General features: G+C 32.1%; 1 protein-coding gene across 1 annotated transcript; it reads right to left on the bottom strand.

Annotated features, from left to right (window-relative positions):
- Positions 1-2770: 2770 nt before the first annotated feature.
- LOC106717477 lies at positions 2771-27880 on the bottom strand. Its single transcript, XM_045679845.1, has 7 exons — positions 27839-27880; positions 26527-26736; positions 6433-6588; positions 4958-5110; positions 4098-4237; positions 3569-3785; positions 2771-3204 (listed from the first exon to the last, which is right to left on the bottom strand). The coding sequence occupies exons 1-7, from the start codon at positions 27878-27880 to the stop codon at positions 3022-3024; spliced, it is 1101 nt and encodes a 366-aa protein (XP_045535801.1). The 3' UTR covers positions 2771-3021.
- Between the last annotated feature and the right edge of the window lie 33068 nt (positions 27881-60948).

The raw sequence follows: 60948 nt of genomic DNA, 5'->3' as shown, positions 1-60948 counted from the left end.
CTTACCAATAAAGGTCTTTCTGACATAAACTAGAATAGATTTCATTTTGTGAGGCATCAAAACGTAGCTACAAATTAGGCCGTAAAATAGCTTATAACATTTTAAATTAGCTATATTTATTACCAACGATTACTAGGACCCACTGCAGAGTTCGTAAACTAACAAGCATAGTTTGGAAGCACACATATATAAGAAATTGTACGTACAGACCAACAAAAATCTATATTACCACATTGCAAAGCACATAAAGTAAAATAAAATGCTTCTTTATATTTATATTAATTAGTTTATCATATATCTTAAAGTTAATGTTAAAATAAATTATAATATAAAATGTAATATTATTAAATTATAATGAAGCTGCCATATTTTTTTGTTACTTAACAAATACAATAAATGTTTCTCATGAAAATGAATGTGGATTTTTATGCTGCATACTTTTTACTATAATGTATAAATATGTTGTGCCATAAAGTTCTTTTTATCTGTAATTAAATAAATATTTAGGAAGCATTAGTTGAGTGATAGAAATACATATGTACTATTTTGTTATAAAATTTATAGATTGCCTTTCATGAAGATTTTTTTCTGTTAAAATCTCAATGTGAGCGAAAACTTTTAGATAAATATCTTTCTTCTATCAATGATTTATTTAAAAAGCGAGAGTAGATTTTCTTTTGTAAAAAATACTTTATTGGGGAAATTGTAATTTCATTAGGAAGTTTGTAAAACGGTAAATGAATAAAATCTGATCTTTTGACAAATATAAAATATGAACCCTGTCACCAATTATGTGCGTTTGAAAGTGGGTCGATATGGCAGATGAAATTCTATTTAACATTTCATATAAAATATTACATTTTGTTAAGCTTATAAAATCTAAAAATAAACCGATGGGATTACACAGATTAAAAAATATCGTAAAATCAAATTGAAAATAAGAAGTGATGATGTTTGGAATTTAGTTCGTTATACACAACACTTTATTCAAGCAACCAGTTAATCTAAATGAAGCTCATTTTTTTCCTTAACATCTATTTATGTGGGTTCATATCGTGCGAAATTAAAAAAATACATGTCGTACTCCTGAAGTTTCCTTTGACGGAAAACTTATACAAAAAAACATGTCATCCTTAGCATTCATACAAGTGTTTTTGGCTGAGAAAACTCGCAGTTACTGTAAACAATAAAGATTTAGTGTTCAATTATGTATTTTTTATTATACCCAAAATGTTATAGGTTGTAAGTTATAATTGAAATATAGTAGCTTTAGATATTTTTTTTTTGTGTTATTAAATGGTTGAAGTAAATATAATATAAAAATTAAAAATGTTTAGAACTTGTGCATCGGTTAAAGGTAGGTTAGGTTAGGAAACAGAGGCTCAATCAAGTGTTAAGCGTTCTGTAAGACAGCATGCGACGCCTAGCTTACATCGTTCAAACAAAGCGGAAAATATAAATCTTATAATAAAAATAATTAATTAATTGACCATTCTTACATTTAAATAATCCAAAACAACTACTCTTTTACAATCTGATTACAAAGATAGAGATATAATTGACAAAAAACTAATCAAAAACTTTTAACATTTACAAATTTTTTCGGTCACGTTACATAGAATTTTATTAAAACTTATATCAATTCACTTTGCTTTTAAGTGAGTCATAAATACATCGTAGCTTAAATTCTGCAAATATTACATAATATGAATATTTCACTACGAAAGGTGCAAATATTTCTAAAATATATATATTTCATAAACTGTACTCTATTGTGCAATATACAATGCACGCATAACACACATGTATTTAGTTTTATTTACCATAGTTTCTTACACATAAAAACATTACTGTTAGACAGTATCATTCATTATACATACTCGTACATCAATGTTTATTTTATCAGCTAACATCATATTTATAGTACTATTTTGGTGTACATTTTTTGTTTCGTAGTTCAGACGTCATGTTTGACAGATTAAAAAAAATATTAATTTACATTTCATAATGTAATAAACCTTGGTTATGGTAAAATGAAACGAAAATTTTTAATTAAATAAAAATCAAGAAACACATAAAAATTATGTGATAAGATTACCGATGCTAACACGGTTGTATGAAACCATATTGATATTTGTTTTACTACTGGAAATTTATCCAAATTGCTCTACAATCAATACTGTACATTTAATGATCGTATAATTAAATAAGTTCAGTCTACAAACACGACGACTGAACTACTCAATACATATAATATCTGGACATCAATTTAAAATCAAATAACCGTACGTACTCATAACACTCCATACATCAGTTAACAATCATTATTGTCAGTTATATAACTATTTTTATGATTTTTTTATATTTATTTTAAAATATAAATTCGCAACTAGTCAAAGGCAGTTTTAAAATAATTTCGTTAATAAATATCCATTATTTTTATTTGTTAAAATTACATTGAAATGTGATAAATATATTCTCATTCACATTTAATACATAAAAAAATCAGGTAGATAACGAAATTGATGTTTTCTTTACAAAATGTGGTATGTATATAACTACGCCAATTATCACTGAACTCTGAAGTTCGCTACAAATCCCAGCACCGAAGCTTTACGTAGCTAGCTTCAGAGGGCAAACAATCTTGTCGATTGTAATAATCGTTTAAAATTAATATAGCTAATTGTAGTTTATTTTAACTCTCCATTATATAAAAAGAAGATGCAATCAAAGCATTCAAGATTCTTCACATAAAAGAATGGCACTCATAGGCGCCCTGATATTCATTTAAATCTAGCAAAGTACACTTAAAATTAGTTACGAATATCGATAGGAGCTTGCAATTTATTATTCAAACGTGCAAATAATCGACCGTCCTCATAGCTTCCCGAATCACTTATAACAACGGTCAGAATTATCCTATCACATAACATTCATAGACAATCCATAGATTATAGAGTCAAGTCATTAAGCCGTTATAAGGTTGATATAAAATTGTATTGCAACGAGATTTATTGCTTGTTAGGAGCGCAGTTGTGCGGGACTGAGCACAAGCTCGCCGTCGGGGTTGGCGGCAAAGGAGACGTTGCGCGGTGGAGGCCGGCGGCCGGCCGCTACGCCCTGAGACGTGCTCGGCCCCGCCCCCGGCGATCCCGCCCCCGAGCACGCTGGAGGCGGTTTTAACGTACAAGAATGCATACTCGCCTGTTATAATAACAAATAATAATTAGTATACCAAATTACGGATTGATCTCGTTTATTAAGATTCATATGACAAAGTATTTCTTTGATTATAGAACAAGGAGATAAACGTGTCCATCCATATAAATTATATTGCCGATGCGTCAACGTTCGTTTTTGGGTAGTGTAAGAAAATTCAACAACGCATCTGCAAATGCGAATGTCTATGGGTAGAGATTGCGTCCCTATTTTGTTGAATTTAGATGTCCGCTTGCTATTTATCCACCTTATACTGAGAAATATAGAGGAGGATCTGCTTTGTCTCTATTCTGGCTGTATGCACTCTTGTTCAGTGTGGTACATTAAAGATACTAGCATTATATCATACCTGTTGCACGATAACAGCGTGGGGCTGCGTAGTAGCTGTACGATACCTCCGGAGACGCTCGTCCTCCTCGCCGCTTGACAGGCTGGACACATCGCAGGAGGAGCCGTCCAGGCGGCGCGCGGGAGAGCACTGCGCTGGCCCCGCACGCCCCGCCCCCGCCAGTGGCAGCTCCTCCCCCTCGCCCGCGCCCGCCCCGCCGGCCCCGCCTCCTGACAGTCTGAAGAGCAAAAATACATAATGGCGATGTTACAATTAGTCATAGTATACTGCCATACACATGTATGTTTCTATGACCTCATAGAAAACTATTATCAAATAGGTAACTTACCTTGGGTTTCTGATATCAAAATATCTGTATAAAATGTATCGTCATCCCAGTCATTATCTTGAAAAAATCAGAGAAAGCAATATATTTTATACGGAGATTTTGGTCTCAGATTAATGCGTTACGTTTGATAGCGAGTTGAATGAGTAAATTATATTATTATCTGTCCTTTTCTTCATAAACTCTACATATCATATATCCCACCTTCTGTTCTCCTTGTAGTTTGTTCGTCGTCGACAACAGGGTTTCGCAAATATACAAAACATAATACGCAGCAGACAACACGCGAGCCCCGCCACGATCAGTGAGGGACCCACTAGTCGAAGCGCCGGAGTTTTGAAACCCTACAAATTAAAAATAAGAATAATTAAAACATGCACTACAACATTATACCTACTTAACACTTAGAGTAAAAATTACGAAATTATTGAGAGAAACATTTCTTTTCTGTGGAATTTATCTACATTCAAACTTTAAAACTTTTAACAAATGATGAGGAGCGATTAATTTTATTTAAAGCTCACAAAAAAGCTTAAAGGCTGAACAGAGCTTATTTTGTCATATCCATGTGGTTTTGTATTAATTAAATTAGTATCCACACTGTAACATTCATTAAAATTAATGAAGTTTATTAAATTCAACGCTGATTAAAATTTCATCGGAATTCATAAAGGCCGTGTGGTACACCGCAAATCATTCTCTCGCGTGTTTAAAGTTTCCTATTTCCGGTTTATTTAATTATGATATTGTTTAATTTTGACTAAGTACCATTGATTTTAAATTTATAACGGACAAAAGAGCAGCACACAAAATGTTTTCAATACGGCTCAGTATTTATTTTATTTATCACCGATTGATTTAACTTAGCGGCTTCAGAAAGTCGCGGATGTGTTTCATGGTGTCGTCGTTTAGTACGTGATCATCGGCTGACTTCAGAAGAAAATGAAACAATTCAGGCGGTTGCGGATGGAAGGGAATGAGGATGAGGCTTTTAGAACTACACAAATGGTAACTGATTGTTCAGCTTACTAGAACATCTCCTAAGATAACAGTGAAATACGTACCTTGTCGCCGGTTCCAACGAAATACACGACGAGTCCGACAGCCAGTGTGGCGAGACCTGCGTACAGCAGGCGTGCGACACCCCACGGCTCCCCGCTCGCACCCTCCGCCTCGCCATCCGACTCCGAAGACGACCCGTACGACGCATCCCGAACCTGAAGACCCGTGATCATAAATAGTGATACCCGTAGTCATGATATGTAGTCACTTGAATTAGAAACTCACACGCGCATACATTCATACATCTTACTGATGAAGGGACATGTAGCTACGGCTACGGCCTAGCTTAGCTATGACAATAGCTTAGCTACGGCTACGTATACTCCATGTAGCCATTGTTAAGTTAAAGATAATTTAAGCAAAGCCTGTTGAATGTCACAAAGCAGGTCTGCCTGAGTCCGTCAAGATTTTTTTAACATTCTATTCATACAGTCAACATTTCCAAATCATACCTTTCTCAAATTTGCTTCTAAAGAACTCTTTTAAATCATATCATCTATTTATTTTTACATAAAGCCTAATATACTTCACACTGGACATCATTAATCATTAGTAAAAATTAGCAATAGCAAAGCGAAATCTGAATAAAATTCAATTTAATTGCTTCGTATAAAAATTAAATTTCAGGTACAGCTTTAAACGTTAATAAATTTTAAAAACTATATTAGGTATTGAAATTATGCAGGAAGTTTAAAATTTAATTAAATGTCTAATTACGTAAGTAAATAATTTAAAAAAGGAATCTAGCGAAAAGGTTGGCAGTGTAAAAAATTAAAATAAAGCAATTTAATCATGCACTAATTAAACTACAAAAATTTAAAACAAACTTTACCGTTTTTAAAATAGCAATATTAAACTAAAATTACAATACATTACCAGTTTTTGTGTAAATCATTATTTTAAAGTTATTACTTTAAAACATATGTATATTTTCACAATCTATTCGGTGATAGAACATTTCCGTGAGAGAATTTAAAAATTAACATTGAACTGTAATGGAAATCAAATTATGAATTTAAATAGATTTAACTATGAAAAGTTTGTAAAGTTGTTAGTATTAATTGATTTCATTTAAAGGGTTACTCTACTAAATGCATGAATAAGAAAAGAAAATGAGATATATGGAAAAAATATCAATAGTATTTTACATTGTGACATTTTTGGAAATATTAAACATGTTTCAAACAAAATATCAGTTTGAAAAATATTTCGGTACTTTTTACATGGCTCATGTAGAATAGAATTTTCTAAAGAGAAATACTGGAAAGAAGGTTAACAAAAAGTTAAAGTAGAATACTAAAAGGGCATAAATTTCTAGACAACTGGATTTCTAAAGGGGGTCGTCTACGACAGGAGCGTCTACGACAGGGAGTCGTCTACGAGAACCGGGGGTCCTGGCGTCGGTATTGAAGATTCGTACTTTTTTGTCGCGGTGAGCTGTGCCATGCAGTGGGACGCGTTTGCTCTTGAGGATTACCCTGTTGTTGCGATGCCACTTGGCGCGCGGATCGCGGCGGGCGCCTGGGTGGTCGCCGGGCACGGAGCAGCGCCGTGCCGCGCCGCCCGCTCCACCCGCGCCGCCGCCCACCGATACGGCCGCCGCCTCCTGCCACGCGGCGCGCCCAGCTGCGCACTACATGCAAAACACTATTAATTTACCTTCCTTATTGCCGAAGAATTGATGTTAAAGTGGATGGAAATACTCTCGATTGGATGGTCGATGAAAGATATTGATACCGAATCCACAAAAAACAAAGTGAGTGACAATCCCGTTAGACACTACGCAGGGTTAAAATATCTGTATTCTTTAACCTTCCTAAAGACGGAGAGAGGACCTCCTTGATCTAACGAAACGTTTATTTATGAATAAATAACAGCATATAGGTAGGTTGACCAACAGTTGACGTTCTCCATACACGAAACACATCTTGCAATCGCCACTAAAATATTGCTGGTCGTATTCCAACCTCTTCAAGCTGTCGATAACTAATGCATGAATTAGTCCGTGTATGTCGAACACATTTTATTTGTCCTCTACAGTTAAATAGATTTTATTTATCACCGCAAAGTTATTATCGGCACACTTTTAATCTTAAGTACTTCAACTAGGCGTTGAGTTCCCGTATAAAGTTTAAAGTATATTAACGTTAAGTAATTACGATTCACGATATTATTAGTCAGTGAATTTTGAAGTACCCGGCTACAAAGAAACTTACAAAAAGAACTTGTTAAAAATTAAAATTGTATAAAAGTATGTACCTACAGACAAAAGTAACAGCGCTTGTTAAAAATATAAAAATCATAAAGCAATTAGTATTCTTTTCGATTTTACTTCAGTTTCATTTCAAATAAATGTACAAGTGTGGTGAAAACGAGACAACATTTCAAATTACAAACAACATAATATTTGTGTTTTTTAACATTTAAGATATATTTTGCGTTATTTAAAAATCGAACCTTACTCCAACTGTTAAATCTGCTAAAGTGGATATCGTAGTCGTTAATAAGATTAAAACACGTTTAATTTAAAGTTTTAATTGCCTATGTTTAAAACCCTTTACATGCCTCGTAGTCGACGTACTACTGAGATTTTTAATCTACATTTTACTAACTAATTAACACTTGAATTAACAGTACTGTGGGACTATCATGAATTTTTGTGACAATCGCCTTCGTATCGTCATCGTCAATAATACTTTACGCCCGATACGGTGCTTCACATGGCGATTGTTACAAATATTTGTGCTAGGCACACAGATAAAATATTCTTTTATTAAATGAACATACAAACCTTTGTATTTGTTTTTATATTATTTATAAAAGCTGTTTATATGCTTTCGCATCGTTAAATATATAAGTAGATTAAGTTCTTTCCTTTTAACGTCATCTTACTAAGTCTTCAGACTTCTTAAAGGTTACATAACAAAATTTAATAATTTCGTAATGTATACGAAAAAAATAATAATGTGATTTTTAGTATAACAATAGTAGTTCGCGTCGAGTGGCACTTTGTTCTTATGAAATAAAACTATCAACGTTGAATAGGTCAAGTTCTTTTTTGTCGTCCTCCACTCGACTTGTAGAGGTACTCGCTGTTCCAAAGTTAACTATTATATTTTATTTAAAAGGAATACTTTTTTTTGTACCAGAAGAAAGAGACAATTACCTCTCTGATACTGAAGAATTTTACACAGTTAAATTATCAGAATTCATTCTATGACATTGGTAATCTCAATCAAGGCCGTGGTTCATAAGTAGAAAAAATAAATAAACCTAACTGACTACCTTATGACACTCCGTACAAGGTAATCGAATCAAATGGTCTCTAGTCAAAATCTTTTCAGCCGTTTAGGAGATCATAGTGACTTCACTTAATTTAGTACATACCTGCACGCATTACATTCCTATTCGTTGGGAAAAAATATTTTAGGAGCTTTCTATAAATTCTTTAAGGTTCAGTAGTTTTTGACTCTATCCAATACAAACAATAAAAATCTTTTGTTAGTATAAATTTATTATTGATACTAGTTTTTGCCCGCGACTCCGTCCGCTATGTGTTCTTATAGACTATGTTCTACATATTATGTGCCAAATTTCATCAAGAACCGTTTAGCCGTTCCGGAGATACCTCTAAACAAACATCAATCCATCTATCTAAACTTTCGCGTTTATTATATTAGTAAGAAGTAATATTAAAAACATTTATGTATATCTACAAGCTTTTGTACGGAATAATAAAATAACGAGATGAGTATACCACACAATATTTTAAACTATATTTTCTGTATCTGTGCCGTAGTATAACATATTTTGAACCATTGCGGAGCTATCAAGTATGTAAAATTGTAAAAATAAAATAAGAGTAGTATCCCACGGGAAACGTACATAATTCCGGGATCCTAGGAATTCTTCTAGACAAAGTTCTACATCTATACCAAATTTCATGCGGATCCATGAAAAAATTCTAGAGATGCCTTATAATAATTATCCAAACATTCGCATTTTTAATTCGTTTAAAAAATGTAAGATTTTTTTTATATTTCATGTTTTACTCTGTTTATTTCCAACTTGTTTAAAAGTAAAGAAATGTACTGACATTGTTTAACCGTATTCTAGATCATAATTGTTGCAATAACGCGAGCTAACAAAGTTCTCATCTCACAGCTTGAGCCGTGCATATAATTACCACTTCAATTTCTAACTTTGAACGCGCTAGTACGAAGATGAGTAAGTCATTAACGTTATTCATGTGAAAATTAAATTTTTGATACTTGCTTATGAATGTATTGCAATATAAGAAAATCACGTTTCGTAATTACGTTTTGTATAACAATAAATTTTAGATGCTGTTCCAAGTGATTATCAAAACTTTGTAAAAATAATGGTAAATTAGTAAATCAGACACCACTCTGTAATGAATGAAAAACTACATAAGATCAGTCGAACTGGTCAGTTAACACTGAACGTTTGTCGGGGGCCTTATATTTTCGATAGTATTTCTATGAAAAGTGCGAGATAATTTAAAGTGAAATTGTACTACTCGTATTGTGATTTTGGAAATTTCTATTGCGTAATTTTTCTTGTTACTTCTGGAAGGCGTCTGTTAATTTGAAACTTATCTACGTACAAATGAATGAAGTGAATATTAGACGAAGTTAGTTAGGTGTAAGTTTGTGACAGTTTTAATTAATTTTAGATTTACTTAATGCAAACAACGGAAACTTCGGAAGATGTAATTAATGTAGGAGTATACGTTAATGTATTGTGTTAGCTACAATGTCAAGACAATCTAATAATGTTAGATCTGTTTTGTGTAAAATTACAATATATATTTTCAATGCTAAGCGCCTGTATAAAATATTATTATCTATTTTCTACAAATTCATTAAGCGAAAATATATTTTTGTAAATGTGTTTTGGTATTCGAAAATATAATTAAATATTCAATTTATCTGCTGTTATCGGATTTAAATATCGACAGTGTAGTTATTGGGGGCAAACGAGCAACGGAACGAAAGTTATTTGATCCGACGCCCATAGTAATTAATATTATATTTTTGGAAAGTACATATCATAGCTACTGTAGTTCGTACACACAACACGTTTTCGTAAGGACAAGGTAATAGGTAGTAGAATCACGCATTACGTTCGATATTGGGCCGTTGGCGATATATCATGTCGGAAACAAACGGATACTAAGAGTGCAATAAAACCCTCGCAAAATGGCCGTAAACAATGCCTACTTACGTATTAAAGAGCCGTTGGGTATAAAGGTATTAGAAATATTGTGTACCCCTTGTAGTAACCATACTACTATAATATGTATGTGAGAATTAGGCCTTTGTATTCAATTCTGTTACCAGTTATTCTGATATTAGTTTAATAAGAAGTGGTCAATATGTAATGCCAACCCTCTCTTCAGTCATTCAATCTGTTCAAGCTACAGGAGGTTACTTTTTATATGTACTTCGTGATCAATTGCATATAAAATGAAACTTTATCATAACATCTAAAAGGCTATTTCAATCAGTACATAAATTATGTAAATGATCTCATTTGTTTAAACACTTTCAACTTTAATCGCTGTCACGAGACAATTTTCTACACCCGCAAGCTGCGATGTCAATATCTGACAAGATATTTATAACTAGGCAGCAGAAAAGGGTTAAATAAAAGGATAGTAGTACCTAATTACACTTAGCGGCTTGCCTTGCGATTCTCACCACGCACTACTCTCATTTTGTGTAACAGTCGCGGCCACGCCAGTAGAATAGAGCATGCGACTACATTCCAAAAGCAAAGATCTTAAACATTTTATCACTAATTATTTCGATACGGACACAAAACGTGGCAAGATTCAATTAGAAGGTTATACTATGTCATGTTGCATATTCATTAGATAAAAAATATTACTTGGCACAAAAAAGGGCACTATTTGCTAGAAAAGAAAAGTAACAACAAATAAATCAGGAAAAATATGTAAGTACTTAATTTAATTAAAATACAGCAGTTGCACTTTACGTTTTTCAAATCTTGCCTTCACCATAAAATACATTCGTCAACAGAAAATATTATCCAAAAATTATGTATATTCACGTTAAATTTTTATACAAGGAGCGTCCGTTGTAGTTGAGACAACGCTTTATTTTAATTAAAGAAAAACTGCTCCATCGAAAAACCTTCCATCCTTAAAGCTTTGTATCCTTTGTAAGGGGAGAGAAATTATTCCAAAAGAAGTTATTTACTCGACTATCGCATGCCACGATGGCGTGCGCCGCGCCCCACCGTATAATGTGAATGGTTTTTTTTACTAGTATAAATCAAGCTTTAATAATTGCGAAGGAGTTCAAATTATCATAATACGTAGAATTTTTATGTCACCCCGCGAGTTGGGGTTGTTCTTTTAGTTGCGCTATGCGCTTTTACGTACAAGCTTTTATTAAAATATAATTAATGTACTACTTTCATTATTTTTTCGGTTGCCGACGACTTCGTCAGCGCGGAATCAAAAAAAAAGTTGCCTGTAATATTTCCACATACATAAGCTACCTTCCAGTGTCACTCAAACTTGACATCCAAAGAACTACCTGCTAAACTTCACAGGATCATAAGCCTATTTTACGGAATGTTTACCAATGTATTTGCCATTCTACTTTGACTCAAAATCCCTTGAAATTTAGGTTAAGGACAAGTTTGGGTCACAACACAAATCGGTATAAAAGTATTAGTTTCAGATTGATGTTACCCAAAATAATTATATTAAAAGATAGTAAAAAAATTTTAGAAGTGGTTTAAAGAACTTTCTGAACTTGTATTTAGTTGTTCTAATCATGCTGCGCCAAATATTCTCAGTGACCCGAGTTCGTTTCTACTTGTGGTATAAAATGCGTGCTCGAGGTTCATTAACGATATTCGACCTCGATTCAACCTTGAACATCTTAAATATTACATTTCTAAGTGAATTTTGATTGCAATTACTTATTTTTATAACACAAGAGTCGAATATATATTGAAGACATAAAAAATCATATAAAAATAATTAAAAATCAATCAGAACTACACTTTGAAGTCTGCTACAACAATTGCCTCACAATGTTTTTACAACAAGCAGGCATTCTACCATTTTATTTCTGACTAATATTATAAATGCGAATGTTTAGTTGTATCGATGGATGGACATTAGTTATAAGGTATCTCGAGAACGGCTCAACGGATCTGGATACAATTTGGCATAGATGTAGAACATAGACTAGAAGAGCACATAGTAACTACGTTTTTTATTTTTTTATTCCTCGCGGACGGTGTCGCATACAACAGATAGTGTTTCATAAGTTTATTGATAAATATGATAATAGTCTTAAAACTACATCACTATTTATTTAATGGTACTTATATCATGCACCAAAAAATATATAGTCGACCTAAATAATTGACATATATATTATCACCAAACAGGTTACAGGTGAAGCGCAATCAATATCTCCTCGGTACCAGTTGTTCGCGGTTACTGATTGTAGATTACAACTAGCGGAATGCTAAGTTTTAGGAACTGATTAATGGAAGAATACAACACTTTTGTAACATTAATGTGAATTTGTGAATCATTTTAATTGTTAATTTAATTCTTAAGTATTAAATATTTCATATCATATTTAAACATTTTATGAACTAAAAAACCTGATTATAAATATAATTTGTACAAGAACAAATCAAATTATTGTATTGCCATCCATTCTTAATGCAACTGCTACGTATATAATAAAAATGTAATGTTTTTTAATCTCACATTAATTTAAATAATTTTAAATTTAATTTCACATAAATTTCACATTTATTATTATTAAATCTTAGTTGAGTTAGTGTTACCATACGTTTGTGTAAAAGTTTATTAAAAATGATTCTAGCTATCAATTTCTCATTAACAATTGCATCAAAGACTACCATTTGCTTATACGTCAGCCAATAACGTCATCAATAACGATTTAAAAAAACGTAATAAGAACAAATCTATGTGTTTTTATAGATTCTACACCTTTGCCAAATTTCATCAAGGTCCGTTGAGCCGTTCCGGAGATATCTTCAAGCAGACATCAATCCATCCATCCATCCAAACATTCCTATTTAAAATATTAGTAAGATTGATTTATCAATATATGAATTTGTACTTAACTTGCAATTTCTACTTACGAATGTATGAATGCAAATTGTAGATCACAATAAAATGTACTACGAATATTCTATTTGTTTAACGTAGCATGTTAAGTGAACGTTCCGTGAGCTTCTGACAAATAGAATGAGCTAACTAGTGTTTCTGTCGGCATGCGATCTTGCTACGGAATAAATCTACTCACTGAACATTTAAATACAAAATAAATGTCCTTAAATACGCCTTTTTAACGTAAAGTTAACAAATTACGCACGTTCGGTGACTGGGTGTAAATTAATTAAATGTTTCTAATTTTGTGTAAAATTGTAGGTAACATTTTACTGTTTGTATGTAAAACAGTTAAAAGATTTTTGTAGGTGTCGGATATGACAACCAAAATTGCAGCTTTATCTTACTTCCTACTAATATCTAAAATAATGCGAATGTATAGATGAATGGACGGATGGATGTTTGTCTGAAGGTATCTCCAAAACGGCTAAACGGGTCTTGATGAAATTTGGCACGGTTGTAGAACATAGTCTGGAAGAAAACATAGGCTTACAAAACATAAAGTTTTTTTTAATGCCGACAGCTAATTCAAATCTATATCTATATATATATATATATATATATATATATAAAAGAAAGTCGTGTTAGTTACACTATTTATAACTCAAGATCGGTCGAACTGATTTAGCTGAAAATTGATGGGGAGGTAGCTTAGAAGCAGGAAAAGGACATAGGATAGTTTTTACCCCTTTTTCTATTTATTATTCCGCGCGGACAGAGTCGCGGGTAAAAACTAGTAAGGTATAAAGTATTACATTCAATATTTTAACTCCCTTCAATATCGTGATAACCGTTTTCCAGTGTATCCTATCCTAATATTGCTTCCTATCCTTAAATAAGTTTTTTTTTTCTCCTACACTTTATCTGCAATCAGTCTTCCAAAATGAATATAATATTTTAATTATGTATTCTGTAGACCGTATAAAACAATAACAGAATATTTCTATTTGTGCAACATTAGAGTTGTTATAGACGTGAAGTGAGCTAGTTATTTCGCACTTTAACCTCATAGACGGCTTTATGATGTCATAGAGGACGGACTCAACAGTCGGCTATTTTTGGCATCATGTTCACAATATCAAGCGATAAATATATTACAAGCGCTATTGTTATAATATTACATATAAAGAGTTTAAGAGATATTTTTATTGTAATTATAAAGTAAGCAACTAATGTAGAGGTCAAAATTTTTAGCGGTAGTGTTAATTAAATGAGTGATGTATGTCCAGTAGTTATTAATCCCTAAACAGTTATTAATTGATAATGCAAAAATGCCTTACCTAATTTTAAACATGACATTTTGTTTGTCAGCGGAATTTCTGTAATGTCTCCAATATTATTAAATATTTATATAATATTTATTTGAGTAGTTTTTGATACGCATTTGTATAAATAAATTACGTTATTTATTTTATAATCATATCAGCAATTGCAAAGGCTTACGAAACATTTGATTTTTTTAATAATATTGCATACTGCTTCCATAGTTAAAACTACACTAACTTAATGTTATAAACGTTAAATAAAATGCAATTACGGTTACTATCCATTTATTTGGAAGAAAATATTTGTTCCGTATGGTTAAGTTGGCCGTGCTCACAATTTCCTGTTCTGTGCAAGTCAGGTCAAAGGAAGGAAGTTAGCGGATGGCGACAACTCGTAGCATCAGAGCATTACTTTCTACGATGTAGCTTGCTCAGTTTGGACTCTATTAATGTTGCACTCGACATTAGAAAAAAATTTAAGCGAGCGGTGTTAATGTGAAAATAATGTTAAACACGGAAATTGCTTAGACTTTACTTGTAAATAAAAATAGCTTGACGATCGGTCATAAAAAAATGTTGTTGCATGTTAAGTAAATGGTATTAAATTAAAGCATTCTTACTATAAGACCCTTCGTACATAAGGCGATTTCAATTTTTACTGATTTTTACCGATACAATACAATGCCATAGAGGTTTATACACAGGCACGCGTCGCCGAGAATTTTTTCAGTCATCACCAGAACCTGTCGCTCGCAACCTTTTTGTCAAGATCGTTGTTTTTCAGTAATATTAAAGACAAAGTATTTTTATACATGTGTTTCCTCAGTAAAAACGTGTAAGACTTGAAATCGTAAACATTTGTTGAAATTTGTTTAAGCTACTGAAAGTCAAAATAGGATAAACGTACATTCTATAAAAAAAAGTAATAATACCAGAATCGTAACGACTGAAAGATTGTTAATCAAAATATAAAATGAAATGCTATTGTTGTATATTACAATATAAAGCGATGCTACGAACAATATTCTCGTATGATGAATAAAATATTTAAGTTGGCATTTCAATTCAATTTTATCGTATAACCGAGTATGTCTGTTTTGCATAAAAACATTTTGCAAAACAAGCTGTAAATGTCATCGAAAAAAGACACAAAGATTTGGTCCCTGTCTTTATTATATTTGACCTAATTCTTATTTAGTTTTTTTCCCTATTTAAGTTAAAGAGAAACTATTTTTATCTGAAAATAAGTTTACCGATACATTTTTGAAAGTTTTCACCTGAAAAAAAAGAAAAGCAAACTCTACAAATACTTGATAAAAATTAACCGACGAACTGCTTAACAAAATATTTATATTCAGAGAAAGAAACTTTTAAACTACAATTAATTTTAATAACTGACTTATTAACATACTGATTATTGTCAGATATTTTAATTCAATAAATATGGTTAATTAACGTTGTAAATTTTAGAAGAACAAATAATGTAATTTTTTTTAATGTTGTAATATCAAAATGATTAAATTAACAACATTTTGAAAACAACGTAGGTAAACACGATTTAATTAAACTTTAACCCCGTCTATGAGTACGTAAGAAAAGCTACGCAAGCAGATAAAATGCGCTTAGTCACCTACGCTTGTAGAACCTCTACGTGCGTAGATATGCTACGAATTTAGAACGTAGGACATCTGAGAGGATTGAACCTATACTAATTCGCCAACATTCATTAATATAATTTTATAGTACATATATTTTATATACTCAATGTGTTTATACTAAATCGTATATCAAAGTCAATATGGATGACAATTAATCATGAACGCGGATTTTGGCAACCTTAGTGGTAACCTGTTGTGTATGAATAATGACTTCACATGCTTCCCGTCGCTTTGGTACGTCGCAATCATGGCTCTTGTTCCAAAATTCATAATTTAATGCGTGATAAAATTGAAAGCAAAGTTTGAGGATACTTCCAATGGATGATTTAGTTTGAATGATCCTTTATTAATAGGCCTAAGAGATTTCATTATTGAGAGAGGGAGAGAGAGAGATATTTATTAATTATTATTGACATTTCTTTGTTGAGAATCGGAAAAAGAGAATTAAAAATAAGCAAAATCTCTAAAATATAGTAAATGAAAAACACATGAAATATAATTGTTAAAACCTTAAAACAAGTACTTGTAATGCGTTATCCTAGTTTTTAATAGACCTTGGCTAGAGTAATATATTACTGAATATAAAGTTTTCATTTTTTTTGTTATATAATTTTGGTAAAAAGGTGCGTTAGCCTTTAAGTGTATTATATGATAAGGTACTTAGATATAAATATTGTTTTTATTACATTGTAACATTTCATATAATATAATTGCTTTCTAATATAAATAAGTAAATTATACTGTACATACATGTTTTTGAAGTACACTTATGTTGAATATTTTATAATATTGTAAAGTTTTGAGATACAGTTTACCTTAATATTTTAGATAAAATTTGTGTAAAGTGTAATTACGTATAAAATGTTTTTACGAGGTAAGAGAGAGGCTTTAAAAGCAATTTACCACATGAGCCCTCCCGAATCGTTAAAATACCTTTTTACTTTTATGCAGTCATTGGTTTTTATCAGTGACAATATACTTTGAAAAAACATGTTAAAAGTTTTTGATGTTTTCAATTTTTACACATCTTAAAAAAGGATTATGTTGTTGGAGTTTTAAGCACATTTAATTGTAGGTATCCATTGTCTAAACACTTGTAACCAAACATATATCATATCATCCCTTTCATTCCATTTGTAAAAACGGAAACAACAATGTATTATTTTAATACTTGTGGTTCTGCAGTTTTACGATAATAATACGAGGTATAGACCTCAAGCCCGGTGAATTTGTAAATACCTCTTCTAGGCAAACAGTAGCAATTCAGTGAAAAAAGAAGACTATATTATTATTTAATACAAGTAATACTTGCCATAAGATTCTGCTACATGCAACACTTAATATCTATTTAATTCGATATAATAATATAAAGCATCTCTGTAAAGCATTTCAATGTCTCGGTAATCTCAGTCATCGGTAATTAGAAATTTCAATTCCAGTTCTAATCATAAAATCTGCAGTAATTTAAATATGAATTAAGAACTAACGGGTGTAAGGATACGCTTTGATTAATCCAATTTCTATGCAAATTCTGTGAATTGTGTATAAAACGAAGCGTCAGTACGGACTCTGATTAAAGGCTGCGTCTTTCGTTTGATTTTAAAATTAAATTAACTTCGAAGTGCATTCACTTATGCTCGAAATTAGTGATTCAATTTGTGCTATCAATTTTTTAATCTGTCGTAAACACCTTAAGCTTTATACGACGCCTTAGACAGCGTATTTTTTATTTCAAATCAAGAAAATAAAAATAATTTTGTACTTACTATTTTATTCACTAGAAAAATAAAAAGTGAACTTATCTACAATCCACCGTTCAAGTGTCAAATTAAACAATAAATCACAATATTATTGTTAATTTATTCACATCTCACTTAAGTTACGATTAAAAGACTCTGAGTATACTTAACATAGGATTCGACTTCCATGACACTTGAACGTGAGTATAGTGTCTCTTTTTTGTTAAATTAATTGAAAGAGATGTATACACAAGTGTCACGGCAATGTTTACAGCTAGCATACAAGATGGCGCTGATACGACGTAATAACGTCAAATTTCAATTACCTGTCTGCATTGAGAGCACTCGATCATAACACAAGCATATTGATTACAGCATCAAAGAGCCTCTTGGCAGCACACAGTCGCACTGACCCGGAGTCAGCCGGGATGGGGGTGACCTGAGGCCTATTCAACGCTATTACTTAATAACCTTGGAATATCACTGGAGGATCTTTTAAACGGACAAATGAGGGTCTTTTAATATAAGTGGCAAAACAATAAATTAATCAGTAAATGTTTTGCAGCTACAACTTTACTTTGATGCAGTTTACAGTGTGTTGTGTTATGTTTTGTACATAATATTATCTCTTGTCAGATATCAGTAAAATATAGGCAGTGAAAAAAACTTCCAAGCTTAAAATCTTATCGAATTAATTGTATATATCAATTTTAAGAACGCTTAATCAGTTTTTAGGTAACTGTATCAATTTGTCCACTACGAGAGTGAAGTCTTTACACTTCATTATTATCTCAATTCAGTCTGAAATAACATAAAACAAAGGTCTTGATTTTTAAGGAAATCTGAAAGAAACGGTACCAGGTACCACGTTTCGTTAAATTACTCTAAAACGTTTCATATTTCTGTCAACTTACTGTCAAAAGATCTTAAAGGCAAGTTCTTTTGTCATCAAGAGGTTCATCTTCACAGTTGTAGGCTTTGTTATCAGTTGAGACTTGAGCGATAGCCTTGTTAACATACAGAATTCAATAGGTTCTTTACAAGCTGGCAGGTCGAGTGTGCTACGTCATCGCGAATCAAGGAGCCTATTCGACAAAAGCGTCCTTACTTAATCTGAAGACGTCTGTCCCGAGCTTGGCTTATTTAATGTCACGTTTGCTGACTTTGGATTCTGAATTTCGATTTTTTACTGTAAATTTAATAAATTAATATCTGGACGACATAGACATTGTCTTGTACTTATAATATTTTTTCTTCCAGTAAACTGGAAAATGCGATTTTAGTTGCTCGTGTTATCTTTAGTTTGTCTTAATCTAACGTATAAATGTTTAATATTTGTGCTCAGAATTATAACCGCTTGATCTTTCGCCTGATTTTTTTTAAATAGTAAATGAAAGTAAGTCGATTTTATTTCACTCTCTCACAAGTGTAATACTTGTAACTATTGAATAAAATTCTCAGATTGTTTTTTTTTTTCATGAAAAAATTTTTGTCAGTATTTAAAAAAAATCAATGTATAAAATAATGTGTTTATATAGAATTTCCCATTCAGTTAACTTCATTTTTAACAAATGAATAGAAAAGCTTTTAGCATTGTAATGCATTTTAAAATAGTTGGGATTGCGTCAACATAAAATAGAATCGTGATAAAAAAAGATATTTTTAAATAGCCGTGTGTTACCTCTTTCTAAAAAGTTTAACAAAAACATATTATTTCGGTTTTTTGTTAAGTGAGAAGGATGTAATTATGTTAAAAAAAATTCTTCGAAAGCAGTACCTGACAGCGATAATTAACTTAAACAGCATTTCGTGGTTTCGATTTCTGAGAAGTCAAATTATAAATTTTCTTTCCTTAAATCAATTTTGATCACCAACAAAAGTAAGTTCACTATGTGTCTATTATAATCTTTTAAGATTAGTATTTCCTACTAATATTGCTATTAACTTTCAAAACTGTTTAAAGTTACAAGAATCAATCAGGCTTACATTAACTTTTGTATAAAAAAAAAACAGTTTTTCTTTCACTTGTTTTTTTTAAGTTTTTTAAATTTTGACATCTTAATAGCGTTCCGGTGTAACGTAAATGTACAAGAATATTTTTGGGGTGATATTTACACTTTAAATGTCTCCTTATTTTGACCTTTGTACTATCGTGTAAATTCATACCATGTTGTCTTCCCTCGCATTCTATTTGAAGAGACATAGGCAAAAATATGTTAAAGCCACATTTCGGGTACAAGCATAAAAGACATTGATAGGTTAAAACTCACGGTAGACCTGTTTAAGTTTAATTCCAAGTTAATCTTGTACCTTTTCAAAACACAGCTTAGCGTACTTTAGGATGAAAAAGAAAACACTAATGATCCCGACTGACAAATAAAAGAACACGTAAATGCTCCACTTTAATGAGACATTTTTGCATGGATTAAGAGAATTTCGCTATGTTTTTTTGAAGAAAGAAATACATTTTTTTAAGTTTTACATGTAGGTAAATATTGTTCAATGCCAGGTCATATTTTTGGTATCATTTAAACTTTGAACGTAGTTAAAATGATTCTCATTTGTGTTTTTATCTAATTACGAAGTTCTTTTTCAATGTAAGCCAAGGATAAGGATATTTACCAAGGTATAATGTTAAATTACATTAACTATATTTTAAATTGAAATAATTGTCTATAGATGTATGAACACGAATTGTCCATATATGTATAAATTTGCCGGCACATAACCTCGTTTTAGGAGATGTTTAGAGCGTAGGCAATTTGTTGCTTTATAAAAAACTGAGATCGTGTTAAGTGACAGCTTTTGTTTTACGGAAGCACTTCCTTGACCGACTTGTAACGAAATAGGCCTGAGTTAGAGCAACATATACGTGGTATATAAAAACAGATGCTCGCCTCGACGGAAGTACTGTCGCGCCCACAAAACAACATTTATTTTTATTTTAATATGCGAAAAAACCATTCAAATGACAGCATTACTAAAGCGAGGTCTAGTGTATCAACTAGTTTATTTGCCTGAAGGAAAATTTACAAATTTTTATTCGATTTTTTTAAGTATTCTATTTGTTAAATTAATATAACAGTAACACGCATTTAACTACTTAACTCTTCCCCACAATTTATGGTGAAAAACTCGTAGCTCCAATTAATGATGAGTGAAATATAAATGTGCTTAAAGAAATCACAATTATGTTTATCAAATTGCATTGCAAATACTTCCTACATGTATAGTGGTGCGTTAAAAGTCGTCGTGGTCCATTGAGGTATCACACGGAAACCATTATTACCTCACAGCCTGTAATTTCAGCAGCGCTACATTAATGGTTAAAGAACATAGTATTAATGTATAATGAACCGTATTGAACAGCAGTAAAGTTCAATTTGCATCTTCACGGTATTAATATGATCCGCTCGTTTAATTATAGGATTTTTTCAAAGCGTTTTTCTAGAAAATATCAGGTGTACGTGATATGTTATTATGTGAAACAATATAACAAATTGTTCTTATCTTTAGTGTCATGAAGGAAAATTTGTACAAGTTGTATAATTTTACAAAATAAGTATCTCTTGGTCTCAAGTCAGCAGCGCTCTTCATTTTTATTTCAATAATGAATTATTTCAAGGTTTCATTTTTTTAGGTTTCCTAATGTTATAGTTTTAAAACTAGTTTTATTTTACATTAAGATAAAGTCAGTGTTACATAGTCAATTTCACATCTAATTCCTGTTCATAAACTTAATATGACATTTAAAAGAAACTTTATAAAGTTGGAGGCGTTAAAATAGAGCTTCGTTTGCTAGATGGTACTTTCTTCGTACTAGTGAGTCAAGTATGCCAATGAATGAACTAGTACAGACTTAGTTGATGCGAGAGAAGTCTTTAAATATCTTTCACAATAGTGTTGTTACGTCATCGACAATTAGTGAAAAGACACTTTCAAGAACCAAAATAATCACCATATGTTGACAATATTCAAAGAAATTTTATGATCACAAAAGCTATTTTCAATATTATTAGACACCAAATGTCTGTTACGTTGTTGATACGACGTGGGTTTTAATCTCTCGATATTGAATTTTTATGAATATTTTTCACGTGAAAATAGATATTTTTCACCTGAAGCACCTCTTCATTTCGAGTTTGCTTTCACGCTTTTAGTCAAGTGGTTATCAAGGGCGTCAGATTTTTATATAATTCAAATATTATAGAAAAACACGTAATATATTTTTAAATAAAATATAAAAATAATGAAATTTTACCCACATTTTTAGCCGACTTCAAAAAGAAGGAGGTTATCAATTCGACTGAATTTTAACAACTCAATTGGTAGCGAAATATGTATTTATGAATAGCTATTTACTACGTTAAAAACAATCACGTCATTCACTACGCTTAACCTTCGGTATTTAAAATAACAATGTGACCCAAGCAAAGATTAAGTCGCTACAAACGTAAAAACTAAACATAATTCTTTGACAAGAAATAATAATCCCTATTAGAGTCGAATGTAAAACCACAATTTCACTCACAAATAATACTTGTCATCCTATCCGAGTTAAGCTTATTATATTTAAACAAGGAATCATATCTTTGGTGTAACCGACCATTACACAAAAAGGTATGCAGAAAATATCGCCGGACTGGCTGAAGAAGAATATTTTTTGTGGCATAGTTTTGGCTAACTCGTAATATAAATTTGCTTCGTTTTTTCTTTTAACATAATGAATAAATAAAAAAGTTTAATATGTCCAGTACTTTAAATAGTACCGATGTTAAAAATCGATAGTGAAATAATTTAAATATAGAAGTTAATGTGTTCCAAACGGACTGAATTCATTGTAGTATGTTATGTTAAAATTTTCAACATAAATCGAGTATTTTAAAGTTTTCCCTTAGTCTTAATTCACACATCCTTAGTCCAAAGTGAGTGTTAGTGACCGCTTAGTAATAAGACCAGCGTCCTATTGTACTTTCGTGAACAAAAGCGTTATTATTAATTTTGTGATAAGGCGTGTCAGTGCGCGTGGCGCGGTGTGTCAGCTTTGTGTCAAGGTCCTGCGCTATGCAGATATCGACTTACTCGCTCGATATTATGACTGATTTATGACGTGTTGCGATGACGCTTTTGATGATAACTGTACTAACTATATTATTACCATAGTTAATTAGTGGTTGCAAAGATAATCAAATAGAATTATGTAAACAAATTATTTAGACAGAAAAAAACTACATACGTTAGATTTACAATAATAGTATTAAAGTATGATTTTAACTTATTATAGTACAAGGTTAACTTAACCTTAACTTAAGACCATGCCCTACTGCTGAGTTCTCGCTGTATCTAACTTAGTTCTGCTTAATTATTTACAACAAAGCTAAAGACAAAAGTATTTTGTTATTATTATCACAACAAAGAGTCAGTGTTTTGATTTTTTTAATGAGTACCAATATCAATAAACAGGAAACATTCCTTGCTTTTGAAATTGTCAATATTTGTTATTAAAACAACAATAATAACAAGTGAATGATTCTGTTATTCGGGACATATTTTAAAACCTTAACTTAAGACCATGCCCTACCGCTGAGTTCTCGCTGTATCTAACTTAGTTCTGCTTAATTATTTACTACAAAGCTAAAGACAAAAGTATTTTGTTATTATTATCACAACAAAGAGTCAGTGTTTTGATTTTTTTAATGAGTACCAATATCAATAAATAGGAAAAATTCCTTGCTTTTGAAATTCTCAATAATCTATATATATAAAAGAAAGTCGTGTTAGTTACACTATTTATAACTCAAGAACGGCTGAATCGATTTGACTGAAAATTGGTGGGCAGGTAGCTTAGAACAAGGAAACGGACATAGGATAATTTTTACCCCGTTTTCTATTTTTTATCCCGCGCGGACGGAGTCGCGGGTAAAAGCTAGTTTATTATTAAAACAACAATAATAACAAGTGAATGTCTCTGTTATTCCTGACGTATTTTAAAGCCGAATGAAAATCGTAATCTAAGCATTTAGAAATTTATAGTCAACTAGCTGTCGCCCGCGACTCCGTCCGCGCGCAATTAAAAAATGGGGGGGGGGGGGGGTTATGAAAAATAGATGTTGGCCGATTCTCAGACCTACTGAATATGCTCACAAAATTTCATCGTTTCGGAGGAGTACGGGAACGAAAACTGTGACACGAGAATTTTATATATTAGATTTACCACCAAAAAAAAAGTCATAATTATAAACTAAGCCAATTTCCTTATTAACATTTTTTTCCTTTCCCCTAGTTATTAATGAAAGGAATTAGAAAGTGGAATGGAATACCGTAGGCAGTAAAAATTTCGAATTATTTCCTTGCGTGTACAAAGAAATTCGAATGTAGTCGTATTCCTGAAATTGTTAACCCTCGAGTCAACTTAAAGTGTGTTGCACTGTTATTATGTTGGACATGGAAATGATAAATTTATAGTTCGCTCAATGCGAAAGGTTAAAACTTTTGCAATGACTTGCAGGAAATTACTATAATCGAAAACTTCCGGATTCTTATAAGTATTAAATTGGTTTATTTGAAAAAAGACAGCATTACATAATATAGAGTATTTTAAACATTTATAGGTTTATCTAAAGATTGGGTTAGATTAGGTTACTCTTCTTGTTATTTGGTGTTAGAAATTAATTTTTAATTACAATAAAAAAAAATATCTAAAACTATGTAAAAATAAATTAGTTTTAGTATTTCGTGAAATTTTCGTATCCTATATTTTTTTTTATTATGAAAAAAATAGAGAAATAGCATTTGAAAACAATGAAATGATTCATAATCTCTCTAAATACCTTTTCATAAGAAAACCTCTCTTTATAATAACCTCTAAAATAACCTCTAAACAAAACGACATTACATTATTGCAAAATATCTTTACAGCTCCATACAAAACCGATTTCACAATGCATCCAACTTTACGAATAAAAACTATAAAACAATGATATGGAAATTCCATTTCGTGCTTTTCCAAAGCGGTCCCACGTTGCAATCAGTTTCATACTAACATTACAATGTATTTCTCTCGGCATTGTACTCAAACTGAACGATGTAACAAAGCACGTTTGGTATCGTCTGTACTCGGCGATGGAAAGCTGACAGTTTCTACTAATGAATTACTCGTGTACCGATTGCGTTTTCTGATTAAAGTTGCGTATATACTTTTTAATATTTGAATATTAAAAAAATGAAAAAATAGAGATATGTTGTACGAAAACATACAAAAATCTCCAGATTATATGTTATTTAAAGTAAATTATTTTTAAAATGAATTAAAGTTATTATTACAACTAAAACAGTTAACGAAAAATGACAAGGTTTTACTTTTAAAATTGCAATGTTACTCAGACAAAAATAACAAAATTTTCTTATAACTTCTCCAACGTAAAAGTTACTTTTTTCTAAATGTTAAGACAAAAAATCTAAGTCCATTTGAGTTTAAGTTAATAAAAATTAACATACGTTCAATTCATGATAATTGTAACACCAATAAGGTTAAAATTTCATCAATAATGACTAAACATCAATAATTAATAACATACATATATAAATACACAGTTTCCATTTAACATAGCATGCAATGCCACAACTTTACACATCTAGAAATATGAATGACATACCCATGACGTCGGAGGATATCTCGGGAACGGCGCAATGGTCTTGGTGGCGACATTGCTGGGGAGTTCTGCTTTGATGCCTCGTTTGAGGCGTTGTTTTCTTCTCTCTCGCGATTTTGCTCTTAGCATAAGAGCTGCCTGCATACTTGCCAGTTTTGTGGCCGTTAAAAAACGCCCGTAACGAACACAGCTTAGCCCCTTGCTAAGGTACACTCGCCGAAAACAATAACACTAGTTTATTCTAAATATATTTAAACACTTCAGTGTTTACCGCACTCGCGTATTGAATTTGTTTTGTTAAACGAAATTAACATCTACGTCTAGCGTGACTAAGTTATTATTGAAAATAAAATTTTATCTCATAAATAGAGTAAAGGGAAAATAGTTTATAGTCAATATTCGATTCCACTTATGTTTTTAGTATAATCACAGATTATTTTTATGATTCAATCTCACTTTATTAGATATATTGATAGGCACGAGAAAGGCAAGAAAACTATCTTTAATTTAAATCTAATTGAACTTTTTTAATTTATTATCTAACAAGATATGTTTAATTTGAGAAAACGATCATGGAAGCGGGCGCGATTTGGCGTTTGAATATTATTGAACAAGTCGTTAAAAAGTTTTGAAGTTCAAACAAAGCTATCACTCATGTTTCGTTCCGTACGTCAAGACGTAGTCTTTGATACTTCGACGCCTGCCACCGGACGCTGCTCTCCGCTAGGTGTCGCTGTTTCATGGCCGGCCCACTTTTCTCACTTCGCGTGTCGACACTTCTCGGTAACACATATTAATGCCGTATCAAATGGCAAACGCTATCAAAACAACAACAACAACCAAAAAAATATATCAGCGAGCTCAAACTCAGCACGTCTAAAAGGTGACGTCTCACATTGCATTGTCTTGCGCACATGCGGCATACAATAATAACAATATCACTCATAATTACATAAAACTTAATGTTAACACACAACATTGGTTACATCTAGTTACATGCTAGACTATGACACTGAGGCGCACAACATCACAGGCAGTGTACCTCGACGGTGTCGCATGGCGAATGTGGCTCTGCGAGGGCGGCGAAGGCAGCGCGAGCGGCGCGGGGGAGTGATGCCGGCGGGGCGAGGAGACGCGACTCCCAGTGCTGGCAGGAGTAGGCGCGCACGCCAGTCGGTGCGGGGTGAGGCGGGCTGCGCGCGCGCGGGCTCGCCGCCGGCGCCGGCGCGGGCTGGCGGCCGTGCTGCCGAGCCTGCCGGCGGAGCTGACGTTTAGGAACGCCATTGTTTACTACAGTCACTACATGATCATACACATACACATGAAATGGCAATATAAATGAGAGCTAGTAAATTCTAATGTAATTCTGAAAGTAAAAGAATACGTGAGCTAGGCTAAGGGAATATAACTATATCTACATGTCTACTGCTTGCTGTCTTCGGCAAATAGCCAATATTTGTCTACAACCAACAGTTTGCGTGAACTTGCCTACAACAGACTAATGTTAAATATCGTAGATATTTATTCACTTATTGCATATTTTACGATAAAAAGAGATAAATCCTATCTTAAACCTACGTAGACGTAGATCTACGAATGTTTAATCGATTTGCTACTGTGTGGAGAATGGAGAATTTGTAAATTTAATAACTATTATTATTTACTACTAATCGTGTAATAACATGAAAACTGAATTACATAACAATAGATAAGTTTAGTATAAATAACGCAAGAGTTTACAAAAAAGGTTGCATGAAACAACCAAAATACACTAATGAACAAGAATTACTTGCGTTGCTTGCTGTAAAACTGAAAGGCAAAGTAGACTCCTGTTTTAAATTTCATGTTATTATTCACGAATAATAAAGTGTACTGCTACAGTATGTAGTATTAATTAATAGTAATTAAAGAGAAGACACATACATTATTAAATAAGAGTATAAAATTGACGTCTTAACAAATTCGCAAATCGCTAGTAATTTATTAACTGAGTAAATCGATTAAAATTTTTAAATAGTTATGTATGTGTCATCTTTTTAATTAATTTAAATTCTAACTAAGCCCTTTTACACCAAACGTATTATCAACCATTGACTGTGAAAAAAAGCCTATTGCCTGTTTTTTGCCTTTGCTATGCTTTTTCTACGACGTTGCTACGCTCCTTCTACGACTATGCCACTTCTTCTCTAGGTCTTCGCTAAGCTGTTCTACAACTTCGCTACGCCATGCAGAATAACTTAGAGCCGTTAGTATGTAAAAAAAGCGTAAATTATAGTACAAATTAAGTCGGTGGCTGAATACGTTTGATGTATGGCTTTTTAAATATGTTTTTATGTAATTGTTAGGATGCTCACCTTCCGGCCCGCGAGCGAGGCGCCGCCCGCCGCCGCGTACATGCACCGCGGGCGCGCGCTACCCGCGGTGCGGCGCCGCGCGGGCCCGCATCCGGGCCCCCCTACTCACCAACACCTATAACATCACACACTTTTATAACCATCGATATTATAGATCATACAAACTAGGGTTGCCAACGAACTATAACCAATTATTATAATATTTTATACCCATTTTATTGCCGCACAATTAGTCGTTAATTAATTTCAGTGAAACACGTAATGTAAATTTATCAAAATTAACTAACACTAAGGGATTACTCAATGATTCTGCGTATAATTATACCAGAATTTACGGTAGAATTACAAATTTTATGGAGATCATTTGAACAAGATGGCAACCCTATTTTAAAATATGCACCAACGATTGACATAAGTATATATAAACATAACTATTGAAAGACAATTACACAAAAGTTATTGCAATTGATCAAACTAATTTATAATTAATGCATAAACATTATATTATTTTCATACACACTAGTACAGTTCCGTAAAAAAACACTTCTAATAGACATTTAACTATTTATAGTAAACAACTGTACAATTTAACCAATTTAATTGAATCATAGAAATTTTCGTGCATTAAATATGAAACACGATACAAATGTTTAAAAAAAATAACAATATTTATTATCTCCATTAAATACAAAACAAATGTATAACATTACATATTCCATGTTTTCGTTGCAAATGTCACTTGCTGTATAACAAAGGAATGATTTTAAAATTAAGAAATCAAAAATACAATCATAAATAATTACTATACTTTTTTATATTACCAAAATTATTACAAAAAACACAATTCCTATAAAATTTAAAACACTGTCAACATTGATAATGTGGCACAAAATAATAATAAAAAAAACAGTAAAAGCAACAAGAGCCAAACTATTAAAACGGTTTTCACTTAATTGCTCTCAAAGTCAGGTATGTGCTCTTACGTTCAACTCGAATATCTGAATATCACGTGAGCGAGAATGCATGCACTATTAAATATAGAGCGTTCGAATTCAAATATCATTTAAAGGGTGTCTCAGTAAGAGTGCACTTTTTCATTTTAAAATAAAAACAAGTATTTTATGACAGAGTTGTGATATTTTTATTGTATTGTAAAGAAGACATGTTCCGATTAAGTATGGAATTAAAAATCTGGCAAATGACCCCCACGGCTCCGATGACAGGCCATTACTCTTTTCATGAATTTTTCCATGACTTTTGCACAGATATGTGGCTGTATCTCACCGATGACGCGTTGGATTTGGTTGCGCCGTCCTGGTGAAACCACATGTTGTCCAGATTCATACCGTTCAGTTGAGGCCACAAGGAGTCCGTAATCATATTCCTGTAACGAATGCCGTTCACAGTCACTGCAATTTCGGCCTCATTTTCAAAAAAGTAAGGTCCAATCACGCCGCCTGACCAAAATCTGCACCAGACAGTTACTCGTTGTGGGGTGCATTTGTTTCTCATGGATTGCATGAGAATTTTATAAGTCCCAAATTCGACAATTTTGTGTATTCACTAAGCCATTCATGGATCCATATGGATCATCGGAGAAAATGACTTTTTTCGAAAAATTGTGAAATTTTAAGTTGTTGAGAACGATGTTGTATTGATGTTTTCGGATTTTCGGCGACACTCTCGTTTACAGCAGCAATGTTTTCAGAGACCGACCGGTACGTTGCGCAAAGGATTCTTATTATCATATCAATTTTTTGATCACTCTTCGAATGGTTGACGCATTAGGTGCACTTTCTCGGCTGTAATTTTTCCCATTTTTGTAATAAGTTTTCACAATTATAACGCGTTGTTCTTTCGAAAAGCGCACCTTTTTTAATAATCGGAATAAACAGAGGTGACAACTGTAAAGTTTCAGACTCGCCACTTGCACGAAAAAAAAATTATTCCAATTTTAAAAAGTGCACTCTTACTGAGACACCCTATATAACAAAACCGTTGAAATGTTTTCACTTTTTTATACATATTTACATTTATTGAAACTTTTAACTTTTGTTAGATATTTTTTAAGATAAAAATAAATAAATCTTAATATAGTTCTTAAAGGTTTTCCAAAGATTTTTTTAAATTTCATACAATTATCAGGTTACTTCTTACATTTATTGATTAATTAACTCTTTAAGTTATAAAACAGTGACATTTTCTCACATTATTAATTGTTTATATACATAATTTTTCAGTTTTCCCCACTCTTTTACTCTATCTCTTTACATAAATGGAGTCAAAATTTACTTAACATTAAAAATACACAAATTACATTTAACAATAATTTGCCCTTAAAACATAAATAACTTACACACAAATAACCTAAAAGTTTAATATTTTAATACAAAAACTGTTTAATAACCTCACAGTTATCTACATAATATAATTAATTTTCGCATCACATGCAAGACCCACATAATGAGCTATTGCACTAACGTAAATTAATAATTATTGGATTAATATTTGATATAAACTTTAAATGTGTTGCAAACAATGAAAACAGAAAACAACTGTATTAAATTAATTAATAACTATATTTGCACAAGTGATTTTGGTTGAATAATTTGATAGGAAGTTATAATTAAACTTATAAATTATTTTCTAAATAACAATCTATATATTTAATAATGTTATGTATTAAAAACTACATTAACTCTTCTATTTAAAATATTACATTAACTAGAAACAATAGATTAGAAACCATAAATCATAAAATTATATCAAGAAACAGATTTTTACATAGTTTTCTAACTTATGTTACAAGGCGTACATTAAAGAAAATTATGTTAAAATCTAATAATAATAACAACAGTAATTATATCTAAGTTTGATATACATTTTAATTATACATACTTTTGACGATTAACAAATTTTCCCAGCTATTGTACCTAATTAAACATGGGCACCGTTTATAGGACTGGTTCGGGTAAACCGTAACTAGTTCAAAACTAAAAGATAGACCAGGAGCCTATCTCGATATCTCAACATTGTTATAACTTTAATGGAATAAATGATGAAAACCGTTGAGCGCCGAAGCGGCAATCTAAATTCATATTATAACGTAAAGTGTTTGCCAACTTGTGTGTACGTAGCCTACAAGAATTATGAAAGGGATTCAATCATAATGTAATATGTACTTTGGTGTCATGTTCAGAATTTGACGAGCTGCATCATTTAATAACTAAGTACTTCCTAGACGTGTACGGCGAGCGCAAGGCAAGTTACATCGTTCCTGGATTATTGAATGAACTACCCTAGGGTTTGGTAAAATGTACAATTCGAAAAAAAAAATTAAGCGCAAGCTAAAATATTATTTATGTACGCAAGACGGTCACTTTGGTGGTAGTGACAAACCACTGCGATTTATATAGCATCAAAATTATAATATGTAATATATTTATTGTAAAATTAAATAAAAATATATAAATTATATTAAGTAACAATATTTTACTACGATCATGTTCTATAGATAGGTGATATTTTGCGTAAAATTCCACATCCGCTAATACAAGTGGTTAAAAGAAATTGTTACCTTTTTTTAGAATAAAAGAGAGAAAAACTTACATTTTCATTACGCTTCTTTTACGCCAGATCATTTATCATCGTCACAAAATGATAAAGGTAATGAATAACTCGTCTCATCATTGAAGTATTGTAACTAGTCACGATTGTATAATGATGGTAAAAATAGATAGAAATCAGGGCATTGATCATTTCCTAAGAAAATTATTATCATAGAAATTAACAAAGTGATATATGTAGCTTACATATGACCATATTTTTGTCAATTCATGACACATTACACGAATACAATTACCAAGAAAATTTTTTAATTTTTATATAAACCAGTTCTAACAGGTTTCAATGTGCATACAAAATACCATTTAAGTGTAGGTTTCCATTGCCGAAGCAACTCGTAACTACAAATCCATGTTCTTATCTCTGCTTTTCTCATAAGGAATAATTGGTATCATCATCAGCTCACTATACGTCCCCACCGAGGAGCTACCTACCCTAATTTAGGGGTGACTAGTCAACCGCGCTAGCCCAGTGCGGGTTGATTGACTTCACACATATCTTTGAATTTCTTCTCAGATATGTGCAGGTTGCATCACAATGTTTTCCTCCACCGTAAGAACGTCGGATAAATGTACATATGTAAATCGAAAATCGAAAAACACATTGGTACATGGCGGGATTCGAACCCAGGACCTGTAGAATGCAAGTCAAGTGCTTAACCCCCCAGCCACCGACGCTCTCCTAAGTCATAAGTGAGATGACAATATGTATTTATACTTGTTTGAACAATGAAAACCCACGTTACAGTGGATAGTCTTACTCACAACCATCTAAATAATTAATTTAACAGTTACGTTTTAGTTTATATAAAGTTCAAAGAACGTTAAGATTGACCGATAAGCAAGAAATATCGTGTTCTTGAAAACCACGTTCCGAATCGCTATTAAATTTAATTTATTTGCTGTTAAAAAGAATTTTAATAAATGAGGTTAACTTTTCAAATACTAATATTATGTTGTTTTATAAAAGAACACATCAGTATGTATTCAGCCCTCTTTTTTGAAGGAGAATTGTGTTTGACTGGGGAGGGCTAGATAGTAGAAGAAAATATCCTTTTCCTGTCTGTACTCTTCTCTGTCAATTTCTTTCTAATGCATCTACAGTTCACTTAATATCAAATGATCGCTTGCTTATTTTCCACCGTATTCCGTTAATATTATTTAGCAATATAAAGGTTTCATGTAGAAAAAAAAGCTTTTCAAGCAACGTAAAAGCGACTGTAGAAAAATTAGTTCAGAGTTTGAAGTCTTGAGTAACGCTTTGATAAGTTTTCCTTCAAACGATTTTATTAATGTTCTTTAAATTTCTCTTGAAGTTGCAGTGTATGAGAGCATAATTTATGCTCAGGCCATTCGTAGGCATGAAAAAACTTTTACAAATAATTTTTAAATGTCAAGTTGACGTTCAGTAATTAGTAATGAATTTAATTAATGCTACTGAAACAAAAAGGATTTATACGAATTAAAATGGTTTAAAATTTATCTTTAATATGTTATAATTTAAAAACTCTTGTCTTAATTAATCGTCCTACTGATTTAAATGATATTTAATTGAAAAACAAAATCGTTTTATTTTTACACTTTGTGATGTATAAAATTATTTAAATAGATGTATATACGACCGAACCCTAACTTGGGGTAGGCTCCGAGCCCCTCGGTGGGGACGTATAGTGAGCTGATGATGATGATATACGAGCATTTCTAACAAAAATTCATTTTAAAAATGTTTATTAAAACATGTTTTATGCCGCTGAGTTTATTAAGGTACAGGTCACATGCTCCAATAAAGCGAGCTATTCAAATTGTGTGTCGATTAACAAAAGCGACGATGAACACTCGCAGTATGACAGTAGAAAAAAGATAAACGGTTAAGTGACGTCATCGAATGATCAAGTTCCACTAAGGGACCTTAGAAGATTAGCTTTATCAAATGCAAACTAAGTAAATTTGCATTAAATCTTACTGTAAAGTTTTTTGTGTCAAAAAATACTTGTTAGGGGTATAGTGTATCCCTTTTCCATATCTTTAAAATTATCTATCCACACAAAATCATTTACATACCAACTGTTGCCCGCGGCTCTGTCCGCGCGGCATTAAAAAACTTTATATGTAACCTCTTCCAGACTACATTCTACTTATATGAAAAATTTCATCAAGATCCGTTGATTCGTTCTGGAGATACCAAACAAACATTCATCCATCCATCCATATAAACATTCGCATTTATAATATTAGTAAGATAAATGCTACTTACTACATATTCATTTTAATCTGAAATAGACATTCTTTATTAATTAAATAATATAACAGTTACAAGCACTCTCAGAAATTAAGCGAACACAAACTGGTTACATGGAATATTAATCAAACTGGACGCTTCGCAAGCAAAGGCCATTAAGAGCAACGTTTGCTTAGTCCATTGAATTTCAAAATAAACATTGCCGAGATCTTAGGTTACTTTTCTTATGTTTTGAATAAGTTTCAACCTGCCACGAAGAGGTCTTTATTAAATCTGGTAAGTTTAAAATTTAACTCGAGGAATAGTAAAACATTTTTCCTTCCTTATTTTATTTAATAAAGCAAGTATCGTATTTTTGACATTATAGTAATATCTATATATAATGTTAAGGATATTAGAGACTATCCAGTAAAGTTAAAGAGAACGAAAGAAGTAATGGGATCCACGCTTGGGCACTAATTTTAATTTTGACAGCTCACAGTCAAAAGGATATGACGTTTAAATCTCAATCTATTTAGGTGCAATAATTTTTTTTATTATTTTTTCTGTGATATATTTTTTTTTAAAGCATAGCTTGAAAACACATTACGGAGTGATTCATCAATATGAAAGTGATTGTACGGCGTCACTTCGCGCTTCGCCAGTTAATGTAGATTTAATAACCACCCTTCAGACGTCAGAGTCAAGCAGTACTGTGCTTTGAATTACACATTTAACTTACAATTTAACAGTGGTAGAATAGGTCGGGTCGACCGGTGCAATAATACGACCACATAGAAGACAGGCATCAAGTGTGATGTGATGAGTGTGGTGCCGGAGGCCTAATATTAGTCCTATTACCCTTCCCACTCTTTTTTATTAGGAGATGAGACGATTTGCCACCTTTGATATAAAAATATATAACCTTTACACTGCTGCGAACGATACGAATCAATGAGAACCATTAAAATGGAACTGACATAGCTTTGGTTTCGCGAATTGCTAAGTAGATAAGCACACTACGAAATACCTAATTCCATTCATAGCAAATTCTTTTTCGTTTTTGTCTGTGCTAGCTAACTAGCGTTGTGCTATCGCTTTTGCGGCTGTGTGCAACAGGCATAATAACGATATATTTACTCTCGGGTCAGATTTTAACGCGGCAAGTTGATAATGATTGTTTGTAAAGCTGACTGTTTGTTTAAGACCTTTGTTGAAACAGCTGCTGCTATTCAATTTGCTTTATAGAAACTGCACGTTACTAGTTTCACATAGTTTCAATGTATGCCTGAATCAAATAGTCGCGTGAACAAATGTTTCATGTAAAACTTTGTGTGTTTACTGATTTAGTAGTAAATGTCAAGATAAATTCAAAGATATGTGTAAAGTCAACCAACCCGCAATGGGCCAGCGTGGTTCACTATTGCCCCTAACTTAGGGTAGGCTCCGAGCCCCTCTGTGGGGATTCATAATGAGCTGATTGTATATGAACTACTATCTAGTTATGTATAATAGCTTTAGACATTATTTTTCACTGCTCAACATAACTAAACCTACGTACCAATGGAACTAAGAGTTATTAAATATTATTACAAAGGGATACTTTTTTTAAAACGCCTAATATCCTAAGCCAGAGCTAAATCCACAGTTTCACTTCACTTGACATGTTTCACGTAAAGCCGTCGCGCGACCGAAGCGTCATCAAAATTAAGAAGTAGGTCGCGAGTATGTCGAGGAGCTTAGAGTATCTGCTATAAGAAAGCCGAGCTTCGTCATCAGGTTTATACAAAAGATATGGTTCAGGTCACAAGGGCCCTCCAATAAGTGTTGTTCTTTTTATATAAAATAACAATGCCCATAGATAACACAATGGGATCGATTCTCATGTTTTTTAATTTTAATTTTTGACGTGCATTTTTTTTGCTATCGATCATCAGCTATATAATAGCTGATTTATTGATTATGAAGTATGATACTTCATACTAATGTTATAAATGCGCATGTCTTTTAACAGTATGTAATTCAATATGTCTGTAATATGTATTAAAACTTTATCAAATTATAAATTGGCAAACAAGTTTTGAGAGATAATTAAAAGTTTCCAACTTCTGAATTTCAGAAGCTCCTTTCAGCGGAGTTTTGTATGTAATCTTATACCCGCGCGTAAGCAGAGCTCTAACCCCGCTTTACCCTCCCACAATAGTGTTTTAATAAACGAAACGTAATAAATACACTTTAGGATATAACGTTTTATTAATACTTTTACTTGTTAACTGTGAAAATGCTTTTGACATAAGTTCTGTGAACAATGAATAGTTTTATGTAAACGATATTTTTCACTAAATAAATAATTCTATATAAGGAAATTAAAAAAAAAATAGAGAACATTAAAATCATTTTAATACCGCCTCAATACATAATTCTTTGATAAAAAATCTTTGTAAGAAAATCGTGACGTTTCATTAAGTCGCTAGTGATGTCAAGACAATGTTTATATTAATTTACCCTGTATAATATTAACTTTAAACGAATCATCCTATGTATATACGTACAAGGATAACTGTCCTGGTGAGAGGCGTTGATATGACGGTTGGTTGTCAAAAACATGTAAAAGAAAAAAATTACATGAAAGCTACAGTACAGCAAGGATCTTGCTTCACTTTGGCAGAGGGGCGCTAGTGTGCTGTAATAATTTGGTTAGACTTATACCCACCGGTTCAGATATCCTTGTCTATGTAATGTAATATGTGTACAATAAACGTTTAAAGATTGCCTGACCACGTTTACCTTTAAACCATTGATCGATTGATTGCTAACAAGCTGCGACAACGTTAAACACGCTAGTCACACATGTCCAATATAAATAGCTCCATCTTTATAGCTTAAATTTTATGGCTGTAAATGAAATTTTGTGTCATCCTTAAGTTCACTTCAAACTTTCGTGGTTTTTACTAATATAATGTTCGTTTGTACAGATGACCTATTTATAAATAATCAAACCCAAAAATTATATGACATGGAAATTGAAATAGCTACTTACGGTTATTTTACGGTTGTTAATTTCTACGTTTTATAAACACTTTATATATCTTGTAATTATCTAGCAAAATTTATGTATTTACAAATAATGTTTACAATGTTTCGTATGTTTGTGTATTTCGTAATGTTTCGTATTTGTAGACCTAATAAAAGAATAAATATTACTACTATAATGGTAATTTTCTAAGGTACGTTATGTTTAATGGTAACGGAAATCATTACTGCTATCTTACTTAATGATTATAATGGTGCTTGTACATATGTACATATATAAGTACAAGCAATATATATATTATATAAGAAATCGACGTGTCATTATGTGTTTGTATACATAACTATATTATTAGCATATTATGTTACAATTCAAGATAGATTATTAATATCAAATTCCCTTAAAAGTAAATCGGAATTCTACGTAAATGTGGGTACAATACAACAAATATTCAAGTTGGCATATAGATAATTAACTGTGTTCGCATTTCACTTCTGTACGTATGAAGGCAAAAGTAATCCAAGAAAATAGATGATTCTAAAAATAGCAACAATAAAGTATGACCGAGTAAGTTGTGAACAATGCCTATTCAGGTAGCCCAGTATCGCTTAACGTTCAACGGCTAACGGCGAAACTTTTCATACTTTGAAAAGAATCCATTTACAATAACGAATAAAAATAACTAGCTCTACATTTCTTATAAATATCACAGATGAAATGAAATATAATATTACAATACACAAAAGTTTACGCGAGACAATGCAATTCTTTTGTTTTAAAAAAACAAAACTTTTACACGGCTAATTATAAAAGACAATTTACAGAGCTATACTGTAAATGAACTGCGTAAATGACGTCACCTTTTTTAATAGAAATAAAATTGTACGGATGTATGAAGTTGGGCAAAAATTTGACCGCCGTTTGGGGTCGGTCGTTGCCAGACCCATAATCCTCACACGTCACGTTTACCATTTAATTCACGATTTTATTAAACAAAAACACACAGACACAAAGTTCGCGGTGATATTTTGCGCGCGATTGAGTTTTGAATATTGGTGTAGTTCCCGAGTTGGGCGGTAGGGCGCGCGCGGGCGCTGTGCGCTGTGCGCTGTGCTGCCGCCGCGCCGCCTCTGCCACGACTGACGGCGTGGAAATTCGATTTTTCTGACGTTTCCTCCGCGCCTTGGCCGGCCGCGATCGAACCGCACGGGGTACTAAACCCACCCGTCACTGATTTTGCACGTCCCTATACAATAATAACAAAGTCAATATTTTATGACACTTTTGACGAAAAACGACAGAAGCACGTAAAGAGTCGGAACACGCTTCGCTTGTTTCATGCAACGAAACATTTCCGACCTTGATATTCGCTACATTTGTTGATATTTGCTCGATTTCTGATGATAAATGGAGCAAAAAACAATATTGTAAATGGTAGCATGCATAAAATTCGTCAATATGTTTTAATAAACGTTAGCTATAAAGCAATAAGGTTAGAAGAAGACTGAAGAAAGTATGAATGGATGACAGTATGACGGAGTTCTATTGAAGAGAAATAATACCTAATGTACCAAATTTCTGTAGTACACAGAGAAGAAGAAAATTTAAATTAAAAGCTTGAGTATCTCACAAATTTGAAATATATAAATATTTGAAACATTATTCAGAGAGATTCGATAGATGAGAGCCCATAATGAAATGTTTCTAAAATACTTAGCCACTTCTCACTATTGGATTTCATCTAAACGAAAACAAAAATGAAGTTAGCTCTCGAAATTCGTATTTAAATATTAACCGAAATCTTTTTTCACATGGAAATGAGCAATCAGCAAACATTTTCAGCGAGTGTTTATTTACACGTAGCTTTCGTGTTTACTTTTCTGCAAATATGCTCATGAAAATGTATGATTTGTTTTTATAATAATTGAAATGTGAGTTAGCGATTAGCACTTGTTTTTTTGCGCTTTACGTATGTTATACTATTTTATAAATTGTTATAATTTAGGAATAACATTGAGAAATGTAACAGTATTCTGGTAAAAAAAAATACTTTTACGTTCATTTAAAAAATAATTGTATAATATTCAGTGAAGTTGAAATTAACTCAAAAAAGTTTAATAAAACTAGACTAGAGAATATAAAATAGTTACATTTATTTCCAGAATGCGAAAAAAAAGTCGAACTAAAAGTTCTCTAACTTAAACAATGACGGGAAGCAAGTCAAAAGCATTTTTATAACGTGTTGCTCTTGCTCATTTTAAATCACTTTCTTGGCAGTCGATCAGTAAAATTGTAGAAATATCAATAGCTACGTATTTCGAAATTCTGTAATAACGAGTTTCCTCTGCCGAAACACCGATACAGGCTATCATCTACTTTTCATTCTAGTGGAAGAAAATAGAGACAGAATTACTTTTTGTGCATGTAATAAGAAGCTTTACACCACATCTACACTTATTGTCACTTTTATGCAAACGAGACCAATAGGACATTTTCAGAAGCATTTTGTATTTGTTCAAAGTCATAAATGTAGTCAATTGTTTCTTTCAGAGTTTTTATTGTCCTTTCTCTTGTCTCTTATTGCTTTTATATTTATTTTATTGGATAAAAGTAAGCAGTATTTGAAAGTCTATATTCGATATAACTTCTTGGAAAGCAAATTTCGGTTTATTTCAGACTATTCCAGGTAAGTTACAACAAACAGAACTTCAAACTGCATCTTGAACAATCTTGATAGTTTGCATTCAACAATTGCGGAACTTTTGCAACGTTCAATATAGTAAATAATTCCAATAACTATGTGATTATTGATTATTAAAAGTATATAAAACCACCCCATAAAGAGTAGCTTAATACTTACTTAAGCAGTTACTTATTGAACTCAGACTTAAAGTGGTCGCTTAATATAAATAAAGTATGAGAAATGACACAGAAAGCTTCAAATTATAAAACGTTGATTTCATAAGATAAATTACATTCATAGGGGAAAATTGTAATAATTTCATTTGATGAGAAATAGTTTGAAAGCGACCGGTCTCATATTAAAATCTAAAGCGGGAAAATAGATGCGGAAACAATAGAAATCTCGACGATAGACAATGAAACGCTTCAAAAACGGCAAAGCGGTGGATTGTTACAACTGTATATTTTTTTATAATATCAAAGTTAGTGTTCTATTGAAATGCATCATCACAATGAAATTTAAAACGCTTACAATTGAAATCTTCATCAGGGTAAGAATTCAAACATGAGGTAGAGATAGAAAGAGAAGGAATGTGAGATATAATTTAATGACTCCAAACGTAAGAGTATTTTTTCTATATTTATGTAAAAAAAATCAAAAATTTCAACACAGCTTGCCTCTAAATAAACTAAAGTTCTGCTCTAGACAATGAAACTATGACCTTGTCCATTGTGCGTTGAAAGTTTTTTTAAAATAAATATCCCGTACATTTGGCAAGAATTAAAACAATTTACAATTTCTGGCAGTAAAGTAGTTATGGTAACAGATAGTTGTTTTTTTCTGAGATAAACGTTCTGCAGCTAACATTTGGCAGAGATATAGTATTTAATATAAACCGCTATTTCAGTTTTGGATGCATTTCGACGTAAAAAAAAACTACACGCTTTTTTTTCGTGTAGTATATCATACTAGTAATCCGCTCCAAACATGCGCGTACAGCATACGATTCGTTTGTCCTTTCGTAGCAATTTGTCGTAGCATATTTCGTAGCATTGTTATCGTAGCACGTTCTTACTTTTACCACAAATTTTATCTATTTTAATTCTATATTGTTATTGCTCAAGTCAATCAAGCAAAAGCAAAGGATATTGTGCTAATTGCTATAAGTTTACATAGAGTTTTCAAATATTAAGTACAAGCAATCTACAATTCCTCAACGTTTAACAAAACAAAAAATAACGTAAAGTATAAACGACAGAGATTCGTATGAAGCTTTACCCTAACTAGACAGTAGTGCGGTGTCCCAGATTTTGCATCTAACCTTTTCATTGTCTGAAAAGAAACAGCCGAGGCGAAACACGCGTGGGCCAGAACAACTGGAATTAAAATCTCCGGTCCATAAAACTTTATGAAATTATTTTGTGTGACGTTTCTAAGTTAATTGTACAAAACAAAAGAATTAACTTAAGATGTAATTTGAATATTTATATTAAAGGTTACATTTAATCTTCTAAGGTAAACTAATTTATTTTTATTTTATTATAGTAAATATAACAATGAATTTAAAATTAGGCAATGTTAATATTGTCATTTTGAAGTGCAAATAAAAAAATGAAACACTAACAAAATAATAATTTCTAATATGTGAGGGATCTTTATTATAAAACTATATATTTCTCTCACATTTCAGGTTCTACTTAATCATTAATCTAGACACAACTCTTTTCTATCTCGATATGTGTAGACTGTCATTTAAGTTGACATCTATATAGTGTAACATATATCTAGTTTCAGCCACACTTAAATCTATGAAGGTTTTAATCCACAACAATATTATTAATTCTTGTAACTGTTAACATTGGACTTAGTTGGCAAATGTCCAACACCACAAGAAAACCCAATAAAATTACAGTCCATAATAAATCACTACACTGCAGTCTATAATTTCCTTGGTGCATTTATTTCTTAGCATCTACAATTTTATAAGACTTATGAAAAGTTAAACGGTATGATGCTTTAAACAGATACAGAAATAGCACATTTGTTCATCATGCAAAATTAATAAATTAAAATCACCACATTACATCGGTATTTTGTAAGGTCAAAGATTATCTTCAGTTCTTCCGATGATTTTGTACATTTATTTGAAACTAGTTGTTGCCCGAGATTCCGTCAGCGTGGAATTAAAAAAATCGGTTAGTAGCCTATGTGTTCTTCCAGAATATGCTCGATATTTGTGCCAAATTTCATCAAGATTCGTTTAGCCGTTCTGGATATACCTTCAAACAAACATCAATCCATCCATCCAAACATTCGTATTTATAATATTAGTAAGATTGATTTCTCAATACATGAATTTGAACTTAACTTGCAATTTCTACGAATGTATGAATGCAACTTATTTTTATAATCGTAAATTAATATGAGATGCATATTCTTTAAACGTTAAGACTAGGTATGAATTTGAATGCAAGGAAGGCTCAAGTAAATTTCTGTATTGTGATCCAAAACTATGCCTTGAGCGTTCAAATAATAGCGAGGGAATAGTATAGCCGCAACAAAAGCCGTCGCTAGCGGGGTCGGCTGCGTCAACACGGGCCTGAGTGTTTGTCGTTTGTGCAAATTGAATTGAAAATCTGCGCTGCGCTCCCGACTTGCAAGCGCTTGCGAAACTTTTTTGGAATACCTCACATAGATAAAAGATTCATCTGATGCATTTAATAAGTTTCAAGAACATTAAATCAAATTGTTTCTTATAATATTAATTGACTTGCGTGTACAAAATACATATTTCTATTATCACGTACTTTACAAGTTATGTTAAAGATACAAAAAGATTCTGAACACATCTGTCTGTCAGTCACAATTTAATCATGATTAAATTTATGATGAAAATTATTAATATTTTTAGTTTTCTGTTAATAAGTTTATCTATACATTTAGCTGCAACCAAAAGCATTGAGAAATCTCCCTCAACTAAATCACTCGTGTTAAAAACTGTATTGCAAGTAGATGATTGACCTATAAATATATTGATTTTTTTTTAAACTTACTACCAAAGTCGCTTGAGAAATATTTATCGTGGGAATTCAAAATTCAATTCAATTCAATTAAACTTGTTGCAAAGGCACTTTTTCCATTCGACTTATGCCGACTCGAGGTTCTCTTTTAAATAGTCCACGCTCTTACTATAATATCAATATACAATTCTAAAAATCCTATAAAAGTTTAAGCCGAGAATTACAATAGTATAACTAAATCATATCAATTTTTCAAATAAAATAACGCAAATTATTGGGTTCAAAGTAATAAGAGTTCGAAATTATAAACGTCAACTAATAACATGTGATAGCAAGAAATATCGCAATGTAAGTGTTTTAAATTTTATTTTATATTTGGTAATTGTCTAAAAACTATAGTTGATTGTAAATATTAAAATTGTACAAGTATCGACTGGTCATCGTTACAAATTCATGATTTTTTTCGTACCACGTGAAATTGTACGCACTCGTACTGTAAAATAAAATGAAAATCGTTTTATATTTTCTGATGGGCTTCGTTTCATTTAAAAGAAATGAAACGATGCGTTTTTATGATAAAAAATGAAACATTCTGTTGATGGAAAAACTCAGTTTCTAGTTTCTCTTTTACACCAAAGCGTCGGATATATTAAAAGTTTCAAAGGTCTGAAATGTGAGTGACATGTTCCATATTAAAATGACATTGGGACTGTAGTTTAGTAAATGTATACTACAAGTAAATAGACATATTGTCACCATAAATTTATATTTAAAACACTGGTATAAAAAATATCCTTCTCTAACAGTCATAGACGCTAGTAACAGCATGTGTTGCACAAATCATACAAAAGACAGGTGTGAAGTGGAAGTAATTTCGCGTTTCGTGTGATGAGTGTGCATGCCGGAGGTCTAAATTTATTCGTTTTTTCCTTCCCACGGTTTTCTTATAAGGAACGGATGGGAAGGGGAAGTAGATTTAATAGAAGAAGCGACGCTTATGAGGGGGAAATATTTTATAACTGTGCATTTCCTCTGCTGTCGATTAAAGGTAGGCAATAGACAGCGGACGTTTTGGTTTATCAGCGAATTCGTGTTGGTTTTCGTTTGTCCCCTTATGATATTATTAAAAAATGTGAAAATGAACATATTCTCTTAAATTCTCGTTATATCAACTCGACATTTCATAAACTATTCGCTTCAAGTGACCTAACGTAACCGACGACAAAGGCGTGTAATTTCATTAGGTCACATCGCCTTATCTGTGCCACTCCTGCCTTCCATTCACCGGGGCCCAGGTCACTTCTCTGTCGAGTTATTCTCTACGTACAAACTAATTCTGGACATCAAATATTTCCAATTTTAAATTAATGGATTAAAATTAAATTATTTCCGTTTTAGATCTTCTATTTAATTAAATGAAGCCATGTGTAACTGTTTATGTCCAATAGTTTTTTGGTCATATCTACACTTATATTATAATGTGGAACGTTTTTAATCTTGTATGTCTGGTAAAAAATTAACTTACAATATTTAAACTTAACCTATCGGTTCGATTTCAAAAATTCTTTTACTATTGAGATGTTACATTTTCCCTGATTAATAATAATATGACATATGCCACATAATAAATTATTTTTTAATAATCACCTGTGAGAAAATGGAACACACCATTAGTAATCTTACTATTATAAATACGAAAGTTTAGATGGATGGATTGATGTATGTTTGAAGATATCTCCGGAAAGATCAACAGATCTTGATGAAATTTGGTCCAGATGTTGAACATAGTCTGGAATGACATATAGGCCACTTATTAAGATTTTTTTTAATTCCGCGCGGACGGAGTCGTGGGCAAAAACTAGTAATTTATATAACCGTTAACAATAAAAGTCTTTATAATATGAAATTTTACTTGCCTTTGTTAAATTTGTATGTTGCCTTGGTGTATATCTTTGCATTGACCATATTCTATTTAAAAGCATTTGGAATTTCAATATATATTCCTTTATCAGTAGTTCTAGAATGAAAAACCGTGAGGTAGGTCAGTGCAATCAAGCTAAGTGACCCGCTGTACGACGTATTAATGGGGATATTTAACCTAATTAATTATTTATAGAAGTTAAGGATATTTAAGTACAAAATCTTGTTTGTAAAACGTCGTAAAGTTTTCTCATTACGACTTTATGAGTATCAATTTGTCCAATTGACGTGATTTATTTTTATTGAAAATTGGTTTGTATACTATGTTTAAATAGTAAAAATAAAAAAATAAATCGGTTAATTTTTTATGGAAATAATAAAGTACAAAAACGATTTGAAAAATAAAAACGCTCTTTTTGCATCATTCGGGCTACATAATTTTTTTATCTATATTTCTTTTCCTATGTCTATTCTATGTCTATGTCTGATTTTAATTTGTGGATTTATTATAGATAAAAATAAAAATATTGTAAAGTTCTTAGTCTGATTTTAAAGGCTTTATATCCCAGCCGTCGAGAAACCACTTAAGATTTGTTGCGTTGGCAGACCTCCAGCTTTGGTCATGTTATACGAAGCAATTAGTACAGTAATGAAAAATGCTCTATTGTCGATCGTGTGAATATTAACAGTATACGTTACATGTTTTAATTGATATTTCTTCTAATAATAAGTTTTAATAATTTACTTTCATTGTTTTTAACATGCTTTAAGTTGAATTATTTTCAGTTTCGATTCACGATACATCTTTTTTTTTTGTGCATACACCAAATATGTCTTAAAAAACTTAATATATGTTGTCTGAAGGTTCTATTATTTGTAAAAATCAAATTCAGTTTACTTTGAATCCAATCCATATATATAAAACGATCAGGGTAAAGAAATTTATTATTCACTTGAAGAGACTGCTTTTTGAGTGTATATAAGACTATATATACCTACGCTTGCGGGCTTCTATTCATCACAAAATCTCTTAAAAATGTTTCTTTGTTTAAAACATTATAACAGATAATAGTTCGTTTAAAACATGCTACAAAACAATATACATTGTTCTTATTCTGTTCGGATCACTTCGACGGTTAGAAGCACTAATGGAAACAACGTAGAATGTTTTAAATAAAGACATTGTATGAAAGTAATAATATAAAGCTGGCAACGAAATTCAAAAAATAATAAAGAAAAAAAGGGAAAGTCTTAATGAATCGTAATAGTGTGTACTTTACGTGCGAGGGCCAAGCTCGAATATTCGTGAGCACGTTTTCGTAACATCATCGACAAAATTTGTGCAGCGCCCCCATCATGTCGAAAAAAAATTATGCGACTTTACGAAGGCGCGTGTCGCAAATATTGTGATGCAACCTGCACATACTGTACGAATTAATGAAAAATCAACCGATACTAGCCTGGTCCATTGTGATTGACTAGGCCTAGTTATCCCTAACTAAAGGTAAACTCCGAGTCTTTTGATGAGGACGTATATAAACTAACGACAAAACTATATTTTTTAATACTGTTGCAACTATAACTAGCTAACTTTGTGCGTAACATTTATGTTAACTTGACTGATATTAGTTAAGCATTTATCTAGCTTTGGATTCAAATCCTGATGTAGTTTTGTAATATTTTAACGCTGAAACAAAACTGAACGGTGAAGCAGTAGCTTTTCAATTTGAAATTCGAAACGTGAAATGCGTTGACTGGTTGTGTTGATATAGTCGATCCGGCTTTTCGATATCAGTGGACATTTGAATAGGTCAAGCGCTATTTTGTATTTATTTGCTTATATCCATTAAGCATAGATTGATTCAATACAGAGTTTGGATCTAGTTTAGTTATTTGAATAACAATAATAGTGTCGGCTACTGAACCCATTTGTAGCATCAATAGATTTAAATATGATAAATTACATAACTGATTTAATTGTGTGAATTGAAAGAGACTGTATTTATAATAAATACACTATAATTCTCGTAGTATATCGTTGTTGCGGGTTTGGGGGCTGATAAAATACAAATCTATTAATGTTACAATCCCAGCGGCTTGTACAACATGGACTCCGCTGGCGGCATGCCAGCCACACTGCATGGACTGGAGTGAATTCATGATCGCTTTTTGTCATCGAAGCTATTAGGAACAGTGTTGTTATTGTTGAGAGCTTGAACTTAACGGATATGATACTTGTTTGATTTAAAATAAATGTGTCGAAACAAATAAAAAAAGAATGTTTTTATACTAAACTAGCTTTTACCCGCAACTCCGTCCGCGTAACTCTCCGTCCGAGCAAGCACTATTGCAGTGTAGTAAATATTTAGATAGTGGGCGGAAATTACGCTCAGAACAAGCAACTTACCCTTCGTGAACAATCCTTCATTTTTCATCTTTATATATGTAGTGTTTTTTAGAGACTAGCTTTTACCCGCGACTCCGTCCGCGCGGAATAAAAAATAGAAAACGGGGTAAAAGTTATCCTATGTCCGTTTCCTGGTTCTAAGCTACTTGCCCAGCAATTTTCAGTCAAATCGATTCAGCCGTTCTTGAGTTATAAATAGTATAACTAACACAACTTTCTTTTATATATATAGATAGATATAAATTACTTAACTACATGTTTCAAGCTTTTTCAGATGTAACACGTAGAAATGTAAAGCTATGGGATAGAATCTTTAGACTTTAGACTTTTACTATATCACTCCAGAAAATACAGTTGATTTTAGTAGTTGATTTTATGGAAGTCAACGTGGTTATAAAAATATGTTTTATATTTAAATACGTAGAACCAAAACTGCTTCCGGTATAAGTACTCCAATACTAAATCAAATATAAGCTTGCGATACAAGAATTGACATATTTTAAATATAAAATTGAAACAATGTCAATGTTTTTTTTTTTATGATAAGGCTTTTAAAGGCCACACACACAACAGCTAATGATCAATATTAAAATGACAGTTGTGTTTAAATAGTATAAGCTATTTGTGTTTAATAATATACTGTACTTGAATGCATTATTATTATTGATTTTTTTGTTCTGTACATTGTAATAATAACAGGCAAAAGAAATAATTGCATGACTATGTCGCCAGTATAAAACATCCCTGTGAAATATTTAAAATATTGGAACAAGTTGCCAGCATTAGCTTTTCCGTCCAAATACGTCATGGGGGGACGTTCAAGAATATAGTGGATAGGCATTTACTAAGCAGGCGCGTTCCATCTTTCGACCAGATCATCACTTAACAACATACGGGATCGTCAAGCGCTTTCTTATTCAATATAAAAAATAATTTCGCATTGAAACTTGGTTTAAAATGTTGAAAAGATGATATTTAGTAATAACTAAATATCATCTCTCTCAATAGAGAGAGATTTTTTTTTATATTTTCAGTGCAATTACATTAACTACGATATTATGTGTGGTTTACAAATAACTACTTTAATCATATAAATTCGGAGAGTATTATAAAACCATTAGATTTATTCGTAAGTTGGCAAATGTCCAAATATTTTTCATTAGTTAAATTTAGATAAAATTTTATTGAAATATAGAAATGTTTATTTTAAAATATTAGTACCAACATATTAGGAAATTGAAAGACAGTTTTAACTGTTGCTGTTTGTGATTTATCAACAAAATACTGTTCAATTAAAAGCAATATAGTTATTGCAATGTCACCCGGTGTAACAACAATCTTAAATTAAAATTATTGTCATCCATTGTCACCAAATAAAATAGACTTTATTGTAAAAAAAAATAAAAAGGGAAAAAATACTACTCTTAATTAAACATAGCAATGTTACCGAGTAAAAAAATTGCATAAAATTAGTTGCCCCCTTGTGCATTCTACAAAAATGTCGGTATGGTGGCGCCAATATTTTTATTCGCGGCCGCTACACGTTCTGGTTCACGTATTTTACGGTAGATGACGCTACTGTATCGTATTAAAGAAAAACTGCGTGAATGGAAAATATTAATATAAAAAAATAAATTAAATGTTTTTATGAAAACATATATCTTATCACGTCTTTAAACATCTTTGAAAAAAGAATTTTGTGGCAAAATATCATTTCTCTATGTTTTTATGTATTATTTTTACATAAATGATATTTTTGCCATAATTTTCTAACATTCATTACGTAGGTAGTCTATACTTTGACTATAAATTGAAGAATAAACGTCTTTTAATCGCAGAACTTTTAATAAAAAAAAAGACTTTTACAAAGTGATTTTTTAAATCTTTAATCAGGTTGAAAACTACTTCGTTACGCTTTCTCCGGGAATTAAAACTCAAATGCAAAGGTAATTTTAAAAAGGTAGAGTGAAATATTACAGTTAATTTTTTACTCGACCTCGTTTCAGTATTCACATTGTTCATTTAAACAACTTGTTGATTATCGCAATGTGTTGAATTAACGAAGAATTTTAAGTTTAAAACATGTATTTTATTTTATAAAATACTAGCTTTTACCCGCGACTCCGTCCGCGCGGAATAAAAAATAAATAGATAACGGGGTAAAAATTATCCTATGTCCGTTTCCTGGTTCTAAGCTACCTGCCCACCAATTTTCAGTCAAATCGATTCAGCCGTTCTTGAGTTATAAATGGTGTAACTAACACGACTTTCTTTTATATATATAGACTAGCTTTTACCCGCGACTCCGTCCGCGCGGAATAAAAAATAGCAAACGGGGTAAAAATTATCCTATGTCCGTTTCCTGGTTCTAAGCTACCTGCCCACCAATTTTCAGTCAAATCGATTCAGCCGTTCTTGAGTTATAAATAGTGTAACTAACACGACTTTCTTTTATATATATTCTTTTATATATATGTATATAGATGCGTCAGCAAAATTCCGCAGCATTCATTAAACCCAAAAAAAAAAAAAAAATAACAATTGCATTATTAACCTTTGGTTTTCTAAGACCAAAATCTCCGTTTAAAACATATTGTTATCTCTGTTTTATCAAAGATTATGACAAGGACGACGATATGTTTTAAACGGAGATTTTGATATCAGAAATTCCGTTTCCTCCGAGATCAAGATGAAATTGACATACATACAAAGCCGCATAACATTATTATTATAAATCAATCGGAGAAAAATAGGAGATACAAGCGACAAAATTTACAACTCAGAGATATTACGCGAGAATTACAGTGCAAATTGTTTGCTCGTATTAAAAAACAAAAATATAATTTCCTCAAAGACCGGCAACGCATCTGCGATTCGTTGTTAGTTCGCAGTTCGTGCGAGGCGTCGTTGAACACCTAGGTGTTCCCGCTGCTCGTTTGCCCACTTATCTATATATATAAAAGAAAGTCAAGAACGGCTGAATCGATTTGACTGAAAATTGGTGGGCAGGTAGCTTAGAACCAGGAAACGGACATAGGTTAATTTTTACCCCGTTTTCTATTTTTTATTCCGCGCGGACGGAGTCGCGGGTAAAAGCTAGTCTTATATAAAAAAACACTACATATATAAAGTTGAAAAATGATTGTTCACGAAGGGTAAGTTGCTTGTTCTGAGCGTAATTTCCGCCCGCTATCTAAATATTTACTACACTGCAATACTGCTTGCTCTACATTATTATAGACACTTGGGCTAAATATTACTTCACTTTTATTTCTCTTGCTTTTATGCTAATGCCAAAAACGTAATCGAAAATTAAGGTTTAGGTTTAGGTAACAATAATAGTGAAATAACAGTTAAAATATTGATAGACAGTACTTTTCTTCGTACAATAGTAATTTAATTTATAACTACTCAGATTTTGTAGTTAAAGACAAGACGCGCGACAAGAGATGAAATTTAATTAAGAATGCCCGCTCTAACTAGTTGAAAATCTCGATTGCATCGAGGTCTTTGATAATTCGTTTTGCATATTAATTGTTACAGCGCGAATGTAACAATTGCTATTTGCATTGAAATAAGCTTCAATATAACGAAGAGCAAGGATTGAAGGAAACTTTAAAATGTTTTTTGTACCAAGATTAACAATTTAAAAGTATTCAAACGGTAATAAAAGATAATAACTTTTGCATTCTTTACCGAAAGATCATTTGCCTTACCAAATTGTTTGCTCATGGAAACTTATCGAAATCTATACTTAGTATTGAAAAAAAAAAAAAAAGATTTGATTGTTTGTATTGAAAAAGCTCTGAAACTAATGAATCGATTTGAAAAATTTGTTCACTGTGAAACTACACTATCCTCGGGTGACAGGCTATATTACTAGAATTTTTATTCCGAGCGGACGAAGCTGCGGGTAACTTCTGGTTTTAAATAAAGTAATATTAATAAGGACAGACATACACGGACTGCTTTAACCAGTCGTTATCGATAGATTTAAGCGGTCGACATTGAGCAATTAGCGGTTATTTGCCACACATTGACCGCAGTTACCAGTCGTTACTAAAACTGCTGCAGACTGATGAAGCTTTCACTGGCGAGTCGTTAAATCAGTTCTTGTGTGTTGGACCTTATTTGAGAGATGTTATAATTTTAAATAACATCTAACAATTGAGCATCTAACATCATATTTTATGGATTTATTATCTTGAATGGATTCATTAGCTGTGTCAATTAATTCGTGCCGCATAAAATCCTTCATTGACACCTGAATAAATGAATTCCATCGCCCGCCGCACTCATGGCAATGGGCGTCGGATACCGGCCGCATAATTTGATTGAATTTAAAATGGATACCGAGGCCCTCCAATCTATTTAACTAAAGAATTTTACTATGGTCGATGTAGAAAGATCGTAACATTACTTTTTTTTATTTATCTATCTAATGATTTAATATTTATGGTTCCTAATTTTAAAAAGTTTTAAACACAAAAATACGAAAATTACAATGTAATTTCTACGACAATGCTACATTGTCGTAAATTCGAATCCCTTAAGTTGACTATTGTCGTTCTAATAAAAAAATCAATAGTCAAATCAGCAATAGTATTGCTATTATATTTATTTGAACAAAAAAATGCAAATACACAATACATGTTTTTTTTTATTCACTTTTCACAGTTAAATAAAATTTCTATGTCATATTATAGTAATAAGGATATGTATTTTAAAGATTTATATAATTTATCTGAATGGAATCAACAGATGAATAGGTCTGGCAGACAGGCCTGGGCTGGGTTCATCAATCACACGGCGGGCGTGTGCCAATCGGCCGCCACTACACACGAAGGCAGTACAGTCAGGCGAAGTAGTAGACAGTGCGGTACTGATATTATTTGAACGTACTTGACCACCCAGAACAGTAAATGTGCGTTAAAATAATAGCAAAACTGCATTGTCCTACTGGACTGACTCATTGTTCTGCCCTCGTGTGAAAATAGCCGTCAGCGCTGGCTCACAAGCTAACACTATCTCGAGCCAACATTTCGACATTCATGTCGAGAATCAACCTCGCTTATTTACAATGCTTTGATTTATAACTTTGTATTTGTATTTGCCCGACGGACAGACGGACAATGTTTTTCAAGTGTATGTACGTAGGTTTAATTACGACAATCTTTTATCATCATGACTAATTTTGAAGTGACATGTTTGATTCGTTTTATTCTTAACTAGCTTTTACCCGCGACTCCGTCCGCGCGGAATAAAAAAAAATAGAAAACGGGGTAAAAATTATCCTATGTCCGTTTCCTGGTTCTAAGCTACCTGCCCACCAATTTTCAGTCAAATCGATTCAGCCGTTCTTGAGTTATAAATAGTGTAACTAACACGACTTTCTTTTATATATATAGATTTTTAAGAACTATATTATAGTATAGTCTCGGAGACGTTTAAAATCGAAGTACAGAATAAGCCTACAATTTTTTTGAAGTAGAAGTAATTCCGCATTTCGTCTGATAAGTGTGCGTGTCGGAGGCCTAATTTTAGTCATTCCCCTCCCACCCGTTTTTTTATAAGGATCCATTTGTGGAGGGGAAAATACGAATGAGAACTATTTTCTTCATAAGCGTCCTCTTTTGTAGATTAAAGGTAGGCAACGCAACTGTCATTGAGGATGTCTATTTACAGCAGTCGCTTCAGTATTTTGCGAATTCAGATGACACCCTACACAACACCTTATAATATAAATAATACCATATTGTTTCATTGCCGCAACAATAATAGAAAATCATTATGTCAGGCAGTGGAAACCCATAGTTACCTAACAATAAATAGGTACATACCATTTATATCAATAGCAACCAATTTTCTAAAACAACTGTTTAATTATTCGAGCGAGCATTTGCTTCGTAACATCAGAGGGCGCGTCCGCTGCACTGTACACAATTAATTGCTCGCACATTGCAATATTGAAATCAACAACAACTGCTTTGTTTTAATTAACTACCATTTGATTTTATTGATTAGTTCATTTGATTTATTAACATCTGTTTGATTTCAATTTAAACAACAAAGAGAAATTAGTATAATTTATAATAAATTTTACGCGGATTGCTTACACTTACGGAATGCACAACCTTACCACGTATTGTTTTGTTTTATGTGTTCATATTTTACTTTTATAAAAATAACTATGAATACTTATTAATAATCAAGAAATAGAAGATGATAAGGGAATGAAACTGTTCACTCAGTAGACGCTAATGCATTTCAATGAGTCTATTAATGCACCAACTATATCGTTCAAGAATCATTTCTAAGATAATACGTCCGGCTTATTTAACAGCTTTAATTTAAAAATGTAAGTTGTATAATGTCTCAACCTCATGAAAATGTCCGTTCAAGTCGCATAAGTGAATTGCATTCAAAACAGTTTCCGCGTTGCGCGACGGTGTCGCGGCGGAAAGAGCACGATTGGAAAATTCTATTAAATCAACGCTCCAGCGGTTCAAAAATTGAAGGCCGGTCATAAAAGGATTTTATGAACAGCAAATAAAATTTCTGGGAAAAATACGCAGGTTGAGGTCAATATACGAAAGTTCTCTAGAATTTTATAAAATGTTACCACGTTTTATAAAACTCCAGCTAACTTTTTTAATATTGTCATTTTTTAAACCAACATTCTATTGTAACCGAATAAAATGTTTTGACACTTATGTTTCTTAAGTAAGCAATGATTCCAAGATTCAGAGGTGTGTTGGTTACTAAATGTGACTCTAAGTGTAGATTTGTTTTATCTACACTTAGGTAATGTATGTACTTCCTACACTAAATACCTTTTTACCAACTGAGTGAGAAGTCAGTATTGGAATCAAAATAATTATATTCACTCTTGTTTAATATTACCGAAGAATATAATTATAATGTAAAAATAATATAAAATAAGATATATAGATTAGAATAGAATCAACAGTTGAGACTTCGCGGCTTCATCAATCACTCCGCACTGTATCTCCGTCAATCGCTGTTCACTGATGTAAATGATTTCCTATTCAACCGTTAATATTATTTAATAAAACAATGTTACAGATACTTTACAAAACATTGTGTATTCCATTCAGTCTTAGGGCGGTTATATAAGGACTGTTTTAAGCAGTCGGTCTACCGCTGGCTATATTTTTAGTGGCGAATGCAACCGGCGATGATTTAATGGGCAGCGCTATGCCCTCATGTATTCAACCCTAGCGTTAGAGCCAGAGCGGCTGGGTGCGATGCCTTTATTAATATCAAATCGATATCATTTTATAAGATAGAGATAAGTAGAGCCTAAACGACTACACTGATTTGGTCGAATAAGGTGTCATTCGATGTTCTTCCCCAGAGTATCATAGGGTATATTAATTCGGCACAAAACACATCAATTGGTAATAAAAAAATAAAATTCTAAATTAGCGAAAAACATGTGCGAAACCTTACTTGCTGCTACTTTATTACACTGTTAAATATAATTTTCGATATGTTCGAGTATAGTCTCAAATCTTTGTTTTGAAACGTAGTCAATAGATGGGCCTATATCAACCATAAGAGACTGTCAGGCGTCATTTTTTAAAAAATTAACTTATACTATTCGATTCGATATTTTGCTGTAACATAAAATAGATCGTATTTGTAAATCTTGTATGAAACGGTTATTTATTATTCACGCTCACCAAAAGACAAACAACCATTAATATGCTCGTAGTTCAAGGTGAAGTTATGTTGTTTGGACAAATCTTTGTCATATGTCTATCCATTTTTCTTTTAAATATTTATTATAACCTATACCTAGTGTTATTCGGAATTATCGTTGGGTATTAAATTAAATAGAAACAAATTACTTATTATATTAACCATGTCGTCTCTCTTATTCTCTTAAAAAAAAGTACAAATGAACAAAATGAAAAGGAATCGTTTATGGTAGTTCCGAGAATTAAAACCAACCATTAAGGCTTATCAAACATATACACATCGTTTTATCTTTTCTGTTTTTGAATATACGACCTAACAAAAGTGCTGTGACATTAGATTAAATGCAATTTTTCATATGTCACATGTTTTATAAAAACTAGAAAACAAATTTTAGTTTACTGCATTTGACGTTTTTAGGCAACCTAAAAGCGGCCACCTCCGAGCCGTCTATTAATGCCAATTACACGCTTCCCGCTGTTGGCAGCTCAGCATAATAACTACGTATAACATAGTGTGAAGAGAAGCGTATAGCGGAAAAGATTTTCTATTTTCTGTAACCTATTTAAATATGAAGGTTCTTTGAACGAAGAAGTATTGGGAATTGATTCATCAAATAATTGTATATTTTCATTTTTGAACTTGATAAAAACATAATGAGATTTTTTTACTGTCACCTCTATTCCAGTTTTATTTAATTATCCAGACTTAAAAATCAGAAAATCTCTAATGGTTATTATTCTATCTAGTGGTAAGTATACCTAGGAAGGATCTTACCACTTAGTTAATTTTAACCATGCCTACTCCATTCGGTAGCAGGCGAGTGTGTCTATTTATAGTTTTAAAATAATCAAGTAAGCAGGTTATAGACTACGGAATCGCTACGCCGTATTCTAAGCTTACGAACGTAGCAGTTGCTACGCGCGGTCTACGAACGCGATCGGAACACAGTGCGGCGGTGGCACTACAACGGGCCGACGCGAACGAATATAAGCCTCTTTTAATTTCGGAACTTGTTTGCTATTTTAATAAATGGCAATATTATTTTGTTATATTCATTTAAAAAGCCAAGGATGTCTCCTTGCTGTCGCAATGTCACGTAAATTTCATGACAAGTAAATTTCGATGGTTTTGGACTAAGTAATTATTTATATTACATATTTTATTTTAAATGTATCATACATCGATTTCTGAAACAGAGATAAATCAATAAAATGATAAAGAATCTTCCTTCATGTTGCTTCTTCATCGCCAGACATCTTGGCGAATGGTACTCATGGAATACTCATTGATATGAACAGTGACAGTCTTTATTCTGTTAAAACATTCCAAGTAATCGCAAATAACTTGCCGCTGTTATTTAAAATGCATTTCATATTTCACAATCTCATTTTAAAATATGCAATCAAGCGGAAAATCAATTATGTAAGTCATTGATTCAACGTTTTATTGCAGCGCTGCGGCGGCAATGCATTTTATTTTTAATTATGGTAATGAATGTTGATACATTAATCCTACTGTTTTTTTTCCTAGAAAATTGTCATAATGGTACAAAAATTATGATCGCATACAATAAATCATTATTTTATTGCTGTTTTCATTTTATTAAACAAACTTTTTTAATAGTTGATTGAGACTGTACAACGTAGTAATATTTTTAATTTGTTTTTTTTTGTACTTTAACACTTTTTAATCGACTGTACCTAAATTACGCTTTATCAAAATCCACTACATAATATCTGTAACGTAAAATGTAATCTTGTAAAGTTCGCTTCCTAGTAGGTAGTTTTTTACTTTGCTGCTAACTAAGACGTTGACTAAACTCACATCGTTTGCAATCGCAAGGCTGTTGAAAATTTAAATGACAGTTGACATTTTATAGCTATTTAAAGCTCTAAATTTCAAGATGTTATTGGGTAAAATCGAGTTTAAGTAATAAACTATTTACGTTGCATTTAAATTGAACACCTAGAGTGCAATGTGCTAACCTAACCACAAACATCTACTCTATATCATATCCATAGCATTGCCAAATAGGTCAACGAGTTAGTGAAACTAAAACCTAAAAACATTTTTATATAATGCAAAACCAACCGCTGAATAACTTAACACATCTTTGAATATAATAACAAAGAATTTATTTCAATTTATTAAATAGTAACATATTTCGTTTATCTTTGTAAAAAAAACTTAACTTTTAATTGAACCTAGATGCTATGCTAGAACCTAATAGCTTATAAAAGTTCTCACACCTTTTTAGTTGAAAGAAAAATTACACTATTTTAAAAATGTATTTCAATTTACATAGTAGGAAGATAACAATAACATTGACAACGCCGCAATGTACAAAAAAAATACTTAAACAACAATTAACAAGCTCAATAACATTGTCAAAACGTATTGAATACTCTATTTAAAGCTACATTGTATAATATGCCTTGAAAGCAATATGCAGTCGTTTATAAACAAAGCGATGCAGTGAAGTGATAGGTTGAAGTTAACTGCTGAATAAGCAATGATTGTCTGAAATCAGAGAGCAAACGAGAGCACTCGGTGGAGCCTCGTTAGCGAGGGCTTGTTGAAGCAAATGCCGCTGCGATTACTGACTTACTCAAACGTATATCTAATAAACATTTATCAATTAATATCTCATTTAATTTATATCTAAATTAAATAATTTATTCTTATAATATTCTATGATGATTTATTGTTCACTATAATATACGTAGGAAGGGAATGAATTCAGATATGACGTCTGAGAGAGATTTATGGAATTTTGATGATTTTTACCAGATATTCCCAAAATTTTTACTCTCGTAGACCTGATTCAAAATGTTAATGGTTTTAGTGAAGGCATTGTTAAATTTCTTCTTCAACTTGTAAACCCTCAACTTTTTTCCTGCCAAAGTATGCTCGCTGGGTCTTCAGTGGATCCTGGGCATTCCAACTGGATCACTTTTGGAATTTCATATGCACACCAAACATATTTGATATAGTATTTTTTTATCTTAATTATAATTTCTTAAAAAAACTATGAATCTTTAATAGAAACAATTTCAATGTCAAAAACCGTGTAAAATGTATCAAACACATGTTCATGCTTGTGAATGATTAAAATCATTAAAAAATGTCACTTACCGCAGGTTTTTGAGACCAACATCCCCGTTTAAAACATATTGGAACGAAGTTCCTTATCGCGCGTTGTGAAAGGGGGCTAGACGGAAAAAATTCTTACGAAAAGTTGTCACGACACTTTTTGCTATAGTAAGTATGTTAACCACGAATGAGCGCTACTTCACCACGGCAACGACGTGACAATATATAACGAAAATTCATAGAAATAAAATGTACTTCTTGTGAAGACTTAAGTTTTTTATTCATAGAATAAACATTGGTTCCTTCACTAATTAATCGAAAGGAACTTCGTTCCATCCGGGTGTCCCTTGACACCTCTCAAGTTTTTTTTTGGTATCTCTGTTTTGTCAAAGATAATGACAGGGATGACGATATGTTTTATACAGAGATTTGATCTCAGAAATTCACAGTTAGTACATTTTACCACATTTTGATATGGAAAGCCGCATGCGTCGATCGATCACCAGGTCAAATCAGGTCGATGTATACTAAGGTATCTACTCTATATAGAGCTAGATCCCTCTATGTACTAGATCCCGCTTGAGGTTTTCCTTTTAAAGTCCACATGAATGCAAGCGGATTGATTAAATAAAGTTATATTCAGCAAAGTTCTTGAAAAAAAATGCTATATCGGAAATATGACGGATTCAAACTCGAGCGATTCAAAGCCTAGGCAATTAGAAAACAAAAAGTTGAAGCGTTCAGCTATTAAGTAATTCTAGATTCTTTAATTAAAATTTACGGGTAATATTTAAAAAAAGAACATGTAATTATGAAAATGTACGCAACTATTACAACTAATCATCAAATAATCTTTCCTATTCACTGTGGAACGTATTTGTAGCCTTACATATTCAATATCAGAACGTGATCAATGTTCTCTCACAGTCAGCACAAAATGCACCCATATAAAATATCCTTTACAGTACAGAACGCTGTCTCGGGTCCGCTTGCCTTAATGCCCAGTAAAGCGAGTTAATGCCACCCAGTGTCGTAAATCCGTGTCATTAGAAGTAGTACGTGAACGGGATTCCGTATCTCGGTTTACAGACCATGTATCTCTATATGTAAGACGTTACGAAATAATCACAATCGTTGATTCAAAGATTTACTTGTGAATGTTATATATACACATACACACACACGTGTGTGTGTGTGTATGTGTATATAAACTAAATGTGACCGAATCAGTCTTTATTTGAAACTAAGGTATGTAGTAAATAAATATATAAATTCCTTTATAACTGTAAGCCGTATTAAGTCGTGATTGCCTTTTATGTGAATTTCCTTGCTTTGCAATGAGCACGTCCGTAAGGCGGTGCAAACGAACCGTCCATTGTTAAAGGTTATACTAAATTGGGCTGACTCCGTTTGAAGTCTTTTATATTATTAATACACTAATTTAGTAGAACAATTTGTATGAATAATGTTTAACTAATTCAATTAAACGTTTAAGTTAAGGCATATTTTAACTCCACTTTAACTGGCAAATAATGTATCACGTTTATACTTTGTTTGTTTATATATTTATTACTTAAAAGATTTAGTAATTAAAAAGTTAAATAAATAAAATAAACACATAAATTTACAGAATGTGTGTAAAATTAAATTTCTCATCTCAATAGTCATTTTTTAAAATACATATTTATGTATTAAAAACATCTTTGAAATTTAAAATGAAATAAAACCTCTTTTCGTTATTGCTAAAAGATATGCATTCAATTTAAATGAAATAAAATAAAACCTTTCCCACAACGACATCATTATTTTTGAATATAGGACATTTCTCGAGAGAATTGTTACGCCTTATTGCTCTTTCTATTCTCGTTTCCTTTCGGTTGTTAATAATCTGATATTTTGCTGCACTGGTCGATTATTAACTTTGTTTTACGATATTATTTGAAATTACTTTGAATAAACAAAATATAAAGATAACATAATCCTAGAGAATCCTACTGAAGTTATCATCTTTGGCTGTATCCCACTCTCGTGGGGCGGTGCACAAAGTTTTTAAAACCTCAATGTTTTAGTTCAATTTTTACAGCCGGCCAGCCTTTCGCCAAACATCCTTGGGATCTCTCCCACTCTAAAGTAAGAGTATCGTAGATGAATAAAATATCAGAGATTATGTCTCGGCACGAACGATATACACCCATTTCTCCCTTCTCGTTGTAAAATTTATTTTTACATCACACCTACGTCATTATACTTTGGTTACTGTGACCAAAATTTCTGTATAAAACATAATCCCTGTCATAATCTTTAACACACCAGAAATAACAGCAATGGGGATTTGGTCTAAGAAACTCACAGTATGCTGTCAGAAACTTTAAACAACCATCGAATAAACAACACCTTAACCATTGTGGAGATAATCATGCCGACAGATTTAAGTAGTTATTTTTCTATTCAAATGAAAATTTATTACATTACTAGCTTTTACCCGCGACTCCGTCCGCGCGGAATAAAAAATAGAAAACGGGGTAAAAATTATCCTATGTCCGTTTCCTGTTTCTAAGCTACCTGTCCACCAATTTTCAGTCAAATCGATTCAGCCGTTCTTGAGTTATAAATAGTGTAACTAACACAACTTTCTTTTATATATATAGATAGATTTCAAAGCACAAAATAGAACCTGTAAAATGTCAAAGAACTTTATGTAGAATTGTGTAAATAATGTTAAATTCTCTGAAAACTCGACATCAAAGATGTAAAATAGATGTCGGATGATGTTAAGAAATAAAACCTTTTGCGGAAACAAACTTTTATACGCGATAAAGAGAGAAAATGTACGTATGGCTCTACTTCTTCGCAAAGGAATTACGCAACAAGGAAAAAGTTACACATGACGGATTGTGTTTCTTTACTATTAAGTGAATCCACAATGTTCACTTCTATTTTTTTTTTCATACTAATATTATAAATGCAAAAGATGAATGGATGAACGGCTGAATGGATCTTGATGAAATTTAGCATAAATGTAGAATATCGTCTGGTATAACACATATTCTACTTATTAAGTTTTTTTTAATTTCGAGCGGACGGAAGATGGACCGATGATCTGGTCAAGGTTGCGGGAGTATGCGGGACCGATCGTCGTAACGATCTTTAGAGGAGGCCTATGCCCAGCAGTGGGCGTTACGAGGCTGAATAGATAGATAGATAGGAAAGAAAATAATAATCTATATCTATATATATAAAAGAAAGTTGTGTTAGTTACACCATTTATAACTCAAGAACGGCTGAATCGATTTGACTGAAAATTGGTGGGCAGGTAGCTTAGAACCAGGAAAAGGACATAGGATATTTTTTACCCAGTTTTCTATTTTTTATTCCGCGCGGACGGAGTCG

Source organism: Papilio machaon, chromosome 10 (assembly GCF_912999745.1).
Source record: "Papilio machaon chromosome 10, ilPapMach1.1, whole genome shotgun sequence".
Taxonomy (NCBI): domain Eukaryota; kingdom Metazoa; phylum Arthropoda; class Insecta; order Lepidoptera; family Papilionidae; genus Papilio; species Papilio machaon.
This window is presented reverse-complemented; position numbering and strand designations above follow the sequence as displayed.

Coding starts and splice junctions, on each gene's coding strand:
- LOC106717477 (XM_045679845.1), bottom strand. CDS start 27,880: ATGTACGCGGCGGCGGGCGGCGCCTCGCTCGCGGGCCGGAAG. Junction 6,589..26,526: donor CGCCATGCGACACCGTCGAG/GTACACTGCCTG, acceptor TTTTGCATGTAG/TGCGCAGCTGGGCGCGCCGC. Junction 4,238..4,957: donor TCGTTGGAACCGGCGACAAG/GTACGTATTTCA, acceptor TTTAATTTGTAG/GGTTTCAAAACTCCGGCGCT.